At 43.5% G+C, this 58,743-nt stretch overlaps 1 protein-coding gene across 4 annotated transcripts; it reads right to left on the bottom strand.

Moving 5' to 3' along the window:
• Nucleotides 1-3,149: 3,149 nt before the first annotated feature.
• On the bottom strand, nt 3,150-45,466 carry Sppl2a (signal peptide peptidase like 2A). Of its 4 annotated transcripts, none has more exons than XM_087180763.1 (16): nt 45,291-45,452; nt 32,651-32,770; nt 31,414-31,596; nt 30,846-30,935; nt 30,279-30,412; nt 29,219-29,370; nt 25,862-25,958; nt 25,342-25,443; nt 24,185-24,266; nt 23,461-23,535; nt 20,001-20,057; nt 19,767-19,820; nt 19,181-19,283; nt 15,933-16,010; nt 14,603-14,763; nt 6,661-6,938 (listed from the first exon to the last, which is right to left on the bottom strand). In XM_087180763.1, the coding sequence occupies exons 1-16, from the start codon at nt 45,354-45,356 to the stop codon at nt 6,873-6,875; spliced, it is 1,620 nt and encodes a 539-aa protein (XP_087036889.1). In that variant the 5' UTR covers nt 45,357-45,452; the 3' UTR covers nt 6,661-6,872. The 4 variants fall into 4 exon arrangements, with proteins under 4 accessions (XP_004835474.1, XP_087036889.1, XP_087036893.1 ...); XM_087180767.1 differs by lacking the exon at nt 45,291-45,452 and adding an exon at nt 44,537-44,715; XM_004835417.4 differs by lacking the exon at nt 19,767-19,820 and having other exon boundaries at nt 3,150-6,938; nt 45,291-45,466.
• Nucleotides 45,467-58,743: the final 13,277 nt, after the last annotated feature.

Raw genomic sequence — 58,743 nt, 5'->3', positions numbered from 1 at the left:
CTGAGGATGTAGCTCAGTGCAAAGGCCCTGGGTTCAATCCCTAGTACAAAAAGAAAAAAAAGGCGAAAAGACCCTAATATACAATTTAGTACTTCCTATTTTTCTAGCTAAATAAAATTAATTTCAAGCTAATAAATGTAGTCTTAGAGGATGATGAATTTTATTTAAATCTAAAGACAAAAAAATTGGACATTTGCTTAAGTATTTCTCCCTTTATGTCTATCACACACATCAGACTGTTCCCAAGGCTTAGTGAGGAAAATGGTAAGAGTGACCCAGCTGTTAGTATCAAATACCACGCAGGATCCTTAGGCCCGGAAGCCGTGGAAAGGACACTAAGCCAAGTATTGTGAGCAACACGCATTTGATGGGGAACTTCGCTGAGTGTGGGGCTGCAGCTGAAGGAGTCAGCCTGGGTGAGGGGGTCCAGCTGCTCCTAAAATGGGGATAAGTGAGCTTTGATGGGTCTGTGGGCTGGGGTGGGTGAAATCCAGAAAGTGTCCCCTGACGAGGGCCATGCTTCCAAAAGATGGCTCTCCTGTGACCACCAGGCAGTCATGGTCAGCTTGTTCCGGAGGCTGAATTTTTGTGAGGTTGGCACCATCGTTCTGTGCAGAACATCCTGCTCTTGTGGGGATGGGCCTTAAGATGGGGCTATTGCTAAGAACACAAATGTGGGGACAGAAGAGAGAGAGAGAGAAAACAAAGCAACAGACCAGCCACAGTGGGCAATCAATACATGCAGAGCTGAGCACAGGACCTGGAGGTGAAGGCAGCAAAGCAGGTAGACACAAGAGACGCCAGGCCCTCTTTCTCCTGCTCCTCCCCCATCTCACATCTGCAGGCCCAAGTGAGGGCTCAGGGTTCTGGCAAGAGTGGTCAAGTTCTAGCCCAGCCAGGGCAACTCAGCTGCTTGGCGAGTCCCTGTCTAAAACCTTAAAAATAAAGTCTGGAGGGCTGGGGATTTAGCTCAGTGGTTCCGCCACCTGCCTCGCAAGCACAAGGTTCCGAGTTCCATCCCGGACACCAAAAAAAGGCTGGAGATGTAGCTCAGTACCAGACTCCAGGGTTTAAGCCCTAGTGCCACAAAAACAAAATAGAGCCCCCAAACCCCAAACCCCAAACCCCAAAGCACCCACCCCTCAGATAGCTAAGAAGTAATCTAGAGACCCACTGTCTGAACCACAGGTCGGAGGTGTTATCCACAGCAAAGCCAGCCGGGCGACCTCCAAAGGCAGTGATTTGACTTTGACGTCAGCCAAGGGCAGGGGAAGCTGGAGGGTATATTAGGCTTTTCTGGTAACAACCCTCCATTTTGTGTAAATATGGCTTCTGTGGTTTCATCAGTCCCCGATGGATCTGTTGAAAAGAACACAGGGTAGCCCTGTGCTTCCAACCTCCCATGGTAGAAAGGGCGATGGCTTACTGAGCCCAGGGTGTGAACCTGTTGTCCCAGCCTTGCCTTTTGTCCCTCTGTGGTCAGCCCTGTCTCAGCATGAATACCTCTTAAGAACAAAATAATTTTCAATAGATTTTTACGATTATTTGTATTCTGAAATTTAGTGGAACCATATGATAGAAAATGCAAAAGGCACAAAAGTATACAGGGGAGAAGCGTCCCCTCTCCTCAGGGGCGGCCATGCTGACCGCTGCAGGAGGGTGGGCAGTGGGCTGGAGCCAGGGTCCTGCCCCAGGGCCTGAGGTCTCATCATATCATCACCATGAACTGCGGACCCAGGGCAGGCTGGTCTCCAGGTACGGCTCAGAGGCAGAGCGCTCGGTCAGCAGCAGGAACCGCTGGGCTCCATGTCCAACACCACCCCAAAAGCAAGCATGTTCTACGGCAGTGAGGATGTCATTTGTTGGAACAGTATTGGCAAAGCTACAAATAACAGTCTTTAAGTCCATTTGTAAATATTAGGTGCCGGTGTGCAGCAACACAAATTTCCAGCAAATACCATCTATGGAGCTCTTTTTGGCACAAGTCATTCTGGATCAGCCGGCTATGATAATAAAGGACTCCATTTAATTGAGAAGAAAAAAACCACCTATGAAATCTGGGTGCTTTTTTTTTTGGTACCAAGGGTCAAACTCAGGATCTTGCACTTGTGAAGCAGGCGGCAGAACCACCAAGCTAAATCACCGGCCTGAATCTGGGTTTTAACAATAATGTCAGATCTAAATAATTACACAATTTCATAAGTTCTTACCATTTTTTTGTTATGTAACCATGATCAAGAACATTTCTGCATCATTTTCAATTATTTTTTCACCACACAAAATAAAACAAATTCAACTTTTATTTTAAAATAGAATTTATTGAATACTACAATGAAGTCAATACATTAAAAATTGTTTTCTTGTCAATATTGGCACATCATGAATAAAGTGCTGTAAATTAATGCTGCAAAATATTTTAAAGTTGAAATCATATTCCATAAAAAAATAAAGCCTAGTAGTGTTATAAAAGAATTTATACTAACTTACATATCAAAGTATCTAAAAAATCCCATGCTTAAAGCAATCATGTAAAAAAAGGTAAAAATCCAATCATGCATTTTTAAAAAGGTTCCCATTTGAGCAAAATACAACAGAAAGTAAAACAAAAATGGCAAAAACTAATTTATATTAACTTGTCCTACTGGGAAATGTCCCAAATTAACTGGATAAACTTTATATATATTTTTAAAAATCTATATTCCATAGGAGTAGAAAAGTTATTTATGATACTTTCAGGAACCACATGATGACAATAAATACTTTGCCTTCTTTTAGTTGCCTCTTACTTGCCAATAAGGTTGACCTTAAATTTTTGTTTTAAAAATAATTTGTTCTCTAATGAACATTTTCAAATACAAAGGCCATCTTAAAGAAACATTAAACAAGGCAATTTACATTTATAGTCTTTGCTATATAACGGCCTATATATTACTGTCAAATTTTTTAAAAACTCTAAACACAGTACTCTAACACAGTAGAGAAACATATTCCAAAGAGGTGAATAATTTGATTCAGATCCCTTGAATCCAGAATATTTTTCTTCTAGAAAACATAAAGTGATTTATATTCAGTATTCTATTAACCTTGCCCCCTTTAGAATTATCCTGAGGCAAATAGGGCACTAAAATTTTAAACTGTAGAACTGCTCATTTTGAATCATCTTGAATAAATTCAGCCTTTTTTCTTTCTTTTTTTTGTTTTTTTGATACTGGGGATCAAACTCAGGACCTTGTGCTTGCAAGGCAGGCACAGTACCACGGAGCTAAATCCCCGGCCCAGTCTTTTTTTTTTTTAAAGGAAACTATAAAGCCTCTTCAAACTGGTATATCCCACTAGCTTGAGACACAATTCTTATGTTTCTGAAATTTCATTGGCTGAGATCAGGCTAACATTTTAGAGCTCAAGCTTAAATAAATCAGTTCAAGTAATTTTAGTTCAATATATAAAAGCTTTTTGTTTATCTCTAAAACAGAACTTGAGCAAGGAAAACTGGAAAGCTCAATTGTACTTATTACATACTATTCCACCAAAATCTCTATGGGGATGTAACTAAAATATATAAATGAAAATACCACATGGACCAAAAGTCTCTTCTTTTAAAAGAACAATAAGTTGCAGACTCAACTGACAAAGAGTCGATAATCAAAGAAAGTTTACAAGCTAGAAAAACCCCCAGTGTGTCAGGGCAGCAAGATCTCTCCTCATGAGCCTCACATTTATTTTTGCTGAACTAAACTGATGGAAAAACTACGTACATTTTAATTTGAGATATTTAGTGATTTCTATTTGATAAGTCACAAAATGTTCAGAAGGACTTCTTAGGAGATAACTTTTTTGCAGTATTAACAAATACAACGTATTTACTGTTTTTAAGACATGGTTAAGAAAAACTCAAGCTCTCTTCTTCTTCAAGTCATGGATGGTAGGTAAACGCGAAGAGTTAAATTTTCATTTTTGTTCATTTTGGCTCCCAATATAAAACATTTCTGTAAATTTTTTTTTTTTTGGTACCGGAGATTGAACTCAGGACCTTGCGCTTATGGGGCAGGCAGTGTGTACTTTAATTTCTTTTTTTAAAAATTTCTTTAAATAACTATTTTCAACTAGGTACTAGGAGGATTATTTAAGTACAATATATTAAGGACTGACTCTAGGAATTTCATTCTGTGTTATGTTTTTCTTTTTAATCTGTAATATTCTTTATTTTTTCCCTTGGTGCTGGGGATCAAACCTAGGGCCTGGTGCATGCCAGACAAGCACTCTCTACCCATGAGCTGCACCCTCGGCCCATCAGTAAGAGTTTAACAGCAAACTAGACAAGGTTGACTTCCTAATTAACGCTTGGATAAAGTAGAAGTTGTACCAAGTGACTCAGATTTCTAGATACACTAGTTAATGTTTCCTTGGAGTAAAATCTACAATCTAGGACATGAACTTAATATATGAGTCCTTAATGAAACAAAATTATTTTGGGGAAATTGTCTTATTTCAATGTAGTTGAGACAAAACAAAAAACCCAGTAACTTTGCTATTCTTCATAAAAGGTGGTTGAGGCTTTTGAGTATCATAAAGCTTAGATGAGTCCAGGTAATTTTACTAAAAAAGCTGTATTTTGGCAAGCATAGTACTGGCATTATAAATGAAAATATACTTGGAGTTTTAAAATGGCACTTAATCTTTCCTCTCTCTATCAGAATCTGCCAAATAAATTAAGTTCTTTGGGAAAAAATCCAAACTTTATATAATGGAAGAAAATTAAGGTTAACTCCTACTTATCAGTAAGTCATCCGCCATTCACAAAAGGACCTATAACTGTATTAACAATTAAACAAAAGCATCTAATATTCAATTTAGTTTAAACATCAAAGCTCTGATCAATTTTAAAAAAGCATTATTTTTTGTTTTGCTTTTTTTTGTATATCCTTTTATTGGTACGTTTTAGGTGTATAATATAATGAGATTCATCACTGGAGATATGCACCTTTACTGTTTGGCTTTGTTTTGTTTTTGGTAGTAGAGATTAAACTCAGAGCTTCTCACTGAGCCACATGCCCAGCCTTTTTGAGGGTCTCACTAATGACTGATCTGGCTTGTATTTGAGTCTTCTGCCTCTGCCTCCCAGAGTGCTAGGATTACAGACATGCACCACCATGCTCAGCTTTTTTTTTAAATACTAGTGATTGAACTCAGGGCCTTTGGACTGAGCTATGTCCCCAGCTTTCCTCCCTTTATCTTTTCTTCTTTCTTTTCTTTCTTTCATTCTCTCTGTTGAGACAGTCTCACTAAGTTGTCTGGGCTGGGCTCAAACTTGCAATCCTTCTGCCTCAGCTTTCCAGAGAGCTCGGATCACAGGCATGTGCCACCACGCCTGGCTATTTTTTATCTTTTAGTAAGTTGAATTGGCCTTAAAATAAAATATCTGCACACATATTTTCTGCATCATTTGCACAGACATGCAAAATCTTGCTGCCTCTTCAATGGCCTGCCATTTGGAACTTTCTTAGAGAAAGTAAAAGATAAAGAAAAGACAACTTGATCTCTGATGAGGGGTCAGGTCGTGGTTAAGGCCACACTGGAGATTTTTGCAAAGAATGAGGAAAGAGTTTCCAAGTTGGAAGTTATCGGCATGATTAACTGGCCTAACGTACTTATTCTGCACATGAGAACACCGGCTACAACCTTCCACTGGTATTTCCCACTTTAGGAAACCATCTTCCTCACGGTTAGCTGTAGTGACCCACAGGGAAAGGGGTGGAGATTAGGGGAATTGTTAGGGAGGTGACTCTCAGACAATGAGCCATAAGCATTTATAATTTGACAAAATTTTTTTTTAAAGATCAAAGTTTAGCATCAATAGAATCAAATTTCAAAGATGTGAAATACCAAAGTGAAACTGAAAGTACAAAAGGAAAGCTGGGCTGGGCGAGGTGGGGCATGCCTGTAATCCCAGCACTTGAGAAGCTGAGACAGGAGGATTGCTTCGAGTTTGAGACCTGGTTGGGCTACACAGTGAGTTCAAAGCCAGCCTAAACTACATAGTGAGACCGTCTCAAAAAACCAAAAACAACTCATGTGACAGTGATACTACAATGCCAAACCACCACCCAATGGGGTATTCTTAAAATAGTCCCTGTTGCAATTATAATTATTGCTTATTAAAACAAAAAAAGAGAAATGAAAGCTATATCTTCAAGAAAATGATGGTTTACTATGAACCACATTTCAGTTCCCGTGTCCTCTAATGACTAGTTCTATACATTATGCTTCTCTATACCTGGAAAAATATTCGAATGTAGTACATCAGAAGTAATTCAGCTTCTCAAGTTTAAAAAATAGTTTGTAATTTTTACAAACTTATATTACAAAAATGTTTATATTTATTCCCAAATTATATATTTATAACCTCACCATGATGTAAGGGCTTTCCCTGTTGAACAGCTGCCTTCTTGCATGATCTTAGTTATTCCCTGGGAGGGGATAAAACATGCATAATTCTTTAGCAAAAAACTCTGTGCGGAGACTTGCTTTGACAGTTAATACTTCGACCTGTTATTAGCTCCGAAGGAAATATTTCAGTAAGGCAAGCACAGGGGTGGGCCAAGGAATTTAAAAAGTATATAGTGTATATAATGCATCTTGGAAATTACACAGACCATATGCTTTTGTTCATTGTGAAGGCACAACTTTAATATAATTAAAAGTAAATGCATTTTAATTCTTTCTGATATGATTGTCGATACCAGCTCGTAGAAATATATATTTGCAAACATGTCACCAAAAATGCTTTCAGAATGTCAATTCAAAAGTAGATTTAAAAAGTCAGACTCTATCGGTAAAAAATCAAGAACATGTTACTGCAGGTCTACACAGTACTATGGCTGGGCAATCTGTTCGTCAGCAGTCACTGAGTTTTCTTCATTTGTTGAATAGTTCATCATCTAGGAACAAATAAAATATGTCAGAAATATGCAAATTTTCAACTTGATCTTTCTTTGCAGTACCGGGAATCGAACTCAGGACCTTGCGCTTGAGAAGTAGGTGCAGTGCCACTGAGCTAAATCCCCGCCCTTCTACTTGATCTTGCCATTCACTAATTTAGCAAAACAATTCCAGATTTTACTGGAGACGCAGAATGTCACAATTACTCTGACACACAGACCAATAAGAGAAATCATTCAGTGTAATTTTGTTGTTGTCGTCTCCAATTCTGAAACCTATAGCAGCAGGATTCGACTCTGCAGCTGAGGCCTGTTTCGCTCTGGGTGGGCGGGAAGTTTCCATTTTGTGGGCCGCAGGGAACAGTGTCGCAAACTGGAGGTGACGACCTACAGCGATGCTAGAAGGGCCCTGCCGCTCCTTTTGGAACCCGGCTCTGCTCCCTCGTCCCATCTCCCAGGCACAGGGCCGGAGCCTCGAGGCGCAAAGACACTGGGGCCCAGGCCAAAGCGGAAGGGTCTCGGGAAGGCAGAGGCAGGCAGAGGCCAGCGGGCCGCAGGATGGGTCAGGAAGGCGGGGGAGGCAGGTTGGGGGAGGCAGGGCAGCCCAGGCGAAGGCTGTGGCCTGAGGAGGAAGGCCCTGGGCCAGGCCCGGACAACGGGAGCCTTGGGGGCCGCCCGGGGCAGAGCAGGGCAGGGCGGCCCCTGTCCTAGCTAAGCAAGCGAGCTTGAGAACCTTTCTGTCTCTCCCTGAGCCTGGTCCATCCTCACCAAAGCTTTGTTCGTCTCCGTTTCCAGAATGCCTCTTTTCTACTCCTCCCTTCTCCAAACAAAACCTGCAGCAATTAGGTCCTCGAAAGAAGTTAGGGTTGCTTCTCCCTTGTATTTCCTTTACTTTGAATTTTAAACATTCCCCCTGCCAGGTGGGTATGTATGCCTCTCTCCACGGTTGTGTCTTTTTTTTTTTTTTTTTTAGTTTTTTGAGACCACCACGTCCGGCCTCTCTCAATGTTTAAACCCATGGTGCTTTTAACTGATGTTATACATCATTTTCATTTAATTCTTCATGAGATACAGCTGTAATGCTCCATCTTATACCCAGCGACTGCTAGACATTTGGGGGGTGTGTGTGCATGTGTGTGTGTGTGTAAGCTTCCCAATTGTGTTTTGCAGCTCTCATAATATTATCATGATTGCCATATGCTATTTCATAAGTGAGGTACTTTTAAAACATTAAAGTAGCCGGACATGGGGCTGGGGATTCAGCTCAGTGGTTCCGGCTGCCTGCCTCGAGGCAAGGTCCTGAGTTTGATCCCAGGTACCAAAAACAACAACAACAACAACAACAAACTAGCAGGACACGGTGGTGCACGCCTATAGTCCCAGCACCCAGGAGGCTGAGGCAGGATTGCCAGAAGTTCAAGGCCAGCCTGGACTACATAAAGACACCCTGTCTCAAAAAATATAAAATAAAATAAAAAACCATGAAACATTAAACTACAGTCATTTTTGTAGGTACCAAATTTGTTGCTATTATTTTGGAGTAATCAAACATAAAACAAGCTATATAAAATAAAGTGAGTGACCAGGTGAGGCGGTACACACCTGCAATCCCAGCACTCTAGGAGGCTGAGGCAGGAAGATTACAAGTTCAAAGCCATCCTGGGCAAATTTTTTTTTTTTTCATCCTGGGCAAATTTAGCAAGACCCTGACTCAAAAATAAAAAATGAAAAAGGGGCTGGGATGTAGAACACCTGGGGTTCAATCTCCAGTACCAAAAAAGAAAAAAGAAAAACTTCTGGTACAGGTTGAGCTTCCTTAATCCAAAAATCCCAAATCCAAAATATTCTCAAACTCTAAGCTTTTTGAGTGACAACATCACACTACAAGTAGAAAAACCTGCATCTGACCTCTGACTGTGCAGGGAGGGTTACAGTCAAAACGCTCGTGCACAGAAAATACTGTAGAAACTCACCAGAAGTGGAACATGTTAGGCAGTCATTATGAAACCCTAATAAACTTCATATTGAGGCGGGGTCCCACGCCAGGACACTTCAGTGTGCAGAGCCAGATGTCCCCAACCCAGAGCAGGAAACACTGAATCCGAAGCACCGGGTCGCGAGCATGGTGGGCAAAGTGCCTGGGCCTCCTCCCCCTTCCCACTGGGGCCTCCAGGGCCCTGACCATCTTTTTACCCGATCTTTAGTGGCCAAACTGTTCCTCGTTTCTTGCTGTAAGATGGAGACTTCGTAGAAATACTTCGGCGTTTGACTAGGAGTCTTTGAGCCTTTTCTATAAATTTCTCTGATCAAAAGCAGCAACGTTTGTATAGAATTCATTAAAACACTGCACATTTGGAAATCTTAACTGTAAACTCTTTTCTCCAGCCCACTGTTAGTTGCAGTGTATTTCCCTAACCTTTTATTCTGGAGGGTTTCAAGAGCCACAGCACTCAGTTCCATTGATTTGATTTTCTAGTAAGCTTTAGTTTAATTAGTGTGCAATAAATAAATAAGGATATTTTTTCTCTTGAGAGAAACATCAAGCAGAGTCATAATTATTTTGACACACAGACTAATCATTTGATGTGATTTTTTGTTTTGAAAATTCAATTTCATTTTATGAACAAGGAGACAGAATCCTCAGAGATGAAGTAACTTGCCAGAATAGATGGTAAACACTATAATAGCCAGGCATGGTGGTGAATGCCTGTAATCCCAGCACTTGGGAAGCAGAGGTAGGAGGATCGCCTTGAGTTCGAGGTTAGCCTGGGCTATGTAATGAGTTCAGGGCAAGCCTGAACTAAAGCAAGACTATGTCTCAAAAAACAGAACAAACAAAAACAAAGAAAGAAAGAAACAAAATCCCCCCCCCCAAAGCCCCACTAGAATCTACTTTCCTCACAACAGCAAACTGAACTAATTCTGACTTTAAAGGTCAGACTCAAGCAGTAAGAGTTTTTTCTTCTCCACATGAACAGGGCAATAATTTTGTGAAGGAATTACATTATATAGCTTCCAAAAGGGCTAGTTTTCTGGAAAAATGCACTCTCTCCTGACAGTAATTTTTAATGCTCTGTTACTAAATTGCCTAAAATTTTAGTTCTTCATTATTTTAAAATTTGGTACACAATGAAAAAATAGCTGAGTCTAAACAATTTTTTTTCTGGGGCTTGTGATGACTTAGGATTTTTTCCTTTTACAAATAAGTTAAAGGAACCAGATTTAACAGAAATTCTAAGTTGTAATATTTAAACTAGGAAGGGCTGGGGATTTAGCTCCGGTGACGCTGCCTGCCTCGCAAGCACAAGGTTCTGAGTTCGATCGCCCCCACCAAAAAAAACCTCCAAGGTAGTATATTTAAACTAGGAAAATAAAAACCTAGCTAATGAATTGAAAAATAACTAAATCAACAAACCAAAACAAAAACTCTCAGCTTCCACAAATAGTAACAAATATATTTTGGCAAGTTTTTTTGAGACAGGGTCTCACCACGTAGCCCAGGCTGCCCTTAAGTTCACAGCAATCCTCTTGCCTCGGCCTCCCGAGTGCTGGGATGATAGGCAAGGTGGGCAGTTTATAATCCCACTGATGGTGTTTTCAGAGCTCTGAAGCAGATGTCCCTAGCACCTGCTGCCTGTCACATCAGGCATGCCCGTCTCACTGGTCTGTTACGGGTCTGTGTCCGGTGGCAGCAACTCTGCCTTTGTAGGCAGCTGCTAGGAAGTGAATCATCATTTTTTTCCCCGATCCTAATTTTTTTAAATTTAAATTTAATTTTAGCCCTTTCGCGATCCTAATTTTTAAGGGTGAGAGTTGGACAGTCCCTGAGGGAAGATGAACGTGCTCCTTGGTTGAATCTCTTCTTTATCTAAGTGCCTTTCTCTTAATAAACACCATGGAGACAGCAAGCAAGAAAGGTGCTAGAATCAACCACGGACACAAATGAGCTATGGAGAGTTTCAGGGAAATGCAGCATTAATGAATTAAAGTATAGAACAACCCTAAATATTCACTATTTCCAGTGTGAGTTGTCACAAAGAGAGAGGAACTGCAAACTATTCAGAGTAGTTGTCCCCACCCCCATCTGTGGTACTAGGGACCAAACCCAGGGAGCACTGAGCTACCCTGCCCTACCCCAGGCCTTGTGAGTTTTGGAGACAGGATCTCACTAAGTTGTGTAGGCTGGCCTCCAACTTGAGATTTTCCTGCCTCAGCCTCCTAAGCATCTGGGATTAAGGTATGCACCATTTGCCCAGCTGGTCAGTCCTTCTTGAGGATGGGAGAGGCATGGGGTGGTCAGAAAACAGTCTTCCACTTTTACTTTCAACATTTTTGTGTTTCTTGTTTAAAAAATGCAAATATGCATTACTCTATAACTAAAAACGCACAAGCAGAAAAATTATAGAAGTGAAAACAGGGTTGGGGTCCACATAAAGGTTTTAGAACATTAACTGCCAATAATATTAACCTGTACATCACCAAAATAGAACAAAGAAGAGCAGAAGTACTGGAGCAAACAACTGTTCACATTAGTTTTGCCCACAGTTTCAGTCATTTTCTGGATAATCTTAGAGAGGAATTTCTGGGTCGGTCAAACTAAACGGGAAAGGACGCTACATGCCCATGAGAGACTATCACACGGCCATCGAAATGATTTTTACAAGGAATGTGAAATGGAAATGCACTGAAAAAGCAATCTAGGAACTACTAAGACATCATCTACGCACCATCTGGAGAGGCCTAAGGGAACTGCCGTCAACCTTAGCTATCTCCAGGTGGCAGGATTATGGGTGGATTTGATTTTCTTGTATTTTTTTTTTACATTTTCCAAATTTTCTATGGTAAGTACCTATTTTTATAACAAAATACTTAAGAGCTGCACTGAAGGGAAAGGACTTTCTCACAAGTAAAAAAAAATGGTGATGAAAATAACAGGAAACATACAGAATTCTGACAGTCCCAGACTTAAATTCTAATTAAGCCAAGCTTTAGTCCCCATGACTTATCCTCTGTCCTGACCTCCCTCGGAGCCTGACAGTGCCCACCTGGTGGACACCCCTGAAGGCCAGCCTGTCCCGTGCCTTCGCCCGAACCCCACCTGCAGCCAGGCTAACTCTGTCCCGCAGACCCATGCACTCAACTTGGGGTGGGGATGGGGAATATGTGAGTGTTTATGTTTTTAAAAATTATGACAGTAAAATAACTGCCATTACTTTCCCTCAAAACCCTCCCCTTCATTGTGAACACGCTCATTCCACGGTTCTTGCCTCTGTTGAGAGCAGCTCTGGAGTGCTCTTTCCCAAGTCTCTTTAGTGGGACTTGTGGCTGCCTCGATGTCCTGAACTGATAAAACGTTCCCCTCTCATGGTCCTTGTGACTGTGGGGCAGAGCGAGACTTGCATGATGCCAGAACTAGTGAATCAGGTGGACGAGGATGCAGTGTCCTGTTTATGAGGCGCCTTTCTGTTGGATGACGCTCAGCAGCAGCAGTCACTGTATTTTTGATCACACCTCATAAAGACACTCAGGAAAGAGGACTCCAGAGCGGCTTCAGAAAGTGGCCAGCACCATGGGATAAGTGTGTTCAAAGTCAGGGGGAGGATTTTTGAAAGGGATTAATAGTAATGTATTTTGTACTGTAAAAAAATATTTTTTTGGTTTTTTGAGACAGGGTCTTGGTCTATAATTCAGGCAGGCCTTGAACTCACTAGTTAGTTCGGACTGGCCTTGAACTCCAGCAATCCTACTGCCTCAGCCTCCAAGTCCTGAGATAATAGGTGTGTACCACCACATCTGGCTTGTAACAATTTTTTAAAGATTCACCATGCATTTTGACCACTCTTCATATTATTTGTCTCTTCCTGTGTTCTAACGGTACTTTGCAATGTCAAATACTGAATTCATCATCTTCCTCCCTAAACCTGCTGCTCTCCTTGCTGTGGCCTTGAACTCCCCCCTCCACATGGAGAGCCTCCCCCTCAGCTGTCTCTTCATTTCTTGGCCTTGTCTCCTTCAGGTTAATGTGGCCTGCGAGACTCTAGCAAGACTTTTCTGCTCGCTTCCTCTCTGGCTCTTCCCTCCTGACCCTGCTGGGCAGGACAAGCCCGGGGCTCAGCCCTCATGGGGCCAGCATTCATTTAACATTGGTCAGAGCTCTCCTGAGCACTGCGGCCCTGACCCGGACCCACAAACACCCACCTCCCTTCTTCGGCTCCAGGGCGCCACCCCTATGGATGCCTCGGTCACATCGGAGAGACGACACCCGGGTTTCCCTGGTCAACCAGAGCACTCCAAGACCTTGGGAATAGGCCTGTGTTGTGTGTCACTTGCTCATCCTCTATCACCACAATCTAAAATGCTACTTAGTTCACAGATCTGGTCGATAAATATTTGTTAAATGGAGAAATATAAAATATAAAACTAATAAACTGACGATGATCCTTGCCAGTGTGGTGGTACATGTCTGTGAGCCCAGCACCTGGGAGGTGGAGGCAGGAGGATTGGCATGAGTTCAAGGCCAGCCTGAACTACTTAGCGAGACCCTGTCTCTAAAAAAAGGTAATGAGTCCTTTTTGGGATGTGATATCCAAAGTTTAGTAGTAGAGTGTATGCAGTAAGATACACTTTTATTTTTTAAAAATCTATAAAAATAGAAAATCTGTGCTTGCCTGCCGTGTGTGAGTCCCTGAGTTTGATCCCCAGCACCAGAAAAACAAAAAACAAGAACAACAAAATCTGCATGCATGTCATCTTCATGGAAACGTTAAAAGCTACCTTACTAGTTTAGCCAAGGACCTGTGGCCATAAACTAGCTCTCTGTACATGAATATGCAGTAGGCAAGGCAGGTATTATTATTTTATACAAATCTCCAAGAAATGGCACGAATTACCTGAAAGGATTCTAAACTAGTGCCTTTCCCAGTGACACAGCCTGTAAGATGACGTGCTGGCCACCTGTCATTAACTGACACCACGACAGACGCTGCACAGAACCCAAAGTGCACTCGAACTCGGGACTGTTCTTCCAGTAATGGCCCAACCAGCTCCCCATGTGGGCCCCAGGTGCCCGGGTGGCAGGAGGGCCCACTGTCCCAGAGCTGCCTTCACAGAGAGGCCAACGCCATGGCCTAGGCCTCAGCAGGCGGGGCTTTCCGAGCCCTCCTTAGCTTCAGCGCAAAAAGACTAGGGGTGCGCGCGCGTGTGCATGCGTGTGTGTTTGTGTGTGTGTGTGTGTGTATGTGTGTGTGCTGGAATACAAAGAACATTTAGGGAAAGAAGAAAGGGGTTTAACTTCTGGGAAGAAAGAGCTCAAACAAGACTCTGGCCCCAAGACTTCCTTTGTTTCAGGGATTTTAAAGAAAGGACCCCTTGTTCCAAGTCGATCTGAAATGGGTGCCCCAGTGAGGCGCACTTGGACGCTGGAGAGAATACATAGAACCTTTATCTGCAAAACCTTAGGACTCACTGTACATAGCTAAGGTCAGGCTCAAACTTCAGTCCTAATTTTAAGCATAGTCCCATCTTTCATCAAGTTTATTTTAATGAGGATTCTGACAGTGCACGTCGCGATGCTGTCTTGTGTCCCTGGCGGATCTGAGGTGAGTTTTCGTACCTGACAGCTCTGATACATACAGGCTCCTCAGGGAGCTCGTGTGTGCACGTACCTGATAGCTGCTGCCGTTCCAGAACTTTTTCATTTCCTTCCGTCTCCAGGCAACAATTGAGGCAGTAATGAGCGTGCAAGGTACTAAGTAGAGGAGTGCAGGCTGGCCCTTCCTCATCAGCACCAGAACAATGAAGGTAAGGATCATGCCAACAGCGTAGGCTGCAAGAATACCAGGTACCAGTCACTTCTCCCTGCTTCAACTTTCAAATATTTCTGAAGACATTTTTACAACATGACCTCTTATCATAATTTCATTGTTTTCCCAGACAAATATCTTAAGAAAAATATTTCACAGAGCTTCTGACAAGTTTGGAAACTGCAAGTATCCATTATCTGTCACTAAAGGTGTTCCACACTTTAGATAACTAAATCTGTCCCTGTAAGTACTAAGGGCTTCTCTGAAGAACCTTCTCCATGTTGATTATACATGCCCTCGGCTTCTTCATGAAGCACATACCAAATATCATTTGACCTTTTCCCAAGGACTCAGGGTCTCAGACTGCTGGAGCGGGGCTGGAAGGATCGTTAAAGCAACGCGTCTAACTGCTCATTTTAAAGTGGAGGAAGGGGAGGGTTCGGGAGGGTGATCAAGTTGCCCAAAGCACTGCTCCAACCTGCCTTTGCACTGGAGCCCTCACTCCACCACACTCCATTAGGATCCCACCTTTAGATGAGGCCACAGTTAATGGGCTCACACTGCCTTTCTTGTTCCTTCTGTCATCTTCTCCCTTGCTTAGCTGTCAGAGTCATTTCTAGGAACATTCTTCTCCATTCCTAACACACACCTTTCAGTGACTAGATTTAACTCCACAGGGAGCTTGAAAGCCTTGCTAGGATAGTAACTAATGGCTCTAAGCAGCAAGAGCTTGGGTGTGTGGACTCTGAGAGATCTGTTCGGTATGTGCAGGAGTATGGAGGTGGTTTTGGGCTTACTTCCTGTAATTAACTCTTTTCTCAATAACAGAAATAGAGTATAAGTGACCACTTCTGCTGTCCAGTTGAGACATAATTGTGCTATAAATTAATTTATATAACATACAACATAACTATCCATATGCTATTTTTAAAAAATCTAGTAATACACAATTTACTGGCTATTATGTGCTAGTATTTTAATAAACATTATCTATAGAACTTAATTTTTTTCACATCTAATTTCCTTTTCAAGCCTCTAAAACCTTGTAATATAAATTCTGAGGTATAATTGTCTCTTTGATGGAAAAAAGTATGGCAAATAAGCAGAATTCAGGACTTGTTATTTTTAGACTTCTGTCTTTTCCTCCAGTCAAAACAACATTAAAAAAAAGTAAGAAGAAATAAAACTTTACCAATTGTGGAAGAAATATAGTATATAGAAGAAGAACCAGTTTGAACATCAAATCTTCTACAGTATGCAATTAACAGGCCTAGAAAAACAAAAATATCCTCTACATTATTGTCTTAAAAAACAATAACAGCAATACAAGTCCAACTACGGACAACACTGTGTTACACTTACTATGTGTATTTAACTTACCTTTCTGCAGTAGGATATCAGTAAAGTACCTCAAACTGTACAAAGTGCTATATTCTGATTTTACAAATTTAAGATTATATTTTAAACATCTTCCTCAAGTCATTAAAGTGTTTAAAAACATGATTTTTATTAACTGCTCAATATTTCGTGTCATAGAGAAAATGTTTCAGCGTTTGTTTCGAAAATGTACTGACCAGACAAACAGGATTGTAGAAAACTAAAAAGCTTCTTTATAGCAAAGGAAACAGCAAAATGAAGAGATGACCTATGCGGTGGGAATATATGCAGACTGCACATGGGACAAACAGTTAATGTCCAAAATATGTAGGAACTTAATTCAATAGTAGGAAAACAATAACCCAGTGTAAGAGAAAGGGCAAATGATTTGAACAGACGTTCTTCAAAAGAAGACATACACACGGCCAACAGGTACATAATGTTCAAAATGTTCAAAATCAGAGGTCACAGAGAAATACAAATTAAAACCACATAAGATGTTACCTCACAATGAGAGAACGGGTATTAGCACAAAGATGAGCGGCCTGGAGTGAACTCAGGGGTGCTTGCCCAGCATGTGTGAAGCCCTGCGTTCCATTCCTGGTATTGGTACTGCCCCCCAAAGATGAATGCTAAGTGTTGGAGGAGATGTGGAGAAGAGGAACCCCTGCACACTGTTTATAGAAATGTAAACTCGTACAGCCACTAGAAAAACAGTATGGAGGGGCCTCAAAAAACTGAAAAAAGAACTGTCATATGATCCAGCAATCCCACTTCCAGGTGTACAGGTATACATCCAAAGGGAACAGAATCAGGATGTGGAAGAGACACCCACATTCCAATGCAGTATTAGTCACCACAGCCAAGAGAGGGAATCGTCCTAAATGGATAAAGGGAATAGAGTGCATATACAAAATACAGTATTATCCATCCTTTAAAAAAGAATGACGTTCTCTCATTTGTAACAACCTGGATAAGCCTAGAGGTCATTACATTAAAAGAAATAAGGTAGCCACAGAAAAACAAATCCTGTGTGATCTCAGTTATAAGTGGAATCTAAAATAGTTGAACTCATAGAAGCAGAGAGTAAAATGGTGGTTAACAATGGCTGGGTAGGGGAAGGGGTTGGGAAGGTGTTGCTCAAAGGTGTAGTTTCATTTAGATGGGAGGAATAAGTTCAAGAAATCTACTACAACGCAGTGATGATAACAGCAATGTATGCTGTGTGTGTGTGTGTGTGTGTGTGTGTGTGTGTGTGTTTACGGTATTGGAGATTGAATCCAGGGCCTTCCCACAGAGCTATATCCCCATCCCTTTCTATATTTTGAGACAGTATCTTGCTAAGTCACTATGTTGCCCAAGCTGGTCTCGATTTGCAATCTTCCTGCCTCAGCCTCTCAGAATGCTGGGATTACAGGTGTGCACCACCATGTTTGTTCTGTTCTTTTTTTTTTTTTTTTTTTGGTACCAGGGATCGAACTCGGTAGTTCTGTTCTTAAAAATTGCCAGAAGCACTGTTCTCATCACAAAAAATAAGTATGTGAGTTAATGCATATGTTAATTAGCTTGATTTAGTCATTCTACAATGTATACATATCTCAAAACAAGTTACACACAATATATACAACTTTTATCAATTTAAATAAATACATGTATGTATATATATATTTAAAAATATATTGAAAGGCATCAACAAAAGCAATTTCAAATTGTGATCCAAAAAGTCCTCCTAGCAGCAGAAAGTGATTTGGAGTTTTAATATAGAGTTCAAAAAACAATGAAAAACTAGCCCTCATTTGTAAACATGCAAGTACTGTATGCAGAAACAAGTCTTAATACCTATGTCTTATAAGAAATTTGTTGTTCCTCTCTGAAGAAATCTCAGATTGTATTAAAATTTTTATATTAGTAAGAATGACATTTAACCATTTAAAAATAAAATAATTTGACTATTAGTTGTTTGAATTAACTAGTTTTGGTCTCTATTATTTTTACCCCATTTGGTGTGTAATCACATTTCCACGTATTAAAAAAAACAGTACACCCCCAAATTAGGATGTAGCTCTTAACAGTAAGTCATGTATTGTCAACTCTGCCCTTTGGGGACATATTTCTGTTTGGGACCTTTAACATTTCTTTTAAAGATGGAAAGCTATGTATGATTTTGAATGTCCTTGTCCCAAGGGCTGTATAGATCTTATGCAGCACTCAGTGTGGAAATGGTAAGACCAGGAATGAGGTAGAGATGCTCAAGGAACGGCAGCTGACTTGGAGTGTGACCCCTCCCTGGTCACTTACAGGAATGGAGACTCAATAACCACGAGTTGAGCACTGGTCTTTGCCAGGCTGACTCCCATGGCAACACAGCCGGCTTCCCCTTCAGCTCCCTTCACTCTAAATGGAAGGGTCTTAGCAGAGAAGCCGCACTCTTCGCCCTTGCCCTTCTTGCAGAATCCGGCGAGGTTCAGGGGCCTTCGCCATAGCTGGGGAGCAGCTACCTGCACAGGAAGCTGGACAATGCTATTACTCACTTGCCTGGGATTCTGCTCCACAGGGAGCCCGTGGGGAACATAAGGCATTGCAATCGTCATCAGGATCAGCGATCCATTTCCCTATAATTCCCTGTTTGGATTACAAAGCCACACAGCACTGGTGTTCTAGTTCTTCCACTTGAATATAACCTTGCCTAGTATCCCAGGACCACTTCCTAAAACACAACTATTATTATAAAATAGAAGTAATAGAGGCTTATGTTTGGCAGTGATTTTTTTCAATTTTTAAAAAAGCTCACAAAATAACTTTACTGGGAAAGAAGGTTAAGCTGATCCTAGTTGCTTTCTTTCAGATACTTTTTAAGCCATGGATATTTTACTCTGCTGTACCATTTGGGGATTATCTGCTTTCTCTCAAAATGCTTGCTTTCTTCCTCTGTCACTGAGTCTGGCTCTTGCAACAGCCAGGAATGCTCAACATGGAGCAAGTAACTTTTGACAGAACCGTGCACATGAGGACTTAAAGCCATCAGGACTGTATATCTTCACTGAAACTGTGGCAGTCACTTACCTGGTACGATAATGTCTCCAAAGCCCAATATGGAGACAGGCTGGAGGCACACACTCATTACTGAGAAATAGATCTGCTTTGGCACCCTGATGACTACTGGTAACTGTGAGGGGGAAAAAGAAGACAGAAGGAAAGAGAAGGAAAGAAAGAAAGGCCACCAATAAACCTTTTCCCAATCTTTGTTTTAGAAAGGGAAGGACTAACATTAGAATACTTGTTTTTAACACTTTTTAAACTGACATTAAAAGAAAACAACTTGAAATCAGAGGATGTAATTCAGGTACATATATCTATACACATACACACACAGATATGTATTATACACATATGTTTTGCATGTATAGAAAGCTTGAAAGAAACAGATATGTTGTTTGGGAAAAAGAAACCCAACCCATGAAGGATTGACAACGTAAGTCCACTATCCCCATACCTAACCTTTTCCTTTCCTTTCTTTCTCAGTTTTACTGAGAATAGGACTCAGGCCTTGAAAGAGATTTTTTTGGCAACCTGGCTCTTTCCCCACAGAAGAGTCTTGTCTCAGAGGGCAAGCTTAAATCCAGTGAACACATCTGAAACACATTCTTACTTTCTCATGGGGAGCTGAGGGCTGAGCAGTGGCTTCCACAAAGTTTCCATCATTCTAGGATGAAACCCAAGTCAATAGGTGTTTAATAATTTAGGGTAACTAAGAAAAGGGCTATATTTTGTGAGAAATAAGTTTTATAATACCTTAACATGCACTACAATAATACAGGAAGGCAATACAATTGGCAGGATGCACAGACACTGGGCAGCCACTGCCGTTCAGGTTCATTCCTACCTTTTCAGTATTCCCGAATGGCCCAGCTGCAAGTTCAACCATGATACTCTCCCCATTCTGAAAATGAAAAAGAAGATGAAGGAAACTGTCCAATCATGTCGCGAGAACAACCTGTCACTATTCAAGAAGGAGCCAAGACCCTTGGCACATGGCTACTGTAAACTGAAGGAAAGTGGGCTGTGGGCGGATGGCTCTTCTCCTAAAGCAGTCTCTGTAGAGGAAGAACTGAAGTTATCTCAAAACGAAATTTATCGAACACACCATTTGATATTAGAACTCAATAATTACTCCAAACTGATAAGCCATTCATAGATTATTCAACAGCGTCTTTAAACTCTAGATTGTACTTTTAAAATCTGTAGTGGGTTATAACTTTTTTTTTGTTTTGCTTTTGGTACCGAGGATCGAACTCGGGTCCTTGTGCTTACGCGGCAGGCGCCAGAACCATGGGGCTAAATCCCTGGCCCAGTGGGTTATAACTTTTAAGCTTTTTTTGTTTTGTATAGTCTAGATTGGCAGCAATCCTCAGCCTCCCTAATACTGGGATTACAGGCATGCGCCACCATGCCCGGCCTAGCTACTTTTAATTATTTATCATGTAACATACTACAGTTCTTAGTCATTTTCAGCAACATCGGAGAAGAAAGGCATACTAAAATCTTTTAAAATTTAGCTTTGTAACAAATATAGGTCACTTTATTTGACTAATGTACACTTGATCTTCTGGCTCCTCACCACAATAATAAAACAGTGAAGCCAAGTGTGAGAAGACCCAACCCTAGTGAACCGAGAAAGCTCTCCCACCGCACTCCTGTCTGACTTCACCCTGCCTGCTTTCCATGTGCCAATGAAAACATTTACCTTAGCTGAATTTCCCTCTCCCTGTCTGATGAAAAGACCTTGCATGTGAGCTGTGTGAGGAACTCAGTAAAAAGTCCCTCTGATAACCCTGTCTGCTGGAGACACATTCCAAGGTGGCAGGCTAAGAAGCACCCATTTTGTATTTCACAGCGTGATACAGACATCAGCAAAGCAGACAGAGGGAAGGTACACAAACACTAAGTTTAGGAAAATGTGACTGATGAACTATCATGCTTTCTGTGTGGGTGGGGTACAGCAGGATCACTTGAATGTTTTTAGAAGGACTTCACTGATATCTGAGCCCAGGAGAAAGATAAAATCCCTAGCTACAGAAATCTCATGTCCAGCTTGGGTTACGAGAAGGGTTAAGTCACAGAGGTCTTGGGAGATAAGCCAATACTAGATCGGGTTCTTGAGAGAAGACTCCTAGGCTGTCATCGAGTGTCCCTGTGAAGAGTTCACTCGGCTGGTTCCGCGGCTGTTATTAGAAACATGGAACTGAAGATGTCACTGGCACCTCCCACACGTTCACAGGCATCTGAACAGCTACTGCTGTTCGACTCGAACTGAGTGCAGCGGTGGCAGGAAAAGCAATACAACGCATGGGCTCTTAGTGTTGTGCCCCGCGGCCACTTGCTATGCCCTCCCTCAAGCCCCAGCTGGGACACTAACAGGCGTCCCTAGCCAGCAGGTGATCCTTCAGATTTACAGTCACAACCACACAAATCAGCAATTAAACACCCAGTTTTCACTTTCAATTACCTAAGGCGTCCTAAAAACAAACAAACCGAGACTGCATTCCAGAGAGTTCAGCTTTTTCTATTGAATCAGATTGCTAGAAATAAGTCCTAATCAGTAGGAACTAAGATGAAAAAAAGATGAAAATTTTCCTAGCCACAGAAGAAAGAAAGCTAAAACAAACCTTATTATTATTCCCTACCTTTACAATCCTGAATCATTTTATGTGTAGGGAATAGAAATCGTTTGCTGACACATAAGTTGGGCATTCATAAAGCGAGGCAGGGGTTAAATGGAACAATTATTTTGAAAAGTTTAGCTATAGCCTGTGGGCACTTGCTGCACAGCACATGGCCCCAGGCTGGGGACCACAGAACACTCCTTTGCACTGTGAAGCACTGATGGAGATTCCTGTAATGTTTTTACGAACAAGTAAATTGACACAAACCAGGACAGCTATGACAGACTGAAAATGTGTTTTAATAAATGACCAATATTAGTCCTCACCCACAATGCTAGTTCTATGCTTTCTTTAGGTCGCTACTGCCCAAAGAGGGCAATCTTCATCATCAAGGCAGGGACGGTGCTAGGAAAACAGTGTAGACAAGGGTGGTTGGGATGGTGAGCTTTGTTTCTTACCTAGTGGCCATGTTAGCTCCCCAACAGTTTGTTCTAAGCCTCACAGCAATTACCAAAAGTCCAGGGTTTTTTAGGGGGGAGGGGACGCACTGGGGAGTGAACTCAGGACCATCACATTGAGCTACATCCTAAGCCTTTTATTTTTTATTTTTTATTTTGAAATAGGGTCTAAGTTGCTAAGGTCCCAGGGCTAGGTTCAACTTGCAATCCTCATGCTTCAGCCTGCCGAGTGCTGAGATTACAGACATGTGGCACCATGCCCAGCTTAAGTGCAGACTTATGTAGTAATTTCACAGATGGTAGGGTCTAAAGAATGGATAAAGGACCCATATGTGTGGGGCTGTAGCTCAGTGATAGAGCACTTGCCTGGCATATATACGGCCCTAGGTTCAATCCCCAGCACTGGAGGAAAGTGGGAGAACTTAAGAGGGAAAAGGGTCAAGGCAGGCCAGCTGGACAAACAATAGAGGACACCGCTCACTCATGGCTCTCCTCATTTCACTGAGGAGCCAGGGAGAGCTGGGACTGCATGAGCTAGGAGCTGCCAGCCAAGGAAGCAGCCTGGCTACGGGGAGGAACAAATGGCCATGGGTCCAGTCTCTCCTGACACCAGCCCTGCCTGGCCCTGCACACAGCCTGACATATGGGGCCTTCTGTCCAGAAAGCTCTGGGTGGCTTCTGTTGCTTGCAACCAGAAGGTTTCTACTGACGTGGGTGATGGGTGGAAGGCCAGCTTTGCGTCCTCTCACAGTGGTCAGGAACAGGACGTAGGAAGGGCCAGGAACTTGCCCCGTTGGTGAGGGTAGGAGCTACACTCTGGGCCTTCAAACTTCCAGCAGGCCGCTCTTCCCTGGTCTCAGTCTAGGAGCTTGGAAGTCAAAGTAGCAACAAGTTTCTTTCTGTCTCTTGTTCTTTCTTACTTTTTGTTATCTATATTGTCTACAGTAGACATTTATTATTTTATAGTAAGAAAAATTGCTTTTAAAAGGGTAGAAAAGATAAACATTCTCATTTTTACATCATTTAATAGACATTTCTTATCTAACATAATGGGTTTAAGGCTGGAAAATACCTTCTATTGAGAGGCCAATTTCAATGACAATTCTCTTCAAAGAATTTAGAACTCAGTGGCAAACATCTGTGAAATCTATAATCTAGGAGCAGGTTGAAGATGCTCATTTTTTAGCATGTTTTCTCGTGGTGTTAGAAAATGCAGTCATACCTTTGTGATGAATGGTGTTATGAAAACAAAAAACACATCATAGAGGAGGAGAAGGCCTAGAAGTACCACACATGCCTGTGGAAGAAACAAATTTAAAGGTCAAATTTCCCATGTCTAAATTCAAAGATTAAATATTTTATAAGTGCAAATAAACATACATTTGAATACTATTTTAAAAGGCTTTTGGGGCTGGGGATTTAGCTCAGTGGTTCTGCTGCCTGCCTTGCAAGCACAAGGTCCTGAGTTCGATTCCCCAGTACCAAAAAAACCCCCCAAAACCAAAAACACTATATAAAAGGCTTTTTTTGGGCTACTACTATATGCAGTTTTGTTCTATAAACCACATTATACAAAACACTATTAGTTTTGTCCCATTTCTTTAAAAAAAAAATCACTGAATCGAAGAAATGTTCTTCCCTGATATTTAGCCTCAAAAGGTTTTTATGAACTGGGCATATTAAATGACTAAGAATATTTTAGTCAGCAAATTGGTGGTTGCTTTTGCCTGGGGGTGAAGACAGACTGCAAAAAGGCCCACAAGAGCTTTTTAAGACATGGGAAATGTTCTGCAACTTCAGCGGGATTTATAAAGTTCTACATTTGTAAAATTGCAACAAGCAATATATTTAAAATGGGTGCATTCTATTACATGCAAATTATACCTTAATAAAGCTGTTTTGAAAAGAAAAGAAGTTATTTTAGCTAGTAAAGCAGTGTACTTTACCTTGAAGTTGGGTAACTTCAGTGTTTTAATTAAATTCAGACAGAAAGCAATCCCCAAGATATCCTGTAAAATCCAAGCCCACCTAAAATCAAGAGAACAAGATAACAAAGAAGTAGATCTCTCAAGTAATGCCATTCAATTGCTACAATTTGACTGCTTAATTACAAGAGGCAAGTATGATAACAACAAAAACTCCTCATATTCTCCCCATTTAATAACTACCATCCTAGTAAAATGATGAATACTACAATACTAAGAAAAGTTGAAAGGCTACTGCAGAAGACTATACATAAGATATAAGGGCATATTTGTCTTTAATCTTTGAACCCACACACGTGTCTCTTTCTAGAAAAGTAGCTGTTAACAGAGGGCACTGGTGTTCAGGTGCACCCAGACACCTGGAGCGTGAAGTGACAGCGAAGTAACTCGCTCGATCAGAAACTGACAGGCCTCACTACCAGCTGATGGTCATATAATGAAGCTGCCTAAAGTTGTGTGAACTTTGTTTCCCAAATTTCGGGCCATTAAATGTTTAGGTCATCAGTAATTTTATTAATTAACCATTAACTAAACCTAAGTATGTATGTATTTTTTTCTCGTTGTGTTTCCGGCAAAGGACAATATCTTCTATATCCTCTTCTCTCTGTAAACTGTCAGTATCTTGCACACCCTTTTCTTTTTAACGTGAAAGGTAATACAATCTACATTTTTTTGTATTCTGCTTTTTTTTACTTAAAAATATATCCTGGAAATCACTGCATAGTGATTCATAGAGGTCTTCTTCATTCTTTTTTTTTTCTAGTGCCGGAGATCGAATTCAGGTCCTTGTGCTTGCGAAGCAGACAGCAGAACCACTGAACTAAATCCCTGGCCCAGGTCTTCTTCATTCTTATGAGTTAGACTGTGCTCACTGTGTGGCTATATCATAATTAACTATAGTTTTGAAATCTAGGTATTTAAATCATAACTCATTTCCTTCTCTATATGAGTTTAAATCATTAGTATGAGGTCTGCTCATTTAAAAAGTAGCTTGTTTCAAGATATGTTCTCAGGTAAAAGCAAAAAAATTCTGTAATAATCATAACAAGTAAGTATCAGGGCAAGAGATAAAGTAATCCATCCTTCAATCTACAACAGAAAACATGGAGTGTTCATACCTATTCTCATTTCGAAAAACAGCCCAAACAATAGCTACTGCTATGCACAGTGCAGAGAGAAAAATAAGTCTCACTTCAATGCTTTTGCCACGACATGCGATCCTAAAAAAGATGAAATAGTTAAGTGTATGCTGCAGATAAAGTACACAGCTCACTTGATATAAGAAATGCCAAGCATTAACCAGTCTTAAGAAGTGGCTAAATACTAACCAAGAAGTCTTGGTTCTAAGTAAAACACATGACATGATAGACAATCCCACAGAACTTTCCGGGCTGATGGAAATGTGCTCTCCATACGGTAGCCACCAGCCTCCAAAGAGGCCATCAAGCCCTTGAAATGCATCTGAGACAGAGCAACTAAATTTTAAATGCTTAAAAATTTTATTTAACTTTCATTAATTTAAACAGCCAAAGGTCCGTCGTATATTGGACTGTACAGGCTTAAAATAACACTTGCTTCTCATCATGTTGTATTACATTCAAATGCTGGTACCACAGCACTCTCCATAGAGGTACCTACGCGCATCGTCCACACGGTATCTTCTGAATCAGCGCAGCAAGGCAGTTGTAGAGGCTCATGGCAGATGCTACGCAGAAAATCGCTATCATAACATAAACTAGGAAAAAAAGACATGAACTCATATAACAGAAAGAGGCGTGAAAACAAAATATTCAGACAGAATTAATTCTTTAGCTTTCTGTACTGGATCATAATACTTTCAATGCAGTGACTACATTATTACTTTAGTAACTAAGCTGAAAACATTTAGACTTCCAGTTTCAAGAATGTGTGTTTTATGTGTTGTCTTAGTTCCCTTATAGATGGCAGGATTGCTTAAAGGGCTGAAGGTGGCTCTACATTTTCTACCATTTAATAATTCAAAGTGATGTATCTATTAAAGATTTTTATGTTGTGATTTATTGATACTTATCAGTTTAATTTAAATCTAAGGAATAGAAGAATAAATATTTTTTTTTTTTTGGTACCAGGGATCGAACTTGGGTCCTTCTGCTTGTGAGGCAGGCAGCAGAACCACTGAGCTAAATTCCCAGCCCAGAAACATTTTTTTAAAATGTAACTGCTGGGTGTGGTGGCACATACCTGTAATCCCAGCACTTGGGAGGCTGAGGCAGGAGGATTGCCACAAATTCTAGGCCAGTCTGGACTACACAGTAAGTTTAAGGCCAGCCTGGGCTATATAGAGATCCTGTCTCAAAAAACCAAAGAAAACCAAAAACCAAAAAACAGCAATTTAGGAATGAGAACCAACACTTGTCTTAGATATCAACCATATTTAACCATATTATCTGTATTGTCCTATGAAGAATTTATCTCTTATCCCTAATAATCTCACCTACGGTAAAATCAAATCCATTTAAATGAACCTTCTACTATTTTTTTTTTTTGGTAGCGGGGATCGAACTCCGGTCCTTGTGCTTGCGCAGCATGGGGTGGGGTGGGGGGGCTGCTGAGCTAAATCCCTGGCCCGTAAACGAACCTTTGTTATGATAAGATACTAACTAGTTAAAATTGACAAGTGTTTTTCTAGATTATTCATACTTATTTGAGAATTATTTAAAGACATTTGACCTCTTTGTTGTTAAGGAATACTTTTTTTTTTTTTTTTTTTTGAGCCAGGATCTCACTATGGAGCCCAGGCTGGCCTCCAACTCCGGAAGCTCCTCCTGCCTCAGCCTCCATCACCGGCATGCACTGCCACACCTGGCTAAAGAGTACTTAAAAATATTTCTTTCTGGAGTGTTGTCAAAAATTTCACAACAGTTGGGCCAGGGATTTAACTCAGTGGTTCCGGCGCCTGCCTCGCAAGTGCAAGGTCCTAAGTTTGATCCCTGGTATCAAAAAAAAATAAAAAATAAAAAAAAATTTCACAACAGAAATAAAAACTACTAAATTTAAAAAATTCTACTTAATTTCAGGAAACTAACGCTCCATTATATTGGAGAGGAAGAGAGGCTGATCCACATACCACCTTCTGATTGGTGGTGTTAGACAAATTACTTTTCTAATTCTTTGATTCTCACGTCTAAAATATAAAAGGTGGTAACATCTACCCTGGGGTCACTGTGAGGATTATACAGGTGACAGACAAAGTGCTGGGAATGGTATTCAGCACATACTGAGCATTTTGCCATCTGCTGCTATTCTGGTTCTTGGTCGGGTGGCAAAGCAGGAAGTCAGCCACGGGTTGCCAAGCTGGCTGTGGTGAGTCATTTACCAAAGCTGCCCAACCCAGGCTTTAAAGCATTGGTGGAGATCATGCTTCTTGAGGTCCTAACAGGATTTTCATGCCTCATTTAATAACATTATATATATATATACATATATATATACGTATATATACGTATATATATATATGTGTATATATATATGTGTGTATATATATATATATATATATATATATATATATTTTTTTTTTTTTTTTTTGGTACTGGGGATCAAACTCAGGACCTTGAGCTTTCGAGGCAGGTGGTGGCACTGAGCTAAATAAATCCTGTCTTGGTATTTTAGAAAATTATTATGTAGGGGGAAGAATTTGGTTAACCTAACTCCTCTTCAGTTACTTTCCCAACCATAAAGTGGCAAGAGAAGCCTTAACGATTACTTGATATATTAAGAAATGGCAGTAATGTTAGCCAGAAAGAATCATCCTGAGGAAACAAAATCTCGGAACACCACATCAAGTTTCGACAGAGTCATAATTAAATCCTCTGTCCTGGGATAACCATGAGGTTGCATGATCTTCTTATATCAAAAATTACAGTTATAAAGAGCATCAACCTTTTAAATAACAATGTGCCTGAGGAAATAGCTCATCGAAAATTAAAATATGCTTCAGGATAAGGCAGAAGACTTTCCGTGAATGACAGAATCTATCAACCCAGGGTCGACTGAGAAGGAACGGCTGAAGGCTGACTGAGATTCGTAATTGGCTGCTCAATGCTAACTCACACAAATACTGTCCTGCTTAGCCATACACTGAACTGAGTGATACGGCATCATTTAAAACTTGGGAATATACATCATAGGTCTAGTGTGTAAGATGCTTCTACAGGACAGGAGAAACTGAACAATGAGCTGAAACAAATCCTAGGGCTTCTGTTCTCTCGTCCAGAGATTTATGCTACTGTGCTCCAAACAAGTACTATAGCTGTCAGTGGTTTTAAAATGGGTTTTTGCTAATTCTCACCAGGCACACCCCTTCCCCACCCCTGGTCTTCCTCCTGTTTGTGGCAAGGACAGCAAATCTCCTTGCCGCCAGGCATTAATAATTTGTCTAGAAGTGGCCACCCCACTGCAGTTCCTGTCTCTGCTGTCTAAAGGGAAAAAGAACCTGGTACCGTCTGGACCACAGCAGGTACCTGCGTGTGTGTCTTCACAGACAGCATGATCCTAACTGCTTGCACAAGGAGAACAAAACCTCAGCAATGCCACATCTTGATTTACAAACTGACAAGAGGATAAAATAGACTTTGGGGTTAAGGAGAAACAATAAATCAGTAACTTGAATCATCTTTTACTTCATGCAACTAAATATAGCCACTGAAAAGTCCTCAGTCTGCAGCTTTGAGACCAGGAGGCTATCATTGTTTATCAGCAGAGTGGGATATTTGGGGACCATAGCAATTCTCTCAAGTCACCCATGAATGAGTGTTCTTATCTCAAGTCATAGGATAGTTTTAATCAGATTTTTTTTTTAAATCTCAAGAGTAATAGAGATCTAATACTTCTGGAGACTTAACCAAATTGTTCACTTAAATTTTCCATGTAGAATTAATGCTTTGAAGGAAAAGATAAATCAAAATAAATGAAAAGAATGTACATTAAAAGTAGCAAGTGTAAAATATGGCTTCTTACCCAACCATTTGTAGAAGAAATAGAGCAGGACCATCATAACACAGCAGATGGCCACAAATATCACAACTGTGAGAGGGCTGAAGGTTAAATTCTCCTCCTTCTTTTTCTTCGTTTCTGTGTCCTCGGTGTCTGTCACTTCCTGCATGTTTTCCCTGCATAAACACATGCAGGAACTCTGGCAAATCTCCACGAAGTACAATTCTTTTAAAAATCTACCTCTAAGTCAGATGTGGTGGTGCATGTCTGTCATCCCAGCACTCTGAGGCAGGAGGACTGCAATCTCGAGCCCAGCCTGGGCATCTTAGCTAATTTTATTTTATTTTATTTCAGTTTTTCCAAACAGGGTCTCACTATGTAGTTCAGGCTGCCCTTGAACTCATTGTGTAGCCCAGGCTGCCAGGGAATAAAAGGCATGTACCACTATGCCCTGTCTCAGAAACAAATAACAACCCCCCCAAATCTATCTCTATCACCAATTTAAATTTGTTTCTTAATATATATATATATTTTTTTGGTACCAGGGATCAAACTCAGGTCCTTGCGCTTGCGCAGCAGGCGGCGAAACCACTGAGCTAAATCCCCGGCCCTTAAATTTGTTTCTTGAAAATAATGCACTATATAACTGGGAGTGGTGACCTGGGAGGCTGAGGCAGGGGGTCACTGTGAGTTCAAGGCCATCCTGAGCTCACGGTTAGTTCAAGGCCAGCCTGAACTGCATAGCGAGATCCTGTCTCAGAAGAAAAAAGAAGAGTTTATTTCTGCTGACTGCTTCTCTGGCCCTGCACTGGGGAACACTGATGGAGAAGGCTGCACATGACAGTGAGGCCTGCGTGGGCAGGGAGGAGCCCCTGCAGAGACAACTGCTGTGTTCCCTGGATCTCTATCACTGCTCACAGCCACTAGCACACATTTCTTTTCTTTTCTTTCCTAAATTTGGTCTTGTTGGCACCATATTCTGAGGTTAGATAAAATTTTAAAATGTCATTATATGACTACAATGGTTATAAAACAACACTTTCAACCATTTATGGCAGAAACATATAAGTTTAATTATACTTACAATTCAATGTGCCCGCTCCAATAGCCTCCTAATGCCACCGTGAATACAGCAATTACAAAAATAACCACCATGGTATAGTCAAAGTTGGGCCATGCTGGAGAATACATTCTCACGCTGATATTGCTTCCCAGAGTCTGCAGGGAGAGGTGACAGCGGGACACGGGAATGAGTTTCCTCTACTCCAGAGCTGGGCGCAGTATCTGATCCTGGACTCCGGAGGGGATAGCATGCATCGGGCAGTCCAGAAGCCCAGGCTACACAGCAGATTCTCTGGGCCAGGAACAGTCTTGGATTATGAAATCTGGAAAGCTCAGTGTACTGTACAATCATGTTTTGTTCAGGGATTTAAAATAAAGATATAATATGAGACATGACACAAGAGATTTTAAAAGAACTCAAAATGAATAAACATGTGGTGCAGAGTCCAGCATGTCATTGTACCAAATAAGAGCCACTTTCCAACAAAGAACTTAAGCTTGATAGCAAATAGAACATTTATAATCATCAAAATTAAGGAATGAAGGTAAAAGATGTACTCTATAAATTAACATGTAAAAACTGCTTTACCTGCTCCATATCTTTAAAATCTTTGTGATTTATAAATGCAATTAGTATTTTCATATCAGGAAATTCAGATATGTTCCCTGAGGGAGGAAACTAAGAGAAAAGAGAAAAATAAACATATCATGAAACCTTATTATATATATATTACAGAATAAAAGAAATATAAACCATTCTTCTTTAAGTTATACAACAAAGTTTCAGGTATTCTTTTGTCATATTATACAAATTTTCAGGTGGAATCCTTTAAACACGAGCTTGAATTGATGTATTCTGAATATGGAATCATAACTGTATATGATATAAACCTTGCATATTCGCATGTGTGGCTCATACAAACCCACCATATACATATACACGTATGTTTGCTCCTAATAAAGTCTTCTTTAAATAGCACAGAAACAATAAAATTTTCCAATTAAATGCCTACTGAGTCCAGAATGCTTATTGGCAAGGACTCCTACCATCAGATTGTTCAAAACTGAGCCCCTCACCCACACACAAAGAAATTACTTCGGTTCCGGAGAAATCTGGTGTCATGTGTTTGAAAGAAGTGCACAGTTTTGTCACTTACTACAACACTGTCATTGGCCACCAACAAGGCTTCAGCACCTCCCTCATGGGCAATTCTGGCTTTTTCCAGAAAATGGCAGGGTCCCCACTGCACAACAACTGCTTTGTTCTTTAGGCCCTCAGGAGGAATTTCAGAAAGGCTGCATAGTGGTGTGGCAGTCAGATTCATCAAACTCAAGGAAGTCTGGAAATAAGAAATGTCTTTAATGTAACGGAGACTATATTTCACATAAATGCATTCAGCAACAACGCATCAATACTGGTTTGATAAAATGTTCTTTTAGGGGCTAGGGGTGTCGTTCAGTGGCAGAGCATATGCTTAGCAAAGAAAGAGAGGCCCTGGGCTCAATCCCCCCCACCAAAACCAAAAATAATTTTCTTTTTTTTGTTTTTGGTACCAGGGATCAAACTCGGGACCTTGTGCTTGCAAGGCAGGCACCGGCACCACTGAGCTAAATCCCCGGCCCCAAAATAATTTTTAAAATTACAAATTTATGATGCTGAATGTGGTGGCGCACACCTGTAATCCCACTAGACAGGAGGCTGAGGCAGGAAGATTGCAGGTTCGAGGCTAGCCTGGGCCACTCAGAAAGATCCTATCTCAAATAAATTTAAAAGGGAGTATGGAGATGGGAATGCAGCTCAATGTAGGGCTCTTGCCTGGTGCAAGAGCCTGGGTTAATCTCTAGTACACAGACAAACACACACACGCACACATACACATACACAAGAGAGAGAGAGAAGAAAAAAAGAAATATTTTTATGACAAACAACCAAGCATAGAGGTAGTATTTAAAAATTCCCAAAGGCCAGGGATTTAGCTCAGTGGTTCCACTGCCTGCCTCGAAAGTGCAAGGTTCCCAGTTCCATCCCCAGTATCAAAAAAAAAAAAAAATTCCCTAATGCACTGGGTGTGGTAACACATGCCTGTAATCCCACTACTTGGGAGGCTAAGGCAGGAGGATCACTGAGTTCAAGACCAGCCTAGGCTACATAGTGAGTTCAAGGCCAGTCTGAACTACATAATGACACCCTGTCTCCAAATAAAAAAAAATTAATAAAAAATAAAAATTCCCTAACATGCTTTTCTCATAGAAAAGTACTTGAGCAAAATCAATAAAATAATATTAATCACCATATATCAAAATTAGTTCACACACTAAAACATAATTATCGCTCGATCTCACCTCTCCGATATTTTAATTTGTAGGAATAAATACGAGCTGTGATGTACTTACTGCATCTTCTAGGGTGCTGGGAAGCTCCTTCCAATGTGGGTTGTACAGCATGCAGTAGTCCTTGGACGGCGAGGACGGGGAGCTTCCAGACGCATGTAGGATGGCTTCCTGGGCAGCTGTCTAAGACACAAACGATAACTTTCATAAAGCAGTAATTTGGCTTTTAATAAAACTATTTATACAGGTTTGATCACAGCTTGTTAAGAGGATGTCTTCTAATGAACTGATTTCTTCTTGTTTCAGGAAATCAAATGATGGCTTGGAAATACTCAAACTACACACACTGCCCACAACTCACTCTGAGGAAGACAGGTCACTTTCTTACAGGATCGACTGTGCCTTGCAGTAAGTCATACCCCAAAGGATTCCTGTGACCTTATGATAATGTCACCCCTCCCTCACAGCCCTAACTTTCCCCCCAGTCTCCTGTCAGTCATTATTTGTCAATGTTCTAAAAAAGGAAGGAAGAAAAGAAGAGAGGTAGAAGGAAAAACAAACCAGGCCATTGAAATCCCTCACCTTGTCTTACTTTCTGTATTCTACTAGGCTAAAAAAGGCACATTGTTGTTTTAGAAAGAAACCACCTGGAACTTGAAATAAATTATTTTCACTCAACTTTTCAAGATTCTGCAACTATCTATCTAAAAAGACCAATCCAGAGTTTAAAGGGAATACAAAGAAGGGCTAGAGTAATTTTCTTTCCTTTTGTCTCTTGTTTCCCACTACCTGGAAAGAAAAGGCAAAAGGGAAGAAGATTCTGGAGAGGAGCTGTCACACGGGGATGGTCCATCAATCTTGGGGGAGGGGGACATGACGGGAAGAAACATCCTAGAACGTGTACTGCTCTACACCCCACTTCCTTCAAACTTGGGTAAGCGCAGGTCTTTCCCCTCTCCTCCTTGAGCAAATCTTTTTCTAAAACCATAAGGTAGAAGAGCCTGCTTGACAAATAAACATTATGTACTAAGTCTCTGTCAACCTACACACACCTTAGATTGAATCATGTGGAACTGCTAGTATTTAACCATTTCTCATCTACAAAATTAGTAGTTTCATGCAAGTCAACCAAAATTTCTGAGTACAGAGATGTTCTCATCTATGTTCTCCCACCTAAAAGGTCCCCCGAAGATTTTGGATTAGAGGGCTTTCTGGCATATGTGGTAGCTTCCTTCCCTTAGGGATCTAAGCAAGTGTAGGCAATTCATAAGATGTGATCGAATTATACAGAATAATCGGGTAAGGAAAACAGAAATGTAACTGTTATTCAGCTATAGATTCGGTGGCCCTGAAGGACGGAGAGGAGAGCTGAACCAATGTTACATTCTTTCTAGGTTATTTTCACATTTATCTGACTCAATGTCACAGATTCACAATTGAGGGCCTGAGACTCTGAGAAGATATTAATGACCCCGCTAAGGTCACGGAGTAGAAGCATCCATTGCCCTCTCTACAGGAAGTAACCCTACAGATAAACACAAGGGTTGATGAGATGTAGCTTAGACATTTTGGGAAACACCCCACAAGTGAACTGGATACTTCTTATCCAGTTAACCAAACCCCATGACTGATGCCGCTTGATCACCTGGTTGAAGGTACCTGCAGGATTTCTGCAGGTAAATGTGCATGTTTTTCCTCTGTGACCAGTGAATAATCAATCTGTGTCCCCATGTGAAGAGCCTAACAACCTCGCTCACAGATTTTGGCCTCCACAGTGGTCCTTGGCTGAATTTCATTTTTACATAATTACACTGCAGGTAGAAAATGATGATTTTTTTAATGCGGCCATTCCTTCTGCACTAACTGATATTCTTTTTAAAAAGGTTTTACTCCCTATCCTAACCTAACCACAGTATCACTAGAGACTCATTTACCTTTTTAAAAAATTAATTTTACTTAAAAAATGTTTTTAATAAAATAATAAAATAAAAAAATAAAAAAAATTAATTTTGCTGGTACACTTTTGATATGCATAATGATCACCCTCATCAGAAGGACTTTGTACCTGTACATGACACGTCTTGACTCTGCCTTTCCCCACTCCCCTCCCCTCCCTTCAGCCCTTCTTCCTCTCCTGATTTACAAAAGCTATTTCTATTTCTTCCCTTCTGTTCTTTTTTTCCTTTTCCCTTCTTCCCTGCCCCCTTCCCTTGTTTCCCTTACCCCTTGAACATTTTCTTCCTACTTCCCAATATCTATCATCCATTTTGGTCCTCACTGATCTTTTTAAAAAAATTCAGTGAGGGCTGGGGATTTAGCTCAGTGGTTCTGGCGCCTGCCTTGCAAGTGCAAGGTCCTGAGTTCAATCCCTGGTACCAAAAAAAAAAAAAAATTCAGTGAGGGTATGTCCAAAATTATACAGATTTAATGCAATCCACATCAAAATCCCAATAGCATATCTCACAGAATTAGAAAAAACAATCCTAAAATTCATTTGTAACCAGAAGAGATCTAGAATAGCAAAGGCAATTCTGAGCAACACAGGCAAGGCAAGGGGCATCACAATCCCTGACTTTAAATTATACTACAAAGCTACTGTGATAAAAACAGCATGGTAATGGCAAAAGAACAGACCTGAGGATCAATGGAACAGACTAGAGGATGCAGAAACAACTCCAGACTTACTCAGCCACCTTATCTTTGACAAAGGAGCCAAAACACCTTCACTAGAAGAAAGATATATATATATTTTTGGTACCAGGGATCCAACTCGGGACCTTGTGCCTGCTAGGCAGGCAGTGGAACCACTGAGCTAAATCTCTGGTCCAGAAAGATAGACTCTTAATAAATGGTGCTGGAAAAACTGGCTTTCCACATGCTAACAATTGAAATTAGACCCATATCTTTCACCATGCACTAACCTAAAATTGAAATGGATCAAAGATCTAAATATTAAAACAGAAACACTAAATTTGCTTGAAGATAGAATAAGTAGAATGCTTGAGGACATAGAAGTAGGCAAAAACTTCATGAACAAAACCCCATACTGCACGGGAAATACTACAAAGACTCAACAACTGGAACCTCATCTTATTAAAAAGCTTTTGCATAGCAAAAGAAATCGCCAACAAAGTGAAGAGACAACCCACAGCATGGGAAAATTTTTTTACCAGCTATTCATTAGATAAAGAACTATTATTTAGAGTATATAAAGAACTCAGAAAAATCAGCCCCCCAAATTTAAAGACCCAATCCAAAAATGGGCATCTGAAATGAACAGACAGTTCTCAGATGAAGAAGTAGAAATGGCAAATAAATATTACAAAAAATGTTCAATATCACTGGTCATTCATGAAATGCAAATTAAAACAACACTGAGATTCCATCTCACTCCAGAAAGAATGGCTGCTATCATGAAATCAACCAATAACAAATGCTGGCGGGGCTGTGGGGAAAGAGGAACCCTGCTCCACTGCTGTCGGGAGTGTAGACTGGTGCAACCACAGTGGAAATTGGTATGGAGACACCTCAAAGAACTAGGGCTGGAGGTCCCATTTGACCCAGGTATTCCACTCTTGGAATCTTCCAAAAGAATTAAAAGCATCATGCCACAGTGATATATGCACACCCATATTTGTAGCAGCATAGTTTATAATAGCTAACTCTTGGAAACAGCCCAAATGCCCATCAACTGATGAATGGATAAGAAAGATGCATTTTTTAATACAATGGAGTACTACTCTACCATAAAGAAGGATGAGCTTCAGACATTTATAGCTAAATAGATGGACCTTGAGACCACACTCTTAAGCAAAACAAGTTGGACACACATGTTTAAATACCACATTGTTTCTCTGGTGTGAGAAACTGAAAGTGGGAATAAGGATGAAAATGTATAATACATATTGGGAAATGGGAAGAAAATGTTCAAATGGGGGCCGGGGATTTAGCTCAGTGGTTCTGCCGCCTGCCTCACAAGCGAAAGGTCCGAAGTTAGATCCCTGGTACCAAAAAACAAATGTTCAAATGGAAAAGGGAACAGGGAGGAGAGAGGGAGAAAGGAAGGGACAAGAAAAAAAGTGAAAACAGAAGGAAAAAATGGAAACAAAGCTTTTGTGCAAGGGGAAGGGAGGGGGAATGGGACAAAATAAAAATTTTTTTAAAAGAACATAAAATGGTAAGTGTGTCTAAAGTGAGAGGAAGGAAGTACTAGGAGGGAAATTAGTGGCTATGTACAATAGTTGTTTACTATGATACATTTAAAAATTTAAACCATCAAAATTCTCAGTGAGGGGGCTCAGTGGTAGGGTGCTTGCCTAGCATGCATGAGGCCCTGGGTTTGATTTCCAGCACTGGTAGGAAAAATAGAATCCTCTGAGTCCTATCCTACATATATATTACACAGGAGCACAAATATACATTTATAAGGACATTCACTACAGTGATATTTGTTATAGCAAAAGGAGCCGGAAGAGGAAGGAGAGAAATCAGTAACTTCCAGCAGTAAGGGGCCTATACAATATGTAGCTACTCAAAGAGCTGGATCTGTCTGTAGAAGGAGATAATGTCCGGAGTGAGAAAGGAAGTTCTAGAGAGCTATTTACAGCAGTCCTGTCTTTACACAATAATGACCTCCCCAAAGCCCCTGGGTGCATCTGTAGATGAGTCTGGAGAAAGATATGGAGAGTCATGGAGCATGAGCCCTGGGAGCGGGTATTAAGAGCCTGGCCCTTTCCTTTCCATCTCTTCCCTTCCTCTGGCACCCTTCCCTTCCCTTTTCCCTCTCTCTTCTCCTCCCCCTCCCCAGCTGCCATGAGGTGAACAGTTCCCTCTGCCTTGTGCTCCCCGTCATGATGAACTACTGGCCTTGCCCTAGCCCCAAAGGCAAAGGGCCAAGTGATCATGCATCGAAACCTCTGAAGCTGTGAGGCAACATAAATTTTTCCTCCCCTAAATTGATATCCTCAGGTATTCTGTCATAGCAATGGAAAGCTCACGCAGTCATTATATGGGTTTTGACAAATGCATAATGACACATATTCACTATTATAGGATCACACTGAATAGTTACAGTGAGCTAAAAATCTGTCATCTGCCTACTGGGTTTCTTTTTGAGATCATGAAAATGTTCTATAACTGGTTGTGATGATAGTCACACGTATGTGTGACTAAACTAAAAACCACTGAATTGTATACTCTAAATGGGTGAACTGTGTAATATGTGAATTATACCTCAGAAAAGTTGCCAAGAAAGAAAGGGTGGGGGGAGGAAGAGTGGGAAAAGAGGCACAAGAAATTATAGTCTTAGTGGGGAGACTGAAAAGGACTCTCTAACTAAATACTGAATAGACTATCCCCTATTCTCCAGCCATGCCATCCTTTCCATCTTCCAGGACTATGATCTTGACCTATTTTCGCTTAATCAGGTGAAAGCTGTTAACTTTTACCCTCTCTATATTTAATAACCTTAAAAAGCCCTATCAGATTAGTCAAGCATGGCTTTCTTTCCTGGAGATTATGGTTAGCAATTTATACAAAATTTTCTTACCCTTTATTACAGATCAATGCTTCCTGAACTTTAATGTTCTTACTAAAATGCGGATTCTGATCTAGGCCCCATCACGCTTGTCCCTAGCATGATGGTGTGCGCCTCACGTGCTTCTGGATGACACTGATGCAGCTCCAAAGCTCATGCTTACAGACTTTATCGTGAAGAGCAAAGGCAGTACTGGGGTCCCCCTAGGAGTTTCTCAAGAGACCAGAGCCACATTCCTCTGAAGTCTTCTGGCACAGCCCACATTGGTATTTTGGCAAGCAATTCACCCATTTCTCCCACCAGTTCACTCAAAGCTCTTCAGTAGCTGTGTCACTGGGTCCCCATGTCACCACGTGCCTCCACAGTGTGCCAAGTAAACCTGGTTCATCTTACATAAAAGCTATATTCTACCAGAATATAAGTGGTAAAATGTGGAGGAGCAGCCATCATTTACTCTTGCTCTTCCACTGTAGCAAGAGAGGGAGGAACCTTTTCTTTACAAAGATCTCATCTTACACAGACATCAGTTTGAAGTCAGTAATAGCATCACGTGAGTTGGAAAGGGGCTCTGCAGGAAAGGGCAGCACTGGGATTGCGTTTGAATGACACATGTTCCAAGCCAGGTCTAAATAACTTTCCAATCACTCCTTTCCTGTCTCATAACTTACATAATCCAGACAACCTACATCGTTTCCAATCCTTCTTCCAGTACTCAAGCTTCATAGTAATGATGCACTTCAAATGCCTAGGCCCAGACCCACAGAGATTAAACGTAATCTTAATTGCTTAAATAGGGGCTGAATGGGAGCTAAGGGATCAAACAGAGATTTACAGGAATCAGAGTGGTCTGCCGACCGTGGGAAAAGGAGAGCCTGGATCAGTGCTTGCACTTGGAGAACCCGGAGGAGGTGATGCAGGCCTAAGAGGCCATGGCGTCCAGGGAAGAGACTCAGTAAAGCTCTGCGCTCGCTGTTCTGGAGTCTATGAGACACAAGGGAGGACAGCAGACGGAGCTGGGTAGGTTCCCTCTTCGTGGGACTTAGTTCTACCTGCTACCTGGATTCAGGTTTCTTCCCAGTTTTCTACTGAAAGATATTTAGATAGCTCAACTGCTGGAGAATTTATGATTTACTCTAGAATGCACAGACTCAGGTGCCTACAAGCCCAGAGAGATGATACTAATGCACAAATCAAAGTGGATTTAAGATCAAAGGACATGATAGTTTGGCAAATTCTGGGTTAAAGGCAACAAAAAACGTTTTTTTTTTTTAGTTTAATATTTTAGGAGAAGGAACCATCCCCAGAGACTTTATGATCTAGCTTTTTATAAACAGACCTAATTTCAGGTATATTTTTTAACTAAAAAATTATCACACATGCATATGACTTTTCCCATTTTAAACTTTTTCTTATAAATAAAACCCACAAATTTATCAGATTGGTCTTATGTTGTTTTGGGTTCAGAAAAAAAATTATTACTGCACAATTCAGTGGGAAAATAGCACAAGACTTAGATTCTGGTCCTATTTTTCATGATTTTTCTATATGAGCTAGGACAAGCCATAAGCTTCCTGAACCTTCTCAGGATGTTTTGAGTTTCAAAGGAGATTTGCTCATAGGCACTTAATCTTGGGAAGAAGCGAAATAGCCACTGGTGACTCAGAAAACAAACAGGATACAGAAATTCAGACCTCGAAGACTCAAGAAAGGAAAAAGAAAACAAAATAGGAAGAGCCTAGAAGTTAAAGGAGGAATATGACAAAAATTGTGTCTTAGCCCGGGCCACCATGACAAAGTGTCACAGACTGGGTGGTTCAAACAACTAAAATTTAATTTGTCACAGCTCTGGAGACCAGAATTCCAACATGAAGGTGGCCAGGTTTTCTCCAGGGCTCCTGGCTTGTGGAGAGCCACCTCCTGAGAGTTCTCACACTGAGGAGAGAAAGGGGTCCAAGCTCTCTGTAACTCTTCTTACGGGGGCATTAATGCCATCAAAGGACTCCGCCTTCCTCTAATCCTAATCATCTCCCAAGGCCCCTGTCACTAAATACTCTGGGAATTAGGGTTCCAATATATGAATTTGGGGGGGACATAATTCAGTCCACAGCATTCTACCCTGCCCCCCATTCCCATCGCCTGCACAGACAAAATACATCCATTCTAGCTCAACAGCTCCAGAAGTCTTAACTTGTCCTGAGCACCAACTCTAAAGCCTAAAATCTTATCTAAAGATCATCTAAATCAGATATGGCTGAGACTGGGATATGATTCATCCTGAGGAAAAATTTCTTTCCAGCTGTGAACTTGGGAAACCAGACAAGTTAGGTATTTCCAAAGTACAATGGTGCCACAGGCAAGACAAATCTGATGAGCTCTCGGGTCTCAGGAACGACCCTTGGGCTTGATGTCCACCTTCCAGGCCACAGCCCTGGCCGAAGGCAGGCATCCCATGACTCCCAGGCTGCTGCCCACCCTCCGGCTCTGAACAGAGGGCAGCTGGGCATTGGAAGCAAGGTCTCAGCCCTGATGACCTCTAAATCATCTTCAGGTTCATTTTTCTCTCTTCAGAAAACAACATGTTTTAGCCACATAGCTCTATAGGCCTGTCCTAGTAAAGCCCAAACAGCTGATGTCCTCTTTCATTTGGTTCTTGTCTCCACTCACTTCGGTTCAAACTGGAGGTATTTCTGTTTAATCCTATAAAATCTTCATCAAATGGCTGTTCAACCAAACTCTTAGCATTTTCTTTTGAATACATTCTCATTTCTTTTCCACATAGGTAGGCTAAAAATTTACCAAATCTTCAAGTTCTAGTTCCATTTTGCTTAACAATTCTTTCCTCAGTTCACCTTTCATATTTTACTCCAAGAAGTCAAGATGAAAGAAGCCACACCTTCAAAACGTTGCTTAGAAATCTCCTCAAGTATTCAATTTGCCACTCAGCGAGTTCTACCTGCCGCAAAACATGAGGGCACAGCTCAGCTGGGTTCTCTGCACAAAGCTGGGTTCTTAGCACAAAGTCCCCCTTTCCTCCACTGTCCACACAAGACATTCCTCGTTTCTGTGCAGGACCCCATCAGAACAGAGCCTACTGCCAGGGTTTTAGCTCAGTGGTTCTGCTGCCTGCCTCGAAAGTGCAAAGTCTCAAGTTCCATCCCTGGTAACAAAAAACCCCCCAAAAAACAAAAAACAAAAAGAATGGAGCCTACTGCCCATAATCCGGAACCCTTCCAGGGTCAAAGTCTCCCTACAGTAGCGCCTCTCTGCTCTAAAACCATCTTACCTCAGGCTACAACATCACACAATTGTTACTTAAGCAACAGAAATTCATTTTCTCAGTTTTGGGGGAAGTTGGAGATCGAGATGCCAGTAGAGCGGTTTCTAGGGAGGGCTCTCTTCCTGGCTGGTGGGCAATCGGGCATCTTCAGTGTCTCCACAGGCAGAGGACAGAGAACCAGCTTCCGGGACTCTCTCACAGAGGCACCACCCCTGTGTTATTTCTTGTCTTTAGATGCACCCCGCCCCCCAATGCCTGATACAGTCATAGTTGGGGCTTTTTCAGAGGTGGCTGCATCTAGAGTATGTGATACTGGGACTGCTTCGTGGTGCAATGCTAGGCTCAAGGGCACTAGGATTAAGGGTGTGAGTGCTGCCCACCCTAAGGAGCCTGGAAAAGATACGAGGGGCAGAAAGAGCTATCATCCTCCCTTGCTTGCTTTGCTACCTTCTCCTCACTATGAAGTGTTTCTCCTCTGCAATGCCCATCTGCCATTCTACCCTGCCTTGGACCCAGGCGATTTTATACTGAAACCTCTACCAACTGTGAGCCAAATACACCTTCCCTCCTTTAACTTGTGGGTGTCGGGTAATGTCTCAGCTACGAGAAAACTAAGACACCTTGTCGTGAAGGTTCCACCCTCATCACCACATCTAAACCCCATGACCCCTGTAGGCCATGACCAGACACCTCAGGTGGGGGCTTCAGGGTATGAATTTGAGGGGGCATGACTAGTCACATGACATGGGTGGCTCAGCAGGAATCTGCCTAGCAGAACACACCTGCTTTCCCCTCGAGGCTGGGAGAGGAGGGTGGAAGAGAACAGAGCCAACAAAGATCCCTTGAGGTGGTGTAGAATGCAAAAGGAATGCAAAGAGATTGCTCTTCTGGGGAGTCTAGATCACTTCAGTAAGTTTATAAATAACGCTGTTATATAATACTTCAAATTCTTTGCAGTAAAGAAAAAAACGAAGAGAACTTTTATAAGACATTATTGGTAAGCTGGGCATGGCACACATCTGTACACAATACCAGCACTCTGGAACCTGAAGCCTCCCTAAACTATGGGTGAGACCCTGTCTCAAAAACCAAAACCAAACCAAAACCAAACCAAAACAAAACACGCCTGGCATGGTGGCATACACCTGTTATCCCAGCACTCAGGAGGCTGAGGCAGGAGGATCACCATGAGTTCGAACCCGGCCTGGGTTACATAGTGAGTTCAAGGCCAGCCTGTACTACAAAGCAAGACCCTGTCTCAAAAACACCCTGAAAACCAAACCAAACCAAACAAGCAACAAAAAAAGACACCCCTTGGTGGGGAAAAAACATTACTGGAAAGACTCAGGATTCTTGGAGAACTCTGAAGCAATTTTAGGAAATCTTAGATCCAGGTTAAACATCTCACACTCTCTTTGAAACACAGCCCCATAGCGAGGTCCACACAGAGAGTGAAATAAAGGTTTAACAGTTGGGGCCGGGGCTTGGGTTTGGACTAGGAAAGCAAAAGTATGAAATGGAAGATAAAATTAACCATCAGGTACTCTATTCCTGGACCTAAATGTTGAATGAGTTTAAAAATCATCAGAACAGCCAGGTGCGCTGTGGCTTGAGTTCAAAATGCACGGTGAAGTCACTGTGCCGGGAAGATGTCAGACAGGACAATGGGGAGACTACCTGACCTCGCAGGCCTCTCCAGTACGAAACCCACTGTGGTGGTTTCCAGAATTCCTGTATGTGCTGCTGCCAGATAAGGACAAGGGCCTGTCATTACATGACTAAGGGAAGTACTGCCAGCCTGGGAGCTGAGATAGCAGAAGCTGGAGAGGTTAATGCAAAGGAACTCAGGTCACCTGGAGCAGGGGGTTAGGGAAGGGGCTAGGCAAGGGCTGCAGGGAGAAAGTGATAAAAGACAGCAGCATCATTGGAGAGGGTTGGGGGATAAAGCAGGTGCTTTTGTAGAAGGCAGAAGAACACTCCAGCTGAGGAAAAAGAAATCAGGTCAAACCAAGTGTAGCAGTGCACATCTGTAGTCCCAGCTCTCGGGAGGCTGCGGCAGGAGGATCACTGTGAGTTCCTGGCCAGCCTGGGCTACACAGTGAGTTGAAGACCAGCTTGGACTACATAGCAAGACTGTCTCCCCCTAAAAAAGAAACCAGGTTATTCAAAGTCCTAGGAAAGGGAAGGGGGGGGGGGGAGAGAGAGAGAGAGAGAGAGAGAGATCATGCCGGGAAAATAAGGGGAGGAAGGACCCAGAAGACAAGTCCAGGGCCTGGGATTTAGCTCAGTGGTTCCACCTTGAAAGGACCCTAGTTTGATTCCTGATACCAAAAAAAAAAAAAAGACAAATCCACAGGGAAATGAACAAGAACTAGAAAATCCAGAAAAGCAGCTGATAGCGGAAAAGGACAGTCAAATTTAAAGAGCTCAGTTTATCCAGTGGTCAGCACAGAACAGATGCAAATACTTGAACAGTAAAAACACTGCTTAATCCTCACACACACCGAGCCCAGGACTGAGGAGGGCAGAACCCGAGATTAATATGGTGAGACAATAAAGTCCATATAAAAAATCTAAAATCCAGAAAGTGGCGATATGGGTGAGCCACAATTTAAAACAGGGATGACCTTCAGCTCTGTGAGGCCCATGAGATCATATCCATATTCTACTTATATTTTTCTGGAGAAAGAGTCAAGAGCTTTTAAAAAGAATTCAATATGAGTTCATGAGGAAATGATGTATTACTGAGCCTGATATCTACGTTGAGAAAGGATTAGCAGGAATTCTTACAGTCAGCTTAAGAGATTCAAATAAAATTGAGGGCAAAGACATTTTGTTGAGTTTTATATGCAGGTTATAGGCTCGGTATATTTACATACTAGCTGAATTGCTATCTTTCGGCCATCAGTATTATCTGTCTGATCACACAACAAATGCCTCAGAGACTTAGCCCTATGCTTTATTTTCTTTATATTGTAATTCTCCACCCCCTCAAAGCAATTTTTATGTACATTCTCTCATTCCTTTTCCTAACGTTGTCTTGCAAAGTTATGAAGACATCAAAGGCACTTAAAGCTCTCTGGCTGAGCTTTTCTCAACAAATGTTAACTCTTGGATATTGGCTACATTCACTCACTGTAGTCCTTTAAACTAGGGGGAACAAATCGTCCTCTTTCAGATGACTTATCCATCCCAACAGAAAGAACCGGACACACCAGGGCAGCACGAGAACCAATCCGGAAGTTTCCTGCGTGGAACTCCGACAGCGAAAGTCCACAGAAACTGGCTTCCTGATCACCCTGCCAATGACCTGTGCTGAATTTTAAAACATTATTACTTTTCTGTCTTTGTGAAAACAAACCCGCCAGCACGTATTTGCTGTTTCTTCCCTAATCACCCTCCACCTCTTGAGACACAGCACTGAAAACCCGAGAGGTACGAGCTCCCTTGGGTGAGCTCTTTTACAAGTTGGTTTAAATGACCACGATGACAAAACCCACGCCCCAAACAAACCCACACAACGCAACCGCGCGGGCAAGCAGGATCTAGAGGTGGGAGGGAACACTAAACAATTTTTAAAAATGCTTTTAAAGAATCAGCATTTGCGCAGTTAAGCCAAAGCTGACTTGAACCCTCGCACACCTAGGACCTCGTGTACTTTCTGCTCCTCCCTGAGGAAGAGGCTGGGAGGCACGGGCAGGCTGACAGTAGAAGCCCGGGGGCAGCTCTGTAAAAGCCAGCACAGCGAGGGCTGCAGAAGGGCCAAGGTCACGGGACGCCCGGGGGCGGGGCAGGGAGGGGTGGGGGAGGGGAGCGGGGAGGGGCGGGGCGAGGAGAAGCGGGTCAGGGTCCCCACGCCCCGCCCCCGGCGCCCCCCCCCGCGCCCCTACCAGGCGGAGCAGGCAGCCCCACAGCAGGGCGGCCGCGGGCCCGGGCGGCCTCGGCCGCGCCCCCATGGGCTGTGGGTCGGGTGGGCGCGGGACTGCGCGCAGTGCTCGGCTCGATCTGCCCGGGGCTCGGCGGCGCTGCTCGGTGGCCGGCACGGCGCGACTTCCTCTTCCGGCCCCGCCCTGGGCGCGGGAAACCCCGCGTGGGCTGGGCGCCCACAGGCGGCGACGGGATGGGGCGGCCCAGGGACCTGGCCACGGGCGTCGGGCCCCTCCCGCGGCCCAGCACCGCTGCGCGCTCAGGGCTAGACCGGCTCCCCGCGAGGGACTGCGAACGCAGGTGACAAAGACAAAAATTAAAGCCAGGAAACAGTTTGCTCTGCTGAAGCACAAGCTTGTGGATCAGACCACGTCCCTGCACCGTTTGGGGCCGAATCCGAACTGTCCCGGGCTTCCTGGGCCCCGACAGCGCGAGGTCGCGGTCCCCGCACTTCCCACGCTCCAGCCTGACGCAGCCCGCTCGCTTAGGCCAGGACGTGGTTTAATTCTTGCATAGCACTTTGCACTCACTGTGTTGTATTCTCTTGCTGATCCGTCTGTCCATTTATTTTGTTTTGTTTTGAGACAGGGTCTCCCTATGTAGTTCAGGCTGGCCCTGAACTCACTGTGTAGCCCAGGCTGGCCTGGAACTCCTGGAGACCCTCCTGCCTCAGCCTCGTATTAATTATGACGCTGCCTCCCACTTGCTAGAATGGGTGCCGTGTTTGCTTGGTGTCCCCAACACCTGCAACACGGGGCAGTGTTCAGTCCTCACGTGCGTGTGAGAGGGACAGTGTCCTTGCCACCCCACCGCTCCAGGGAGGCACACACCGCCTAGGCTGAATTGTGACTCTAGGATGCTATGGAAGGGACAAAGTGTGTGTGGGGGGGCTAAGTGGGGTGCCCAGAAAATGCCAGCCTGAACGGAGTCTTGAAGGGGAGCTAATTTCAGCAGAGGGCTGAGTGTCCAAGCCAACGGTGGCCCTGGAGAAGCCACCAAACTCGTGCTGGGCTGAAGGTCCCAGAGGTGACAGGTGAAGTTAGAGGAGAGGCGGAGGCCAAATCCCAGATCCTCGGGCCCGCTGGGCCTGCGGCCTCCGAGCCGTGCAGGGTGGCGGCGGGTGAGTAGGGCTGCTGTTATGGGAGCTCTCTGTGGTTGGCGGATGGGTTGGAGCAGGGCAGGAAGGGGAGGCTGAGGGACCTGGCGGACCAAGCGGAGACCTCTCCACACAGGGCCAGCGGACAGAGTGGTGGAGGGAGGCCCGGCCTGCAGAGGCCTCAGGTCCTTCCGGGCTCTGGAGGCCCCGGGAAAGCAGAGCGCGGCGATCCTTCCTGCGGGACGCGGCAGGCGAGTGTGCCTGCTAGCAGTCGAGCGGGCCCCTCTGACGCCCAGGGCCAAGCTTGCCGGCTGCCTGGGGAGCCACACCCCCACGGGAAAAGCGGGTGACTTCGTCTCCAGAGTCCTCTCCCCTCCAGTGCAGCCTGTGGCCCTCTGGCCGCCAGTCGCCTCGCTGTCCGGCTGAAGACCAGGCCTCGCCCGCCTGCGTTTCCCTCCCCTCGCCCGGCAGCCGCGCCTGTCTGTGCCCTGGGCCGCTTCCGCGGGCACTGTCTCTGCCAGTGGGGTTTTCGGCTCAAAAATGCGGACAGCGTTCCTGTTTTGCTGCCTCACAGGGTCCTCGTAAACCTGTCACGACTCGCACCAGGCGGAAAGTCACTCGCAGATGGAAAGAAAAAAGGAGGGGGATAGAAAGAGAAGAAGAAAGCAGGAGGCTCCGTCTGTCCTAATTCTTCTTCCACGACGCTTTCTCCTTGGTCAAAGTCCCTATGCAGGAGGAAGGAAAGCAAAGCGAAAGGGAAAAGACGCTTGCTGGTTTGGCCTGGTGAGGTGGTGTATGCCTGAGATCCCGGCACGTCGAGCCTTGTTTCACACACACCCCCCATCTCGTTTAATGACTTGATTTCTGGAGAGGCTGCCAAGAGCTCGTTTGGATATACTTTTGTACCTTCGGGGATTACATGGGTTGAAGGGTGCCTGGGTATCTCTTAGAAAGTATTTTTCTTCTCTGCAGAAACTATATATAAAGCCTAATTGTAGAAACTCATGCTACATTGCAGATCCATTTGATTTGTAAATATATTTAGTTTTTTTTCCCAATGATTAAAGAGCCTTATTTCTTGTCAGACTTCTTTTTTTTTTTTTTTTTTTTTTTTTGAGACAAGGTCTCACTATGTAGTTCAGGCTGGCCTTGAACTCACAGTGATCCTCCTGCCTCAGCCTTCCATGAATCCCCCTCAAAATCCTCCCCCTTGCCTTGAACACATTTATCCCATGTTCTGGTCACTTTCTGCCCCTGCTCTGGAGTCCTCTTTTCTGAGTGATCAAAAATACAGTGAGTGCTGCTGTTGAGTGCCATCTAAGGGAAAGGCAGCTCCTAAAAACACGACGCTGCGTCCTCATCCATGGTCTGGCACCACCGTGTGATTTCTGACTCATCCCCAAAGTCAAAATGCCTGTGAAAGTTCAAAGTTTTGAACAGATTCGGGACATCGAGGCAGCCACAACCACACAACTCAGGTGCGTGTGAGCACACGCGCACAGTGTCTGACCTGCCCTGTTTGTCACAGTCCCAGACTGTAAACAGCCGGCTGTGGTCAAATGGCTTGGCCCCGGGTTGCTGCACTGTGGGGTGTGAGGTCGAGGTTCATTCCCAGGGGCCTGGTGGGAGGCTGCTAGGTCTCGGGGTTTGCTTGGGGAGGGATTAGTGCTCAGTGTGGGGACCCCCGCTTAGGTTAGGAGTAGGTTGCCACCAAAGACCAAGCCGTTGCTCCCTCTGTGGGCCCCTCCCCCGGCCTCTCTGGCTTCCTCCCTGGTGATGTCCCTTCCTTGTACCAGGGCTCCGGCTGCTGTGCCATCTGCCACAAGGTCCTCCTCCGGGCTGAGCTGACCTACACACCTGTGAGCTAAGTAAATTCCTTTATAAAGTCACCTGGCAGGGTGTGGTGGTGCACAGCAGTAATCCCAGCACTCGGGAGGTTGAGGCAGGAGGATCGCCTTGAGTTCCAGGCCAGCCTAGACCATATAGTGAGCTCAAGGAATTTTTTTTTCTCAGTACTAGGGATCAAACTCAAGACCTTGCATTTGCCAGGCAGATGCAGTGCTGAGCTACATCCCTGGCCCTCAAGGACATCTTGAACTATGTAGTGCCTCTTTCAAAAAACAAATAAAATAAAATAATAAAGTAACTTGGCCTCAAGTATTTCATTATAGTAATGGAAATGTGAACAATAAATAATCCAAATATTCACCAACAGGTGAATAAAAAATGCAGCAGCTCCTACAAACTACTGTGATGCACATAATGAGGTAGATTATCTCAAAATAATTAATCTCAGTATATAAAGCCAGATTCCCCTCCAAAATCATGTGCTGTGTTACTTTTATTTGTGTGTAATTTCGGAAATGCTCTCTCCTCCATAGTTATTAGGAAGAGCTCAGTGGCTCCCTAAGGCTGAGTTTGGCAGATGAAGGGACTCATTTGCACACATGAGCAACAAACACATGTGTGTGGATACTAGGGTGTGCAAGAAAGTGTTGGAGGATGATAGAAATATTTATGAACTTGTTATGTGTACGTGCATGAGTGTGGGACTGACAACTGAACCCAGGGGTGCTCTTCCACTGAGCTACATCCCAACCCTTCTCAATTTTATTTTGAGGTCTCCCTAAGTTGCCCAAGGCTTGCCTCGAACTTGCAACTCTCTTGCCTCAGCCTCCTGAGTAGCTGAGATTGGTATTTATTACCTGGATTGAGGTAATGTTTGCACAAATGTGTGCTTACATTAAGAGCTCATTAATTTATAGGCTTTAAATGTGTGCAGTTTATTGTATGCTAATTAATCCTCAATAAAGGTGATTAAAAAGTAATAAATGATACTGGATTAAAGTATTAATTCCAACCTCATCACAAAAAGATTCCTATCTGACCCAGAGCAGGGCTAGAATACATATAGACGGAGTCTGGTTATGCTACCAAGTCTCGGCTCAAACTCCTGGGCTTATGTGATCCCTCTGCCTCAGCTTCCCAAGTAGGTGGGACTATAGGTGTCACCACAGCAGCCAGCTTGGGCCTTCAAAAGCTCCCTGGGTAATTCTGCTTGCATCCAGAGTTGATCATGACTGGTAGTGAGAAGTCAGCTCTTTATTGCTGAACTCTAAGAATTTCCAGGAGTTTTCAGCCCTAGGAGCTATGGACCAGATCTCATTTATTTTTCCTTCCATCAAAGTAGGGGGAAAGTATCCCACTTATTTCCTTTAAAATTTTTTAAATTAACAAATATATATATATATATTTACGGGGTACAATGTGATGTTACAATGCATATAGTCATTATAGAGTGATCAAATCAGGCTAATTAACATTCCATCACCTCAAAGACTTAACAGTTCTTTGTTATGAGAATTTTTTTTTTGTACTGAGGATGGAACTCAGGACCTTGTGCTTGTGAGGCAGGTGGGGCGCCACTGAGCTACATCCCCCGCCCTGTGATGAGAATATTTAATACCCACTCTTTCAGCTATTTTGAAAAATACAATATATTTTTATTAACTATAATCCCTGGCATGGAAAAGATCATGGCACTTATTGCTCCTAACTGAAACTTGCTACCCTTTGACCAACTGTATCAGCCACTGGTCATTCCCATGCTATGCAGAACTTCTGCAAGGTCTGCTTTTCCCCAGATTGTGTGAGATTTGTCTTCCTGAGTCTAGCTTATTTGACTGAATGTAATGTTCTCTAGGTTCATCTGCATTGTTTTAAATGATACGGCTTCTCCTTTGTAATGGCTGTATAGTATTTCACCCTGTTCACCGATCTGTTCATTTGTTCTGATTGCTTTGGTTGCTTCCAAGTCTGGCTGAGCCGAATAGCACTGGAGGGAGCATTCTGATTTCAGTCCTGTGGATATTTGCTCAAAGTGGGATGGCTGAGTGGCCCCGGTTTTGGTTTAGTGACTGTGTCACTGGGGTGTGTCCCCATGATTCTCAGAACACAACTTCTAGGGGACAAGGTGCTCATTACTTTTAGTGAAAAGAATTCATGTCACCAACTCAATCCCAGTAATTTTCTTGTCCCCAGATGACACCGATGTTCGGAGCTTCCCAGTATTGTTTTTCTGTGGGGCCTGTCGGGGCTTGGTTACGCACTTTCCCCTGGGACACTGTTCATGAGGTTGCTTACATGAGGCTCAGAGAGGCAAGCTTCAAGCTGTGGTCCTGTCACTGCCTCCTGTCAGCCTGCCCACCCTTACTTATGCCTGTGCCTTGTTTTGGTTTGCTTTTTTGAGACAGGGTCTCACTATGTAGTCCAGGCTGGTCCTGAACTCACAGCGATCCTCCTGCCTCAGCCTCCATGCCGGCTTTATTACTACTCTTGACAGAGTGGTCTCCCTTGTACTGTATCAGAGAAACACAGCAGGCATGACCTGGGCTAGAGTGGGATGAGGGGAACAGCAGAGAGCTCCAAAGAGGAGTATGCAGTACGTAGGAAGATGAGGGAAAAGGTGTTACTCCTGTCACAGCTGGGGACAGCACATGTAACCCAAGAGGCCCGAACAGCATTCAGGCCCGCTGGCCTTCTCTCAGGGAGCCTTAAGCTCCTGAGAGCTGTTGGCACACAGGCCCACGCAAGGTTTAATGTCGTCTCAGAAACTATTTCTGTCCTTTTTGCTGCTTTGTTAAGTACTTTACTTTGTCTCATTTAATTCATTGAGCCAATTTCATGGGGTAAATTTTACTCCTGTCTTATAGATGGGAAGATTAAGCATGCAAAATCTTCCCCAAAGGTCTGGAGCAGGAATTTAAATACAACCATCTGGATTCCCTTTTTATCATTTTGTAGATGCTCAGCAGCTGTTCACTAAACAAAGACACTTTTGCCAATTATTAAAAAGAAAGACTGTGCTGGATTTTTGTTTTTGTTTTTTTTGAGACAGGGCCTTGCTTTGTAGTTCAGGCTGGCCTTGAACCCACTACTGAGCCCAGGCTGGCCTTGAACTCACGGCAGGCAAGCCTCCTGCCTCAGCTTCCTGAGTGCTGGGATTACAGGTGTTCACCACCACGCCCAGCAGTTGTGGTCTTCATATGACTTGTGCCTCTCTTCTACTATGACTCTAAGAACTAGCACCTATGCAGGGAAAAGCAATTTTCAACCAACAGGACATGCAAACAATAGCTCCTACTGTACATGTAAGAGAAATAAGGGGTTTTTTAATGAGAGGCCAGCGCTCTGATTCAGCAAGAACATTACAATGTTCAGGGCAACCCCCTACGCCTGTGCTGAAAACCTAAAATGTACAATTCAGTTTTCTCTTTACCAAGCTTGGGCACTGTCAGGAACCCTTGCTTTCTGTTTATCATTAACCACATGTGGCCTCCATGTCCGGGGTCCCTGCCAGAGATGGCTGCGATAGAGCCACGATCTGGCAGTGGCTGGGATAGCGTCAGCATATGACCGCCGGTAAGTGCAGCCAGTCATTTCTGGGACAGGAGCTTAAATTCATGTGGACAGAGAGAGGTGACCCCTTGTCATGAGATACAGATCCCAGATTTAAAATTCAGTAACCAAAGGGTGATGCTCAGGAAATAAGGAAGGGGCAAGAAATATTTTACAACTCATGAGGATAAAGAGCAGTATATGTTCTTGAAATTCGCTATTTCTTCAAGTGTGATGTGCATAGAGGAAAGTGTGCATTTTGGAAGTGTACTCTTCGATGCATCTTCACCAACTGGACACACCTGTGTGACCAGCATTATGGGCTGGGAGTGAGCACAGGGGCAGAGTGTGTGCTTAGTATGTGCAAGGCCCTGAGTTCAGTCCCCAGGTAAAGAAGAAAAAAGAAAAGAGGAAGACCTGGATGTGGTGCCGCACACCTGTGAGCCTAGTACTCAGGACGCTGAGGCAAGAGGATCACCAGGAGTATAAGCCCAGCTTGAACTACATATCGAGACCCCATCTCCAAAAATAAAGACCAAAAGAAAGACTGTGTTGTTAGCTCCTCAGATGTCCTCTCGTTTCCCTCTCTAGTTACTATTTGCTTTTCCTGATTCCTATAGCACCTACTGGTTTTGTCTTTTCTTAAACTCTAGGTTAATGGGATCTAACAGCTGGTTCCCTTTTGTGTCTTGCTTCTCTCTCCAAATTCACAGGGGTGCAGACTGGCCATTTTCACACTGTGTACTACTCTGTTTTATGACTATTCTACAACTTAATGTCCATTCTTTTTGCTTTGAGCATTTGGGTAATTCTCTACTTTGGTCAATCAATTCAAAAAGGAAATGTATGTATTTTAAATAATGAAAAACTTGAATTTGCAAGGCCATTACAGCCTTCCACAAACTTGTCCTTCAGTCCTAGCTCTTGTGATTTCCCCTGAGCTCATGGAAAGTTCCAGTCAAACCCATTTTCTTTCTGTTGCAGAATCCAGCTAACTCTTTCTTTCTGGCCTATGAGTATTTGGTTTTGTCTTGCTGGAACACCAGATTTCTACCACCTTTCTGTCTGTCCGTCTGTCTGTCTGTCTGTCTGTGTGAAACAGGCTCTCACTATGTACTTCAGGCAGCCTTGAACTCACTATGTAGCCCTGGCTGGCCTTGAATTCACAGTGCTCTTTCTGCCTCAGGCTCCCAAGTGCTGGGGCTACAGGTGCGCCACCACACCTGGCAATTTTTAAACCTAGGTAATTCTCCTCTGGGCCTCAATGCAGTTGCCCTTCCTCCAGGTCCACCCCGGTTGGGGACTGAGGCAGGGGCTACATCTCGGTGCTATTCATACCATCCCTGGAGCTCCGGCAGAGCCCACACCATGTCCTAACACATCGTTTACAAGCTAATCACTATCTAATCCAGCAACAGCTCATCACTTGAGGACCTACTAAATTTTCACAGAAGCAGGATCCAGCTATTATAATTTCTCTGTTTTTCTCTTTGTTTGCTTCGGGGTTTTGTTTTTGTTTTGAGACAGGGTCCCTCTATGTTGCCCACGCTGGCTATGAATTACTAGACTCAGGGGATCTTCCTGCCTCAGCCTCCCAAGTGGCTATGAGTCCAGGTGCTGGCCACTGCAGAAAGCATGCGTCCTTTTCCTGCCATTTCTGAAGCACAGCTTGAGACATATCCTGCCTTCTTACTGGTATTTTATGGTTGCTGGGCCAGTGAATCAGACTATTGCCTGGCCAGGTCATAAAGGGGCCGGCGGAGGGCCTGCGGGTAGCTCACGGGTGCGTACTTGCCCCGCACGCGCATGCGCAGGGCCCTGGCCTGGCTTCCCAGCCCCACAAAGAAAGCAGAACCGAACAAGGTCGTGAGGAGAGGTTGCCACGTCCTTTGGGGGAGAAATAGAGGAAAAGAGTCAGTCGAGGTGGCCTCAGCCCCCTGCCCCAGGCTGTGCCGGCGCTGGGCGCTGGGCTGGTGTTTCCGCCTTGCCTCTCCGAGCCCTGGGAGCGTGGAGAGTCTGAGGCGCGGGGCTACAGGTCCAAACCCTGGCCCCAAAGTGGAAACCCAGCAAAGGCGGAATCACTTAGGGAATTAGCCCCCAGGGAGACTCCCTTAGCTAGTAGCCCCATTATTAACCCTCCACTAGTGCCAGTGACTGCTCAGGTCGATCTTAAGAGTTCTGGGTAATTCTTTTTTATTGTTTTAGTTTTCGTTAGTCTGTGTCTGTAGTACATAATGATCACCTTCTTGGGGTTGGTACCTGTCCGTAGCACGTCTTATTCTCTTTACTCCGCTTCTCTCTCTCCGTCTTTTTCAAGAGCTCTACCTCCCAGTTTCCTATTAGACCCCCAGGTAATTCTTTTTTAAAAAAAAATAAAAATTTTATTTATTCATTTGGTATTTTGACTTTTTTTTTTTTTGGTACCAGGGATCGAACTCGGGATCTTGCACTTGTAAGGCAGGCACTGGAACCACTGAGCTAAATCCCCGGCCCTCATTTGGTATTCTGAGACAGGGTCTCTCTATGTAGTTTGGGCTGGTCTTGAATTCACTTTGTAGCCCAAAATGTCCTCACCACACTCCTCCTGCCTCAGCCTCTGCGTGCTGGGATTATAGGTGAGTGACACCACTCCCGGCTAGAGCCCTAGGTAATTTAGCAGGAGCGAAGCTTGGGTCTGAGACACAGCTCAGCTGCAGGGCGAAGCCAGTGTGTGCAGGGTTGAGTCAAGGCCCAGCACCATGAGAAGGGACCCACAGGACTATTCGTGGACCACACCCCTTCTCTTAGGGCCAGGGTCCAGGCCCGCAGGCAGAACTGACAGGATATATTCATTCTTGTGGTTAAAAGAATAAAACAAAAAGATGGGAAATACCTGGAGTCAGGGCATCTGGGCTCCTCTGCAGGGAACAGAAGGAGAAGGACCTCGGGCCACGCGTCTGAGTCTGCACCCAGGACAGCGAGGACTCTGCTAAACGCTGAGCCGGCAGGTCTCTCCCTCTCAGAGTCCCCAGCCTCTTTCGATTCTGAACAAAACCCAGTTGGGTGGAGAGATGCAGGGTCTGCAGGGGGAACAGCCGGAAGGACCTCCTGCTGTGAGTCCCCAAGTGAGCAGAGGTCCCTTCACCCCTGCCCTGGACAGCCCGTTCCACTGGGTATTCCTGTCATGCCAAGAGAAACCCGGGAACTCAGGAATCTCCTCGTGCACACGAGGAATGTGAGCAGGTGGCCAGCTGGGGAAGGAAGTCTCTAGAAAAACTTTGTTTTAGTAAATACTGAAGCTGGAGCCAGGTCACCCTGGGCTGACAGCCAGCACGGGACGGGACTGTGACACATCTGGCCCTGCAGGAGGCTCCTGGGGCAGCAGGGCCTAGAGGCCCTGCTTTCGCCTCTCATGACCCTCAGCCTTAGCAGAGCCACGTTTGCCCTCGGGTCTGTGGGCTCCACTGCTCACGAGGCTCTGATTGTCAGCTTCTATTTTAGGGCTTCATTTCTGAGAGGAGCCGGCTCCAACCTGTAATCCTGGGCAGGGCATCCTCAGGGTCACTCACATGTGCGCCAAAGTGCTTGTCCCTGGCCTTTTCCCGGCGGCTGCAACCCGCTGTTGTGAAAGGCAAGGATGAGGTGGGCATGAACAACTGTCTCAAACGGCCCAGACCACTACAGGGACTTTGTTCATCCATTTCTTGGGTTTGTGATACTGTGGACCCGTGTTCAGTAGGGTTAAATCTGAGACAGAAATTGCTCAGAGTCAAGACAGGTACAACAATCCCTTGATCTGCCTGTGCCCTGGGGCACGCTTCAGGGCTCACCGAGGGTTCCTCCCGAACGCTTCCTCACTCCTGTCCGCGCTGTGACGGGGGTGTGGGAGCGTTAAAACTCGGTGGTCTCCCAGTGTGGTGGTGCACACCTGTCACCCCAGCACTCGGGAGGCTGAGGCAGGAGGATCATAGTGAGTTGGAGGCCAGCCTGGGCTACATATGGAGACCCTGTCACAAAAAAACCACAACCCTAAACCCTCCGTGGCCAGGGACTTTTCTCCAGCTGTCTTCGAGGTGGAAGGAAGGGGCTCCAAACTCCCTAAACAAGGCAGTGTGCCTTGAGCTTCTCAGTCAGCTCATGTGGAGTGGGAAGGTCTGTGAGCAGCTGGGAGCTCATCCTCCTTTTCCTGCTAGAGACGGACGGTTGGGGGATCACGTGTCCACCAGGCCTACGGAGCGCAGGTCCCAGGTGAGGCCTGGCTGTGGCCCACGGCTGTGTGTAGATGCTTTTGGGGTTGAAGGGGGCCTTACACCCAGGGGGTCCCAGACCTTGCCAGCTCCCCCATCCAGTGCTTTCTCTCCCCCGCCACCAGGTCAAAAACAGCTCCGAGTTCTCCTGACCCGGAACAGATTCCCCTGAACTCTGGGAAGGCTCAGAAGGGCTTGTTTGTGTTGAAATACAAATGAGTAGCTTCGTTGGGCATGGGGGTGCATGCCTGTGATGCCAGCACCCAGAGGCTGAGGTAGGAGGATCACTGTGAATTCAAGGCCAGCCTGGACTACATAATGAGACCCTGTCACAAACAAACAAAAGTAATTTTGTGGAAACGGAGCCAGCCTCTTTGTTGGTTAAAGTCACAGGAATAAAGCCAGCTGGGCATAGTGGTGCACACCTGTAATCCCAGCTACTTGGAAGGCAGGCTTGAGGTCAGCCTGGGCCACATTAGGGAGACTCTATCTCAAAATACAGTTATCAGAGGGGTGAGAACGCAGCCCTGTGGTAGGAGAACCCCTAGGTTCAACCCCTAGTACAGGGCAGGGGGCATTAAACCTCTCGTGTCACCTAGGCCCCTTTCTGTATCGCTGAACTAATAGTATGTTTATAGTTAGGGGAACTGTACATCCAGTTTGCCAAGGACGGTCCTGGTTTATATCTACTGCCCTTGCCTATTTACTGACTTTTTAGACAGGGACTCGCTATGTAGTCCAGGCTGGCCTTGAACTTACTGTATAGCCCAGTCTGACCTCAACCTCATGGTGATCCTCCTGCCTCAGCCTACTAAGGGCTGGGATTACAGCTGTGCACCACCGCATCTGGCTTCTTGCATAACCAGTAACAGTGATCTCTTTCACTCTCTAAATATGTAGGTGATAAATAATCATGGTATTTTATAGCCCCTTTCTGCCTATAGCCTAGATTAGTGATAGCAGAACTTTTAGAGACCAAGTACCCAAACCAACCCAAAAGCCTTTTATTATTGCAAAGTGTCAACACTGAAATTAAACCTGGATACTGAGGTTTTAGTTTAGAAAAAACAACTGTTGCCTGATGCTTGGCTGCTGAGGCGACCTGGCTCATGTACTGACAGGGAGGTCTGTGTGCCCGCTGCTGCACGTGTGTCACAGCTTCCCCACCACTGGCCTCCATAGTAAGCTCAAGCCAGAATCTTCTCAAATTCCTGCCTGGAGTTGGCCTCCCTTAATAATCTCCATGCCTTTCTCTCCTTTTCCACATTTCATTCCCAGATTGGAAAGCACAAATGACAGCGCGTAGAGTATTTTTCTTTCTACAGTTGATCTAATAATGTAGCAAATCTTAGTAGACAATAAAATCCTAAAGGAGCCCATCTTTCCTAGGTTCCTTATCGATTAGTTTTTTTTTTCTTCAGTACTAGGAATCGAACTCAGGACCCTGTGCTTGCCAGGCAGGCATGGTGCCATTGAGGTAGATCCCTGACCTCTTCATCAATTAATAATCCTTTTTCCAATGCTTCCTTTCTTTTTGTCTAGGAAAGCATGCTTCCTCTGGGAACTGTTTTTTGGGGGGAGTCCCAGGGATCGAACCCAGGTCCTTGTGCTTGACAGTCAGGTGTGGTGCCACTGAGCTTTCTCCAGCCCTCTGAGAACTCTTCTTACTGAACTATGTCCTCCTGGGCCATTTTTATTGGATTTATTCCATTTTCTATTTGGGTTTGTTCCAGCCGTGCCTCTGGGGCCTGTTTCTCATAGGAGATAAGGGCTGAAAGTACCGGGAGTCCTCAAGGTCTAGTCCCAGCTGGTGTAGCTGCAGGCAAATAACAGTCACTAGCTCACCTGGACACATACAAATGGCCCTGTAAGAGGAAGAAGGCAGAAAGCCACAAAGTGGTAATGTTGCTTTGGAGCTGGACGGGAGCTATAAAAAGCACATAACTTAGACACTGACATTTCCAGCTGCCCCATGCTCCTTATCTGTATTATGAAAGTACATGGATATTCATTTGGATTTTTGTACCAGGCAGATATTTCAACAGTTCTCTTCACTTGTACAGCTGTTTTCTTTCGATACATTAGTTATATGTTGCACAACGTGCCTATATAAAAAGCCAGGACGAAAAGAATGAATGCATAGCAGCCAGGCATGGTTGTGCACCCCCGGAATCCCAGCATTCAGGAGGCTGAGGGAGGAGGATTTCAGTGAGTTCAAGGCCAGCCCAGGCTACAAAGTGAGTTGTCTCAAAAAAAGAAAAAAAAAGCATAGACATTTTGCTTAGCACTTTAGATTATGAAATTTTTTTTCTTTCTTTTTAATTTTAAATTCAGGATCTCACTATATAGTTCAGTCTGGCCTTGAACTCACTGTGGAGCACTGGCTAGCCCAAACTTGCTGTGATCCTCCTGCCTCAACCTCCTGAATGCTGGAATTACAGGCATGCACCACCACACCCAGCAAGATTATAGGCTTTTCAAATTCAAGTTTATGTAAGAATCTTCATAATGTTGCCTCTATTACCATTTGATTCCAAATGGATAGAAATTAAGCTGTGTAATGTCCGAGGGACAAAAGGGTTAAATTCTGGCATCAAGGTTAATTTAAAAATAACAGTTGGCCTCCTGTGACGACTTCCTCTTCCCTTTAGGGACTCTTGCTCTCGCTCTTTTCCATTTGAAATGCCAGCTTACAAT

This window comes from Heterocephalus glaber, unplaced genomic scaffold, assembly GCF_053883595.1.
Source record: "Heterocephalus glaber isolate CG9 unplaced genomic scaffold, H.glaber_assembly_v1.0 deba00000122, whole genome shotgun sequence".
NCBI classification, from domain to species: domain Eukaryota; kingdom Metazoa; phylum Chordata; class Mammalia; order Rodentia; family Bathyergidae; genus Heterocephalus; species Heterocephalus glaber.
The sequence above is the reverse complement of the archived record's forward strand: the minus strand, read 5'-3'. Positions and strand labels throughout refer to the sequence as shown.

What these genes read in the sequence shown, in the direction of transcription:
- Sppl2a (XM_087180763.1), bottom strand. Translation starts at nt 45,356, where the DNA reads ATGGGGGCGCGGCCGAGGCCGCCCGGGCCCGCGGCCGCCCTGCTGTGG. An exon ending in TGAAGTTACCCAACTTCAAG is followed by an intron (nt 23,536 to 24,184) that starts GTAAAGTACACT and finishes TTTCTTCCACAG; the next exon opens with GCATGTGTGGTACTTCTAGG. An exon ending in TGGAGACATTATCGTACCAG is followed by an intron (nt 16,011 to 19,180) that starts GTAAGTGACTGC and finishes TTGTTTTTCTAG; the next exon opens with GCCTGTTAATTGCATACTGT.